This window comes from Sabethes cyaneus, chromosome 3 (genome assembly GCF_943734655.1).
Source record: "Sabethes cyaneus chromosome 3, idSabCyanKW18_F2, whole genome shotgun sequence".
In the NCBI taxonomy this organism is placed as follows: domain Eukaryota; kingdom Metazoa; phylum Arthropoda; class Insecta; order Diptera; family Culicidae; genus Sabethes; species Sabethes cyaneus.
The window spans coordinates 147,075,026-147,135,973 of NC_071355.1; the positions used below are offsets into that span (position 1 = coordinate 147,075,026).

The 60,948-nt window shown below is 40.3% G+C and overlaps 4 protein-coding genes across 4 annotated transcripts; 3 read left to right on the top strand and 1 right to left on the bottom strand.

Annotated features, from left to right (window-relative positions):
* Positions 1-8,933: 8,933 nt before the first annotated feature.
* LOC128740240 (uncharacterized) lies at positions 8,934-14,066 on the top strand. Its single transcript, XM_053835773.1, has 3 exons — positions 8,934-9,056; positions 11,982-12,659; positions 12,717-14,066. Exons 1-3 carry the CDS (start codon positions 8,934-8,936, stop codon positions 14,064-14,066), a joined length of 2,151 nt encoding a protein of 716 aa, XP_053691748.1.
* An 11,745-nt stretch (positions 14,067-25,811) lies between these two features.
* On the top strand, positions 25,812-26,865 carry LOC128740241 (WAS/WASL-interacting protein family member 1-like). Its single transcript, XM_053835774.1, has 2 exons — positions 25,812-25,826; positions 25,900-26,865. The coding sequence occupies exons 1-2, from the start codon at positions 25,812-25,814 to the stop codon at positions 26,863-26,865; spliced, it is 981 nt and encodes a 326-aa protein (XP_053691749.1).
* Positions 26,866-35,363: 8,498 nt separating this feature from the next.
* LOC128743250 (actin-related protein 2/3 complex subunit 5-C) lies at positions 35,364-36,327 on the top strand. Its single transcript, XM_053839794.1, has 4 exons — positions 35,364-35,445; positions 35,516-35,671; positions 35,815-35,887; positions 35,964-36,327. The coding sequence occupies exons 2-4, from the start codon at positions 35,526-35,528 to the stop codon at positions 36,204-36,206; spliced, it is 462 nt and encodes a 153-aa protein (XP_053695769.1). The 5' UTR covers positions 35,364-35,445; positions 35,516-35,525; the 3' UTR covers positions 36,207-36,327.
* Positions 36,328-36,460: 133 nt separating this feature from the next.
* Positions 36,461-57,983, bottom strand: LOC128741966 (dynamin-1-like protein). The gene is made up of 4 exons (XM_053838112.1): positions 57,669-57,983; positions 55,617-57,420; positions 38,032-38,243; positions 36,461-37,947 (listed from the first exon to the last, which is right to left on the bottom strand). Exons 1-4 carry the CDS (start codon positions 57,768-57,770, stop codon positions 37,891-37,893), a joined length of 2,175 nt encoding a protein of 724 aa, XP_053694087.1. The 5' UTR covers positions 57,771-57,983; the 3' UTR covers positions 36,461-37,890.
* Between the last annotated feature and the right edge of the window lie 2,965 nt (positions 57,984-60,948).

Here is a 60,948-nt window from a genome sequence, read left to right on the forward strand (position 1 = left end):
GTTTTTACGCGATTTTCGTAATTTACGCGGTTTTTTACGCGATTTTCGTAATTTACGCGGTTTTTTACGCGGTTTCGATTTACGCGGGATATATCTTTCGCGTAAAAAGTGATTCGAGTGTACTCTATCTATCTATCTATATATATTAAAGGGAGCGTGAGTATGTTTGTTTGTATGTTCCACCATAACTCCAGAACGCATTGACCGATCTTCACCAAACTTGGCACACATGTTTCTTGATATAAGAGAATCAGCACAGACAAGGGGGGGGGGGGTTCGTAACAATAGGGGGAGGCCATAACACCAAAATGCCTGGGCGTTCAATTGTTCCTTGGCATAAGAGAATCAGCACTGGAAGGTTAACAAAAACGAAGGAGGGAGGTTCCCTGTTAGGGGAGGAGGGTCCTTAATAGCGAGGGGCATAACTCCGAAACGCCTTGATCGTTCTTTTTCAAACTTGGCACACATGTTCCTTAACGTCAGGGAATTATCACGGGGGTTGACAAAGGGGGGAGGGGAACTAATAGGGAGGGGGGACCATACCTCCGAAATAAAAGGGGGGGGGGGTTGTAACAGGGGGAAGGCCATTACTCCGAAATGCCTGGACAATCAATCGAGCAATAATCGATCTTTATTAGTACGGCTGTTATTCGTAATTTTTACTAGCGAAGAGGCAAGAAGAGGGCTTGACGCTCGTTAAAATAAACTTTACTTTACTTTCAGGACATCAACTTGGTTGAGGTTGAGTAAAACAGGGCCTTGGACTTGGGGAGGGTTGAACCTAGGGTGTGTGTGTGTGTATGGCATGCTTTTCAATCTCACTCACTTTTATCGGGGATGGCTGAACCGATTTTGATTGATGATCTTAGTCTCAAATGAAAGGTCTGGTTGCCTCATAGGTAGCTCATGAATTTCATATTGATTGGAATTTTAGTTCCAATCAATATGAAAAGTATAAAAATATGAAAAACAAGAGACTTTATTTTCTTAGCGATCCCTCAACCAATTTGAACAAAATTGCAAATGAAAGGAGACCTTTTAAAAGCTATAACATCCAATAGGGGTGCGTTATGAGCCAGGTAACACAGTAGCTTACAATAAACTTGTACTAACGCACCTAACGTAATTCTCTTTTCGGTAAACTGGAGTACCGATAACCGCTAACCAGGCACGGCTTGTTGCTACGGACCAGCCGGAAAGCCTCAGCAGCTCTGCGATCGACGAAGCCATTCGTGTATGGTCCTGAGTCACGATGAAATCCAGGTCATAATTCTCGCTGTTTTGTGGTCGCGAGCAGCATATTTCCTGCCAATTCTAGAACTTTAGCAGTCAGATTTTGCATCATAGCAGCGAGACGAGTGCTCCAGCTCCAACACACTCAGCATACTTTCCTTTCATCAGCAGCCGATGAACACGACCAACTGACGACGATGTGCACCGTAAGGCAAACAATGTTTTAATATTATGCCACGGATGTGACTCGAAAGCTGCCTGTCCGACCCGATGTGTCGCAAGCTAGCTGGTTGCCGATGTGTCGCCAACGAAAGCCGCTGACCGAATAACGACGCGCACCGCAAGGCAAAGGCAAATAATATTTCAAATACAACCTTTAAAATTATGCCACGGATGTGACATGTGACTCGAAAATAGCCTGTCCGATGTGTCGCAAGCTGGCTGCTTGCCGATGTGTCGCCAACGAAAGCCGCTGACCGAATGACGATGCGCAGTAAAAGGCATAGCATAGCAGCCAAAACCATATCGTTCATTGGCGGATGAGTCGATAGATTCTTCGGTTTGTTGGCGTCTCGCTTGGTGAATTCGGATGTCTTCGTTGCCTTATCCGGGGAAGCAGCAACAGCTGAAGCTCAACAATTTTCGATCGGATTCTATAGGGCGTAAATTGAATACAATCATAAGGAAGCTTAACCATAGCTCATGTCGTATATATTTCTGTCATCCGTGCTAGGGAAGCACTGATGAGGGAAGGCAAAAATATGAAAATAATTCAATTTTTCAATGACTCGCATTGAAAATCAATAGTTTTCTATATTATAAATATCTTGGAAATCTATTGAAAATTGACTGAATTATAACCCGAAGCGTGAAAACGCATTTCCACTTTGATAACGTCATTTCCAACAACCAATCACGAAGCGAGAATTCTGGTAAAACATAGGTTCATTATTTTCAATTTTTCAATAGTTCAACATAAAGAATCCATACTTTTCTTCATTTGGGCCAATTCTTAGTAGATTTTCCAATCGATTGGTGTAAGAATATTGAAAATCGATCGGGAAACCACTAAGCTATTAGCGTACAAAACCTGACCACTTTTCGAGAAAGATTTTTCGGAATTACCCCTTATACCAGCTACCTTCCTGAAAGACGTAGTCCTACGTTAAAAATTTACCTGCATTTTATTGTTATTGCCTTTAAATCGAAATTTTCGACAAATAAGCGTCCCTTAAATGGATAACAATGCAAAAAAATGTCGTCACTAGTGGACGCTCTCAGTGCAAAATACTCTAGAATTCTTACAATTGAACCGGTCGTTATCCTATTGTAAACAACAAGGACCTCGGAATATTGCTTGATATTGTTGTTTAGAGATCGCTACTCATACATCAATTTTCATTTTTCGATTTTTCAAAGAATTCAATGAACTACTGCAGAAATTGTTTTTCATAGTGGTAAAAAATGCAATTTTGTATAGCAGCCTGTACATGCTAGAAAATTACTCTGATAAAGATAAAATTACTCTGTTTAAGCAGGCATAATTTGCAAAACATGTTCGCTTTAAACCTAGTTGAACATTTTATCCTTATCCTTTATTAGAAAACCTGCATCTATTTATGTTTTTAGTCCTCAAAAAAATATTATAGACAGCTTGTTATAACAGACTGGACGATGCAATAAACATAATATGTTATTACGTAACAAGAGTGTTAAGTAATCAACCGGCAATAGTCGCACCATCTACTACAGTAATATATCACAAACGATCCAAATATATAATAAAAAAAATACTTGTGCACGACCTACTTCCATTGCTCCATGTCTGAAAAGCGTACCAAACGGCAACGCCGTCATTTGGAAAATATGGGGAAATGAGCTAAGGCTGTCAGTTTCGCACAACTTTTTGTTCCTTCTTCCAATGTTTCAATAAGCCCACGGCCGAAACCAAATTTAAAACAATAGCCGTGGATTAACGACAGCGGTTTTTCACCGCGTTAACCGCCCGTTCACAATGAAAGCGTCCGTTTGCTATTTTGTACCGTGTGGAAACTCATCCGTATCATCGGTGCCCGAGACCATCGGCCATCGAAATGGGACGCAGCGCCGCTGGTTATGTGTTTACTTTGTGTGATAATACCAATCAACGTCGCCTGGTGGCGGCACCTAACTAGGCCTCTCAGACGCGGACACACGCGGAAATTGTTTACGAAAATTACCGGCTAATTGAAAACAACACTAGCGGGCAGCAGCAGCAGCAGCAGCAGCAGTAAGATCACGAAAGTCACGCATTTTCCGAAAGAACTCGCCTTATTCAAGGTGTTCTTCAACCTTCATGTATGAATTATTCTTTTCAAAGTATTTGCAGTTTCACTGCAATACAATCCTTCATTAGGTAGCATAACGAGATGAGAATAAAAAATGCAATTGTAATTGCAAAAATACATTTTCGCGTTTACTTGCACTTAAAAGTACTTAAATGCGGAAACTTACGTGGTAAAATTAATAGTTACGTTTTTAATTTATTCGGCAACTTATTTTTTATTCTCCTTAAAAAAGCAAATTGCCTTTTAAAAGTTGCAAAAAATAGTATCAATCCATGAGTCTTTTTCTTGATTTGCGGATATCTTTTAACCTTTGCCACTTTTAACGGGCCTGTTTTGCATTCTAATATTACTCAACCATTGGGTTATTATTTTCCATGTAGCTGCTTCTAATCGTCTGTTTTCTTTTATAATTGCCGATCAGCATAAACTACAACATTATATTATTTAGGTATATAGGCAGTCAAACTATACATGTTAATGAGGCGCGCTGTTTACTCCATTACGCAGAAAGCAACATTAACAATCAATCTATGGGCAGCTTGCCCCACTGTAGAATGAAAATTGTTACATATTTTCTTTAGTTTATTCTACTGACTATCAGACGTAATGATCGACAACCGCATGAATAAATTACTCTGACTGAATATCAATAATTATTGAACAAACCTATAAACATTGCCCATTTCAGGTGTGCGTGTTTGTCAATTATGAAATACTAGTAATCACAAATGGATGGACACAAACGAAATAAAAAATTATGTTGTTCGACTGCAAAATGGAATTGGAAACATACATTAGCCTTTGTCTGTCCATGGCTTTTCCCATTGGGTTTGCAATGTATTGGTGTAACAACGACAGGATTTTCCAAACATGTTTAAGCAAATAGTGTTTAGGAGGAGTTAAAAACAACACAATTAACTACGTTTATGGTGGTACTTTTGGAAGCATTTATTCCTAGCATAAAATGATGATGTAACGTGAATGAAAAACAATTTCCTGATTGATTGAATGAAGATCAGTCAGTTGCCATCAACATAATAAATCCAATTATGGTGATCTGTTATCAACACAACTAACCGATACCGGCTGGATTGGATCTGTGATTGCAATTTCTCTCTTGCGGCTTGTTCGAAGGCACCTACCGTTCTGATTCAAACTTCGAACACTTAAGCCATGCTGAAACTTTCTTCAAAGTAAAATGCTCGAAAACATCTTTATTCTACCCCCATGAATGGTTCAATAGCATGACAATTTATTTATTTTCAAGGGAAAATTTCAAAAATGAGGATAAAATGATATTTTATAATGAAAAACACTAAAAAACTGCTGTTCGGTTTTGATTCAAACTTCGAACACTTTCATGGTCGACATTCAAAGCTCGAATATTTTAGTCTCAGACATCGAATACTTGTATTACTTTGAAAAGTATTAATGTTTTTAGTGTCATTCAACTTAAATAAGTGAAATTATATCCTTTTCTAAACACTGTCCTTTTAAATCCACCTAACAGTGTGATTTAAATTTTTCACACAATAATTAGTTTCAATCCTTATTTCTGAAGTCAATTGCTAATATTTACGAACTCCATGAACCACATCTAAAGGAAGTTTACTTTCTACAGCTTTATCAATGCAGACAATTAATTTTCCCGAAGGAAAACCCGAAAAAACCGGATATTATTCGTGGGTGTTCGAAGTTTGAATCACACCTCAAAACGTGATTCAAACTTCGAACACTTTTTATTTATCTAATATCTTTGAAATAATGCATGAAATATTGTATTTTAACTATGCTTTAGTACATATATATCTTGCACTTACCTAATAATCGCGCAGTGGGAAGGTAAATGTTCTAAAATTGGTAAAATAATGCAAACGAAAAAAACAGCTACTTTTGCACGAAACGCTAAGAGTATGCGAACGAAGTTAACATCTGAGTTCTCACTTTTTTCCAACGCCTCCTGATTTCTTACAAAGAGTCCTACAGTTCAATGTCATACCTCACCGGATAGAGGACATTCTAACGAACACGGTGGTGTACAATAAACATAATATTTTATAATATTAGCGATACTAACGAGCATTTTATTCTGAAGTGTTCGAAGTTTGAGACTGTTCTAAGTTTGAATCAGAACGGTATATTTAATATAGATCTATCAATTTAAAATAAATAGGCGTCGGAATGCTATTGAGCCAACCAATAAGGGTCACTGCAGCGATGTAAGGAGGTTTGAGCAGTTCGGAAAAACAAAATTTTAATAATATTACAATAATAATGAAAACATGAACAGAATTTTTGGGACTATTTAATTTTCATCAATAAAAATTTTGATTGAAATTAACTTTGCATGGTATTACGATTGATTTGTGAAAATTCTATTTGCATAACACTAACCATGTTTCTATCAAGCTATAATACGAGTCAGGACTATGATATCAAAATAATTCTTTCAGGTACATAATGTTATGAATATGTATACATAATAAGGTTGCAAGTACATTACTATATATCAAAAGCCTCGAATTTGTGCATACTAGAAAAAAATAAATTTAATAATTTACAGTAACAAATAAGTTGCCAATTTCGTTAGAATTTTTTTTACACAGAATTATTCCCAGATAATCGCAGCTTTATTAAAATAAATAACTTTACCGCTGCCTGTCGGGTACCGATACCGGTAGACTTCTTAGGAGCATCAAAGCCCGATAGTAATAACGCATAGCGCACTGCGGCATAGTGAAGGGTTCGGCCGGTCGCCCACTCACTCGGCCAATAGTGAAAAGTGTATAAAAGAGCTACACCCGTGTGAAATTGCCAACAGTAGTCAGCGCAATTTCCTAACAGACATTTCTTTTCGAAGCTAAGCAAAGAAAGGCAACGGTAACAGCAGCAACAGCAGTAGATTAGTTCGAAACAATCTGATAGTGAATTGTGAATTAAGTTGTGGATTCAAATTTCTTCTCGGATTTCGCGAGAACGGTTGCGAACCGGAACAAATGGACTGAACAGTGAGTCGACTGACTGAGAAGCAAGTGACCGAGGCTGAGAGCCCTGAAAATGCGACGAGTGAAAATATGGAAACTAGTAAGTTGTGCTAGTCTGAAATATTTAAGCTAGTGTTAATAGAAGTCAGAAAAAATTCTGATCACGTGAATAATTGTGCAAAGAATGATAACTGGACGATACAACTCGCAGTACAGTGCATGAATCAAAGTTAAGTTTTGGAATGAACTTGTGTCTTAGCTGGAACATTTTTATTACAAAAGCAATATTAAACTACTGTAGAATCGCATCATTGATGAGTTATCAAAAGTTTAACGTATTTAAGTTGTTCGTTGAAAACAAGGAGGAAGATGAACTTTGCTCATGAAAACATAAACATAGTGTCGAGTGAATGAAAAATAGTATAAATAGTTATTAGCTATTAATCCATCTTCGCGTGGTGAATGACCAACTGGTTAAACCACATTACAAAAATTAAAATAAAAAAATAATCCATCTTCATCGTGTTTAATTAATTTCAACAGCATTTTAATCATTCCGGTTTTACAGTTGGTGGCCACATTTCCTCTGTGGTAGTCTCTGGAGTAATTGTAAAATTTGCATTAATTTTGTTACTCGCTGATATTTGGCTATCCAAACATCCAAATTAACTTTAATCTCTCTCTTCCCTCTATGTCTATCTTTGTCTTTATCTCTATCTCTATCACTATATTTTTGTATCTCTTCCCAATCACTTCCTTTTTCTCTTTTTCTATCTATATCACTCTTTCTCTTTTTCTATGTATTCCTCTTTCTCTATCTATTACTCTCCAATTATATCCGGATTCGAAGCTACTTTTCCTTCCAGGCTGCCACAGAGACAACACCTTATACGTTAAGTAGGATTGACAAGGCGCAAACTGGCGCCTACCCACTAAAAGCTCTCTTTCTATCCTTCCGGAACCTCCGTTAGTTATTACTTTGCGAGGGAGGATATATTTAAGTACTACTTCTCTACTGGCCCTAACTACTGCAGCACCCTCCACCTAAGCCCTAACAGCCTATACGACGCAACCGCTGATCCTAGCGCTATGTCATCACTGTTGTTGCATCAGTTCTACTTTTAGTGAGAATTGTGCGAGGTAGAAATTTACCTTCCTAGTGTTTCTAGTGGCTTCCTACCCAAGCAACAATGTGAGTTTTATTGTACTCTTATGGCGGTTTTCATGACCAATTTTGGTCATAAATGCCATCATAAGAATATAATAAAACCCAAATTGTTACTTGGGTAGTGTTGGGCAAAATGCAGGATCGCGTAATGGACGGGAAAGCGATCAATGAAAGGATGTGAGTGTTGAGGATAAAAGGCTGACTACATCATCATAAACGTGCATTGTTCACACGAAAGTAGACCCGACGACGAGAAGGAAGCATTCTATGCGCAGCTGGAGGCAACGTACGACAGCTGCCCACGACGGAACATCAAGATCGTCATAGGGGATATGAACGCCCAGGTCGGCAGGGCACCAGTGATCGGTACCCATAGCCTGCACACCGACACGAACGATCATGGTCAGCGATGCATCAACTTTGCAGCTTCCCGAGGCTTGGTGGTCAGAAGCACCTTCTTTCCTCACAAAAATATCCACAAAGCCACCTGGAGATCACCTGACCAACGAACTTTAAACCAAATCGACCATATTCTTTTCGAGGGCCGGTTTTTCTCGAACATCAATAACGTACGCTCCCTACGGGGTGCGTATATCGACTCGGACCATTACCTAGTAGCAGTACATGTGCGCTCAAAACTATCGACCGTTTATACCTCGCGACAAAGCCGCCCTCCTCGGTTAAACATTCGGCAGCTAAACAACCCGCCAGTTGCCGAAAACTACGCGCGAGTACTGGATGAAGCTCTGCCTTCCTCTGTGGAGCTAGATGCTTCAACCCTCGAAAACGGATGGCCGTCAACGAGGCCGCAACCGCGGTGTTAGGAGTGGAAACCTCGAGTGCACGAAATGATTGGTTTGATGGGGAATGCCAACCAGCGGCAGAGAGGAAAAAAGACCTTGGAAAAATTATTTAAGCATATCCACGAGAGAGAATTTGGCCAAGTATCGACGAGCGCGGAATGATATGACCACGATCCTGAGGAGGAAGAATCGCCAGAAGGAGGACAGAGATCGTGAGGAGCTGGAATAACTATTCCAGGCTAATGACAAGCGCAAATTTTACGAGAAAGTGCACCAAACTCGTAAGGGCTACGCACCTAAACCTGACATGTGTAAGAACGAGGGAGGTGATTTAATCACAAACGAGCGCGAGGCGGTCGACAGGTGGAAGCAGTATTTCGATGAGCACGTCAACGGCGATATAGCAGCAGGAGACGCAATGGAAGTTACCCTGGGAATGCCTACAAACGACAACAGCGTGCCGGCTACCGATCTCCAAGAGATCCGGCGAGAAATTCGTCAGCTGAAGAATAGCAGAGCCGCCGAAATGGGCCGACTCCCGGCAGGGCTCTACAAAAATGGCCAAGAATCGCTAGCAGCGGCACTTCATTGGATGATTTGTAGGATTTGGGAGGAAGAGAAACTACCGGAAGAGTGGATGGAAGGTGTGGTCTGTCCCATCTACAAAAAGGGCGACCGACTAGATAACCGCGGCATCACTTGGGTCAACGCCGCTTACAAGATGCTCTCCCAGATTTAGTTGCGTCGTCTATCCCCAATAGCAAGAGAATTCGTAGGGCAGCGTCAGGCGGGCTTTATGGTGGCCCGTGCTACTACGGATCAAATTTTTACTCTTCCACAAATCCTCCAGAAATGTTGAGAGTACAACGTGCTCACGCATTATATTTTCGCGGATTTCCGGGCAGTTACGATGCAGTTGAACGCGAACAGCTATGGCAGATAATGCACGAGTACGGGTTTCCAGACAAACTAACGCGGCTGACCAAAGCTACTCTGGAGCGAGTGATGTGCTAGGTGCGCGTTTCGGGGATACTCTCGGGACCTTTCGAATCGCACAGAGGGTTGCGGCAAGGAGATGGAGTGCCCTGTATGTTATTCAATATCGCTATTGAATTTGTAATCCAGCGAGCGGGTATCGAGGAACGATCTTCAGCAAGAGCAGACAACTCCTAGCCTTCGCAGACGACATCGACATCATTACTAGAAACCTTGGGACGGCGGAGGTAATCTACGCCAGAATAAAAACAGAAGCTGGAAGAATAGGGTTATTATTCAATGCGTTTAAAACCAAATATATGGTAGGAAGAGGGTCCAAAGAAAGCAACATTTGCCTCCCACGGACAATGACTATTGATGGTGATGAACTGGAAGTGATTGATGAGTTCGTATATCCGGGATCCCTGGTCACCGCCGACAATAATACGAGCAAGGAGATTCAACGACGCATTCAAACTGGAAATCGAGCCTACTTTTCCCTCCGCAAGATGCTTCGATCTGGGCATGCGCCACCGCACAAAGCTAACGATATGAAAAACGCTAATCAGGCCGGTAGTCCTCTACGGACTTGATACAGTAACTTTGCTTACGGAGGACATACGCGCACTAGCCGTATTTGAACGAAAGGTGCTGCGGATTATTTTTAGCGGAGTACAAACAGAAAGCGGAGAGTGGCGGTGACGTATGAACCACAAGCTACAGGCACTGCTTGGAGAGATTCCCATCGTACTCCTGGCGAAAGTTGGCAGACTACGGTGGGCCGGCCACGTCGCAAAGATGCCGGATGACTGTGCAGTAAAATTCGTTCTCCTCAAGAACCCCACCGGCACCTGGAATAAAGGGGTCCAACGTGCTAGATGGCTCGACCAGGTTAAAGTCCTAACACCGCGGTTGCGGCATCGTTGACGGCCGAGCGTATCATACTCCTCCGTTTTCGAGGGTCCACAGAGAAAGGCAGAACTTCATCCAATACGTGCGCGTAGTTTTAGGCAACTGGCTGTTTGTTTAATTGCCTACTGTTTAACCGAGGAGGGTGTTTTGTCGCGAGGTATAAACCGTCAATAGTTTTGAGTGCACAAGTACTGCTACTAGGTAATGGTCCGCGTCGATATCCTTACTCCGTAAGGAGTGTACGTTGGTGATTTTCGAGAAAAACCGGCCCTCGATAATATTATGGTCGATTTAGTCCGAGGTTCGTTGGTCAGGTGATCTACAGGTGGCTGTGTGGATATCTTTGTGTGGATATCGGTCGTGTTGGTGACCAGGTTATGGGGCTCGATCACCAGTTGCTTCCCTGCCCGTCTGGGAGTTCATATCTTCGATGACGATCTTGATGTTGCCTTCAGCGGCTCATAGAACGTTTGTTTCTCGCCATCGGGTCTACCTTCGTCTGAACAATGCGAGTTAATGATCGTGCAGTTGAAGAAACGGCCCTTTGTCCTCAACACATCCTCTCGTTGATCGCTTTCTAGTCCATTACGCGATTTTGCATTTTGCCCAACACTACGAAGCCCATTCCCAGCTCGTTAGTCGCTCCACCGCTCTGAAAAAATTGGGCCTTACCATCATGGATTCTCCATACCTTCTCGCCTTTGCGACAGGTCTCCTGCCGTGCCACGATACCGAACTTTCGAGGGTCTAACTGATCGAGCAGCACTTTGTCGCCACCAACGATCTGCGATCTGCAGTTACATGTACCAAGTCTGAATTCCATGTCCTTATTTCATCGCCTTTGTCCATGCCGAATGTTCCGAGTAGAATTTCTCGAAAGAGACACAGCAATTAAGGACCTAGATGTATAACTAGACACATAGCTCTTCTCTAAACATCACTATTTTCAAATCGTAGCAAGTGCCAATAGAAACTTTGGCTTTATTATAAGGATTGCCAAAGAGTTCCCTTCCATTTTGGAGGCATCGGCTATAATATGAAGTTCCCATTTCCCGAAATTTGAAGCATCCGGATTGTAGAAGTACTGGCCAGATTCCTATGTTTCACTCTTAGGTTCCTACCGTGGTAAAGCTCCAACCATTTGTCACCTTATGCTGACCGTTGTCAACCGCTGGGAATGGACACACTGGCGCAGATTTGAAATATTTTCCAAACAGTTTTTGTGGGAAAGCTTTAAACTGGACAAATAGATGCTCCAAACATATTATCCGAAATCGAATGAAACGTGGCCTCCAGAGACCTAAGATCGCGTGATTTCCTGTACCTTGCAGTCCACCGTACAGATAATGGCCAAAACGAACCCCTTAGGGTGATGCGTGACGTCTTTAATAACGTGATGAATTATTTAATTCTGATTTATCAAGATATTTTTAAGAATATACTTAGGCAATTAATGTAATATGCTAAATTAGGAATGTGGTAATGTTCAGCTAATTTGTGCTATATTATATTACTGACTAGATACCCAACACAACTTACATACAAACTACATAATCAAAACATTCCTTTTTGTTTACAGACCCACCTGCTGACATTTTTTTCGACGTGTTGCCTATGTAATCCCGCACTTGGTTCACTAATCGATAATGCAATCGAACAACAGCACCGGGTCATCAATGAGATGAACCAGAACTTCACCGACTTGGAAAAGGCCAGTGAAAAACTGATTGATCTCGGTACCTATATTGCACCGCACAAAGTACCTCCGAAAACTGTCAAGATCACCAATACTGTAGCGGTTAAAGTTCCTGTGCCATATCCTGTTGAGGTTCCACTGCCAGTACCTGTTCCGATACCCGTCAACAAACCTATTCCAGTGCCGGTTCCAAAGATTATTAAAGTTCCGGAGCCAACACCAGTGCAACCAACGGTAAGCACTGCATCAAGTTACGTCACATCGCCTCAAAGTCCAACAGCAGTTGGAACAACTGTGTCTTCCTTTAGCAGTAGATCCTCTGGACCTACATCGGCTCATTTGCTGTCGGGTGAACAAGAAACTGCGTACTCCAATCGTAATGAACAATTCAAGGAATTTGTGCATTCCTATCCAATCCATTCCGTTTTTGACGTTGGAGTGGACTATAACCCCTACATGGGAAATAGGTTAGCACGCACAAAAGAAGCAACATCTGCATCAGAGCGGCACTATACCAAACATTCTGATCTGGAACCATTACGGGAATACAGTAGTCATAATGTGAAACATTCAGACAATCTTGGTTATCAAAGTATGCAGTCGTATTCAACAGAACAGAGAATTCGGGATACGCACGATGACCATTACAATTATTATCAATCAACCGCTCGACCAGAACGAGGTTCTTCTGCCAATCAAGATTATCATAGTGCTTATTCAACTCCTGAAATGGAAGTAATTCCACATGCGTACAAATCATCTAAATCGAATTATTTTGTAAAAAATTCGGAGAAATATCCTACACCAAAATTTCCAAGACCCACACATTCCGCTTTTCCAACCACTCCCACTTTTTATACTAAACAGCCTTCCCATGAAGTTGAGTCTCATTACGAAAATCAAGATTATAAGGAATATCGACTGAAATCTCCTTCTACAGAACATCGTTTGCAATCCGTAAAAGATTCATATCCTCACTATATACATCCTGACTTCAAAAAGTACCCCTATAAGAAACCTGAAGACTACAGAGAATCTTACTCTGAGCACAAACATGAAAAATACGTAGAGCATTATCAAAAGCCTGCAGAGGTAACTTACCCTGCACGCTATCACCAGGCAGAAAACCAAGAAGTCGAAGAAAGTCGTGAACCATCGACTCATTACAAACAATATGAATATCAGAAAGAACCCTACACATCACATGCAGAGTCATATCCAGAACGAACGCCTTCTTCCGATCAGTATGAACATTCTGAGCATTATAATAAACCTAATCAAAATTCTGAACATTATTCACATGCTGAAACAAGGGAACCTGAGCATTACGCTCCTCAAGAATACAAAACATACTACGCCAAACCTTCTCCTGTTTCCGAAGCACTCGTTTATTTAGACGAAAAAGAGCGATCTCATGACAATGACCACAAAGACTACTACACTAACAAATTACAACATCACCGACCCAGAACTGAACACGAACACAAACCGCAATATGAAGCAAAACCAAGTGCCATTACCTATGACTTTCCCAGTGACTCCCATCTGCACCCATCTTATCCGGAAAACTCAGCATCAAAACACAAAGCTCAGCACTATTATTCCCCCAGTCCCGAACATCCATCCTTTGACGAACCGTCAGAATCTGAACACAAACCCTGTCACCATCACCCTGCCGAACACAGTCCTTCTCCAAGTCCTTCCTCACCAAACCACGTAAACTCGTACGATCATGGGGAAAGCCCCAGTAAAGAGCGCTATCGTTATTACTATCCCGAGACAGTACATTATCAACAGCATCACCCACACAGACACACGGAAATTGCCAGCGATATGCTTGAATCGTCCTCTAAATACCATGAAGCGTACGAACGTGCGGTCGAACATGATCATCGGATGGCCAATCCGAACGATCACGCCGAGTATAGCCACGAGCATTTGCACCACCATCATCATCCTCCGTCATAAGCGACGAACGGAAGGGATTACTAGCCGGTCGCAGCAGCTTCCTGTCCTAAGCGAACGAACGAACGAACGAACCAGCTAATATCGAATCTGTGTTTACGCATTGATAGCATGTAAATTACACTATTTATTATGATTATGTAACGTTTAAACGTTTCCAGCTCTTTCATCCCCGTGCTTTTTATCGAGATGAATGAAAAGTTAAACCTGCCACAGAATTCGATCGATCTCGAGTTTTTGCTCTTTCGTCTCCGTATTTTTGTTTGGAAAAGCTTGTATATATGTAGTATACCGGGCTGCGCAGGAGCAACGTAGAAATGCATACAAACTTTGTTAACTAGTGGATAAGTCGTATTCCGAATGTTATTGGAAACAAGTGTATAAGGCTTCATTTGAGGTGTAGCTTAATAAAGAAATTAATTTATCGAAAATGTTCTGTTTTGTCAATAAGTTTAGCAGCTTATGTTACTCTCCGAAATGCCAGTGTGTGGCAACACTGTTAATAAAGATGATTGTTGTTATAGGTAGAATTGTGCTGGTGAAATTAGTCGTCATCGATTTTGCCAATTTCAAAAGCAGTTTTTTTGTTTGAAACAAAAATTCTGTTCATGAAAATATATTCGCTGTGTTCAGATTGGCAAGAAGAAGGCAGTATTTACATTTTTACAATGTCGTCTATATAGCATGAAAATATTGTTTTTCAACGATTTACCAGCTATTTTCTTCACACACAAAATTACATCGGTTAGCGCATCTACGTAATTTTTCTTTGTTTTGCTCATAAATGTGACAGCTGTGCTCCTAAAAATCGGCAGTTTAATTCAAAAGTGTTTAGTCTCAGTCTATAGAAACATTTACCATCATTGATTTGCTTCAAATAATTATTGTTTATGAAATATGACAAGTGAATCGTTTGTTTGAGAAACCCCACAAACGCCATTTTTATGAAAATTGACTTTTTAACAGTTTTCGAATCCTTGAGGATATCTACACCTTCCCTCAAAATTCTAGACAAAGTTAGTTCCACGAACCCCTTTTAATTGGGGTTGCAAATATCCGTTTGTTTGAGAAACCCCAAATATCCATGTTTCCGATAATCACCTAGAGCGGCGCTGCGATAGATATAAAATTATCATTCAATATTTACGTGCAATGTTGTAAGTAGTATTCGCAACACAATTCAATAGTATAAAAATGTCTTCGGAATCGAAAAATTACGAGTTGGACATAGTCAAAAAGAAGAAAGATAGTGTTCGGCGGACTACAGAATACAAGGCGATAACTTTCGCCTTTCGTATAAGAACGGCGTATAAAATCGAAAAGAAAAGGATGTTTTAACTGAAAAAGTTAGAGCTGATTGCAAATGCAGATAAGCAAGGATTAGTTGGTCGACAAGATAAACGCAAATAAACCGTTCTTGTAATCTAGATACAGTAAAAACTGTAGCAATCGCGTTCCAGAAATCGACAGACTAAACTATCCATGCGTTTCTCACAAAAGCAGTAACCCTCCATTTACTATACAATGTTAATAATAGTTAATCTTTTTTGTTAACTCGTTGCTTTTCCTAATGTGAGTAATCCGTCGAGCACTCCTAAGTAACTGTAAAATCAATAGTTTATCCGTACGAAGTATTTAAGGTGCTGTTCACGTATCTCCATTTCCTTTTGGTATAACGTAATTTGAGAACAGACCCTTGTTCTCAGATTTTGTTCCATAAGCATAGTACGGTTGTTCTCCAAGATTATTTTATTTTCTGGTTATATCTTTAATTACTACTAGCAAAGTATCTAGGTATTCTATTCGATGTGAATTCGTGTTACTCTGGTCCATTTATGCAATTCAAAAACAGTTGTTATCCCATTTACCTTTTATTTTTTAATAGGTAAATGAAAACCATGATAAAAATTTCTATTAAAAAAGTACAAAACTTTTTCTAAAACTTGTATTATTCTACTTCAAATTTTTTTATAAATAATATTTAGCGCCCCTCCCCTCTTCTTCTTCTTAGCGGTACGTACTTTTTTAACATCCTCAGTGATATATGGTAACAAATTACATACTATGATCATGAAAAGATCACAAGTCTGACTAGAATCGGCCTAAAACTACTTAAGTGCACCATCAATTTCTCGTTTGTTTGAGAAACCCCAAATATCCATTAACTTTAAAGCCTTCTAATTTTAGTTAGAATCATTATTTTGATCAAAAGATAAGTCTACATAATGTATTTTAGATATTAGCATAGAACCTCATACCAAAAAATATAGGGATTGGTTCAAAATTTTGAGAACATCAGTTTTTTGTTGTTTTCCCACAAAAGTGTCGAGTGGACTTGTGGGGTTTCTCAAACAAACGATTCAAGTGTCCGTCTTTCCCGCAGTGTCCGTCTTTACAGCCCTTCCCCTATTGAATTAAATGTCTTTGCATAATCTAAAACAAAAGGAAACTCTCGTTTTGAATACAAACTCAGAGAACAGATAAACAGACATAAGTCTTTGAAGAAAATGCTATAAAATATATCGTCACGTATATTTTTCCTTCTTTTGCTAAAAAGTGCCACTTTGACCACAGAGACATTCCCAACCTTAACTAAATTTGACTGTATGACGACAGTTTGGCTGAACAAGGTCATTGTTCAGCTGACACCAATTGACGAAAACGTTTAGCAACATTTGCAAATGAAGGCAGTCCCCGATACAGTGCACCACTACGAAGATGTTCGAATCATCGTTGAAGAAAATGACGAATAAAAGTGGTCCTAAATTGCTCAATTGCGGAACGCCAGATATATTAATAACGGTATAAACGGTGAAGAGATGCATAGTTCTTCCAGTTTGATAGGACGAAGTACCACCACCCTGAGCAGGAGAAAATTGCTGAAGAATGATTATAAAGGTTATCCAGATACTGCTTGTTGAATAACTGCATATGAGCAGTTCCACGTGGATGGTAAATGGTTGAAAAATGCGTACCAGAACTACCACGAAGTTCCACAGCCTCTTATTTAGCAACTCTTATTTCTATCTCCTCGTGATACCGTCCGGGATACGTTCCTTAGTGGAAATCGGACAGCCGGCGGAAACTAGGGTTGTATGTGGACAGAGAAGGGGGCACTCATGCGAAGGCTGAGTGTAAACTCTCCGTCTGCAAATGACGGATGCTTCTAGCATGTTGGCTAAACCTGAAAATACTGAGAACCTGAGCAGAGGGTCCAACGCCCCCAAAAGAGGATGGTTATAACAGCTGTTATCCATGGCTAAAAGTAAAAAAACGTGAATGGATAAACCCCTAATCCAAGGTGTCATGCGACCCATGCCGAGGGATGAAAGGTAGGAGGGGGGGGGGGGGTTCTATAAATACTCAGCCTCAAACGGAGCCTGTGGAGTACCAGAGCGCCCTCCACAGTAATCAGCCCTTACCGCATCATGAGGGGCTCTGGTGCGGCAGACTCTTCTTTCCCCTCAACTCGTGGAATTCTATATGAACAATCAAAATAAAAAAAAAACTTAACTTCAGTGAGCGCGGACGGATTAGATTATCCGTTCGCAAGAGGTGGTATCCAGCGATCTCCACCGATGGATACAAGTAGAAGCGCCAGCGTAAGCAGAAAGGGAAGCGGCGCTCCTGTCGCTCCAACTGCATCTACGCCGGACGCAGCGATGAATGGCCCGTCGCTAATAAAAGCAGCGGACGGAAAGAGAGACATGCAACCAAGAGTGGTAGCGGCGTCTCATCAGCTCGATGCCATTATCGAGTTCGCGGCAGGCCGCAGCATCCTAGCGAAGGACCTGAAAAAAAGTCTGCTCATGCTTCGGGGCACCATACGTGCTGCGATGAAGGAACACAGTGAACTCGAAGCGCGAGTAAAAGTGACAGAGAAGGCGTTCGTATCGGGGTCTGTACAACGGATGCCTGCCTGTCAACGACTGACCACTCCGTGGCCCTTGCGCCTACGGAGCAGTTCAGTGACAATAAGGTATCCATGAAGCCTGCAAGGCAGTCCCCAGGGGAAGAAACCCCCACAGTCCCGAAGAAGCGCTTGATCGCTGAGGGTCGTAAGAAAACTGAGGAACCCACCGAGGGTAACAAGACGCAGTTAGCGCCCGACAATCAGTGGGAAACAGTGAAAAAGAAGAAAGCCAGGAAGAAAGAGGAGGATCGAACTCCACCGAAAGTGGTCAGAAAAAAGAGGAGCAAAGGCGATCCCCTTATCCTCAAATTCTGGAGCGGATCATCGAGGACCTCTTTCTACGCCACGAGTCGGCCTCAGGCCGCTGAGTCGTCCCACGGCCGACGTTCCAGTATCTCAAACCATTGCGCAGGATGGTCGGCCTCCGTGTCGAACATTCAAAGTAACGTGGGCGACGGCGGTTCTGAGGTCGGGGAGAAAGTAACGGTTACGAACGAGGAATTCATTGAGATCGCTAAATCCCTAAAGGTGAGCAAGGCACCGGGCCAGACGGAATCCCGAATATGGCCATTAAAGCGGCTATCCTGGAGGCTCCCGAATTATTCGGGCAGTAATGAGTAGATGCCTGGAAGCTGGCCACTTCCCGGACAGATGGAAGCGACAGAACCTGGTCCTATTGCCGAAGCCGGAAAAATCTCCGGGTGTCCCCTCGTCATATAGGCCGATCTGCCTGCTCGATACTGCCGGCAAGGTGCTGGAAAGAGTTATCCTTAACATACTCGTACAGTACACTGAGAGTACAAACGGTCTGTCAAGGAGCCAATTCGGCTTCCGAAAAGGCAAATCTACGGTGGATCTTGTCTGCCACTAAGACAGCCGAGGTGGCGATCCAGCGCAAGAGGACAGGTATTCGCTATTGCGCAGTTGTCACGCTCAACGTGAGAAATGCGTTTAATACCGCTAGCTGGGACTCCATAGCCAACTCGCTTCGGAACGTCCAAGAGCCGGTGTCGCTGTACAGGAACCTGGAAAATGATTTCCAGAATCTTGTGCTGTGCTACAACACGGAGGAGGGTCAGAAGTGCGTTCCATTCACCGCAGGGGTTCCGCAAGGTTCCATACTGGGCCCAGTGTTGTGGAACGTCATGTATGATGAGGTGTTGAAGCTAAAGTTCCCGGTAGGGGTGGTGATTATTGGCTTTGTGGATGACATCACCTTGGAAGTCTACGGTGAATCTATCAGAGAGGACGAGTTGACGGCTGCCCACTCTATAGGCATTGTTGAAAATTGGATACGATCCAGGAAACTGGACCTAGCGCATCATAAAACAGAGGTTATCGTGGTGAACAACCGCAAGTCGGTGCAGCAAGCAAATATCAGCGTCGGCGACTGCATTATTTCGTCAACGCGGGCCTTAAAACTCCTGGGAGTCATGGTTGACGAAAAGCTCAAGTTCGGGAGCCACGTCGACTATGCCTGCAAGAAGGCTTCCACAGCTATTTCGGCATTGTCGCGTATGATGTCTAATAGCTCTGCGGTATATGGCAGCAAGCGAAGGCTATTAGCCAACGTGGTCCAGTTCATACTCAGGTATGGCGGGCCGGTGTGGTCATCGGCGTTAGGTACCAAAAGCTATCTAGCCAAGCTAGAAAGCACCTATCGTCTCATGTGCTTAAGAGTGGCGAGTGCGTACCGCACAGTTTCACATGACGCAATCTGCGTCTTAGCGGGTATGATGCCTATTGGTATCATCATCAGCGAGGACGTAGAATGCTTCAACCAATGTGGAACTAAAGGCATACGGAGTACCATAAGATCGGCGTCGATGACCACAAGGCAGCGGGTATGGTCTAATTCCACAAAAGGCCGGTGGACACATCGACTTATCTCGGAACTATCCGGGTGAGTCAACAGGCGCCACGGCGAAGTCAACTTCCACCTGACACAAATTCGGTGAGGGTATGGTTGTTTTAGACAGTATCTGCACAAGCTTGGGCATGCGGAGTCCCCCGCATGTCCCGAATGCGTGGACGTTGAGGAAACTACAAAACATGCTTTCTTCATATGCCCTCGTTTTGCGGGCGTGAGAAGCAACATGATGGCAGTGAGCGGACAGGACACTACTCTGGATAACTCCAAGGATGTGTTCCAGCTCGGACGTCTGGAGAGCGGTGAATGCGGCTGGTACCCAGATCGTACTTGAGCGTCAAAACCGCTGGAAAGCCGATCAACGGCGAATAAACAGCCTAACTACCATAGTCCAGTAGTTATCTAAGAGTTCACGTTAAGCACAAAAGCCACTCCCTGAAGTAATACCGATAGGGTGGTGCCAGGGGAGATTGAGGCTGGAGACTCGAGTAGGGTTTTAGTGGGTCTGGATCCTCACGCCCCCCTACTGGGGCGGGTCGGGATACCAAACCCCACTGTCTGATAGCAGATTTCCCTACTCGTTAAAAAACCCCCGATTTAACCCACCTAGTGGTGAAAGAAACCTTTGTTATACCATCTTATATTTCATTTGATATGGGCATTTCCAGCTCCAGTATTATTTTTGATTTGTATTTGAATTTGTAATTTTTATAAAACTGATAGACAAATTCCATACGCATCACTTTGAACTAAATTCTTAAATAAACTGTTTCTTAGGTCCAGCCGTTCTCATGTTATTCAGAGGTGAAATCAAAAAATTATCTATTAGAGTCAACTCATGCAAAGTATCCGATAACCCTTTAATCGACCATCATGAATTTGAACCAAATTTTGTCAGATTGTTCATTATAGGTCAGAAAGCAAAAATCTTAAATTTGGTGCCGATTGATACCCCCCACGATTAATGGTAGTTCCTCCTTTTTAAAAGAAAAGACCCGTTTTGTCAAACCTTTTTATTTTTACTTACAACAGATAAACATAAAAAATTTCGACCAACATATCAAAAGCTCCAATGTGCAAATGAGAGATTCTCTTTGCGTCTCCTCTCTTAGGCTTATTACGGCGGAATAAATGCATTTCAACCCAATTTTTCTAAAGGATTAGCTTTTCAATAACACCGGCAACCGTTTCATGTAATATAGACGCATTCAAGTGCATTTATGCCACCGTAATAAGCGTAAGAGGGGAAACGCAAAGAGAATCTCTCATTTTTACAGTGGACCTTTTGAAATGTTGCTCGTCAGGTTTAGAAAGAAACCATATTCACATTCGAATTCCAATCGAAAGCAGTCGTGTAAAAAATGACTTTTTTACCGTTTTGCACTGGAAATGATCATAAAAATCGACACGTCTTCAGAACTTAATTTCACTGTTTGTTAACACTGTGCTAGTTATCATCCATATGCATTCTAGCGATAAAAAATCTTCAGAGTGTATTTTAACCTACGAAATAACTTTATAGAACATAGGAAAGCAATGATAAAATCGTGTGCAAAATTTTTGAGCAGAACTGATTTTAAAGTTGTTTGTGTCACCCTATTAGGCGAGTTCACGGTCACCCTAAAAGTGTGAGCAAATGTGCTATATTTTATTAATTAACTGCTCCAAAGAAACACCCGTTGAAAAATTACACATTTTTACTCTATTATTCTGTTTTTAAGGTTTGTTCCCATTACAGGTTTGGCCATTAAAGTTTTCTTGAATAAATTTCAATAATCATTTTTAAATATCTTTTGACGAGTTGAACCAATCCTTATGAAATTTGGCAGATACATTTGCAGTATTAAGACTTCTCGTTTAATACTAAAATAATTGAAACTAGATAAATTATCTTGGTTAAAAACGCAATAAATTATTGTAAATTTTAACGTGTAACTGCTCATAACTTTTAAACTAAAGGTCCAATCAAAAGACAATTCAATAGTTCGAAAACAGACACTGAGGAAGCCTGCAAGTCGTAGGCGAAATACGTATCTGTCGTGAATAAAATACACATACCGCCATCCGGGGTGAGATTGTGCCAAAAACCAAAAATGTTTATTTGTGAAAATATATTATATCTGTAGAAACTGGTGACCTAAATTCAAAATGATGATGAACATAACATATTTATTCATAACTTAGAATGGAACACAGATAATATTAGCAAACTATTTAGCCTAAACAGTGTTTCAAAGTTCGCGATCAAAAATACTCGGAAATAACGCTTGTAAAAAATGTCTCGCATAAACCAACCCAAACAAGAAATCGCATCAACTTGCTATTTTGAAGGTATATAAACTAATCATTTACAATGTATTGAAAAGTTATTAGGCTTTGGATAAGTTTTGATTACGAAAATAATATTTTTCGAAACTTTGTACTTTTCGAGCTTCACCGGGGTGAGATTGTGCCAAGCCATAATGATCGATCCAATTTGTGGATTTCACTTACACAACAAAAATACGTCAGTATACACCAGTACACTCACATTCTTTACTATTGAGCACAATATTTTGACAGATTAGATTGCAGCATCCATTTTGGAGCAAACAGCATCATAAGTCTGCTAAATAATTTAAACTAATTATTACTTTTTCTCTGGAAATTTCAGATGCTTTGAATAAACACTCTAATATAAGACGAATATATTATACCGTGTATAAACTGCCGGTTTTAAGGAGAGGGGAGGGGGGTGGGATGGGCCACATGTTCTGCGGCCGAGGGTTCTTGAACGAAGTAATGGCAACTTTTGTTAAATGATCAAATAGGTATGCCCCCTTATAACACACCCATTCATATATCTCCCCCTTGTTAACTCTAGAAACGCTATATAAAGGCTGTCCATTGACTACGAACTCATTTTTAGTTATTTCAAACCTCTCCGGGTTATTTTCGTTCATACTTTTTGTATGATGCGTTGTTTTTAGCCGACCCCCTGCCCCTAATAGTCCACCTAGTTCATGGACGGCCCCATATGAACTACTTTATATTGATATTTATGTGTATTGTTTATGAACATGCTAATGTTCACTGTTTAGGTTTTTAGCTTCACTTTATGTTTTTGGCACAATGTCACCCCCTAGAAGGGGTGAGATTGTGCCAAACTTCATGCACTTCCAGTAAAACTAGGTTTCATTGTAACTAAACCATCTCTACGGTAGTTGTTAATTGAACAATTTAGTATATATTGACAGGTTTGAAATCAACTTAGTTCCTAAATTGTGTGTATACTGAGCTAAAGAACAAAAACATATGTTTTTTTGGCACAATCTCGCCCCGGATGACGGTAGTAGAATTAAATTGGATAAGTTTTCTTATTTTTAGTTTTAGGTTTCGTATTCTACTAAGACGCTCCAAAAACTTCAGTCAATTCAATAGTGATCTGACCGGCTATATTACCTTTCACATGAGACTAATAACGCATAAATCGGTTTGACCATCTCTGAGAAACAGGCGATAATTATTACCTTGTCAAAACACGTTTTTAAGCATAACTTTTAAACTACTTGTTTGTTTTCAATAAAACTTCCTGAAATTTTTTTCTTGATATCAATAGCTTTCATTTGATACTAAGATCATTGAAATCGGTTGTGTGGTTCCGGAGAAAATCGTGTCACGTAGTTTTCACATTTTTGCTTATAACTTTTAAACCAAACATTGGACCACGAAACAATTCAATAGTGACATACTAGGTAATAATACCTTTCAAATGAGACTAATAGCGCATAAATCGGTTTAGCCATATACAAGAACAGGCGACAGTAAATGAGCTGCACACACACACACACACACACACACACACACACACACACACACACACACACACACACACACACACACACACACACACACACACACACACACACACACACACATTGCTCAGTTCGTCGAACCCTATCGATTGGTATATGTGATTCTCGCCACTGCGAATACAACAGATTGGTTTTTGCTATTCCAAAATTATTTATAACAAACATAGTTCTTCAATTTCTGGAACAACGTTCAATTGATACAGCAGTTAACGAAAACTATGTAGGTATTTGATTCATTTTAGCCTATACCAAAGTAAAGTAGACAATGTATGTTGTTAATATCTTAAACTGAGTAACTGTTCGTGCACATTTGAATAAAATTTATATGCATCATATAATAAATAATTATTACACGCCCCAGTCCAAACGTAACGCAATCACGTTTGCGATATGATCCGAGTGCATTCAATAGTGTTGACTTGATGGTGATATACCTGCTTCAGATAACCGTTATTAAATAAACGGAATTTGCATATGAACATTTGACTTAATTGGTAAATTGCAGCTCATGCTTAGCATCAGAATAAAATTTCATACTCCATAAATTGAAAGCAAAGTCGTTTCATTTTCACTTTCAATCACGCGATCGCAGTAAAATTTGCATGGAAAAAACAACCCTCACCATAAAACGCATTCCACGCGAATTATGCTCAATTAACATCCTTACATAATCCCGCCACATACCATCCCGCCACTTGTGACGTTTACCATGTCTGCCATCCGTCTGCGTACACCTGTTTGTCTATACCTATTATCCGGTACGTGAAGGTTTTCTTATCAACGCACCAGAAGCATACCTACTCGCAAGTTATCGCATCTCAAATACGTCACAATTTGTATCCTCAGGGCAACGGCACGATCAGCGTTTATACTTATCGATGACTTAGAGTCAGTCATGAACAATCTTTGGCTCCATATTAGCATGATACACTTTATAAATCGATCAGTAAACCGTGACTAAAGCAATATTAAGATTCCCATCAATATGCTTTCTACTCGTGCATGAAGGGTAACTTGCCAATATTTGCTCAATAGCGATTCGATTAGTTACAAACATGAAAACGTGATTAATATTTTTTAATAAATTTGATGATTTATAAAAAACCGGGTTTGGTGCTTAGGGTTAGAAGTGCGACTAATAAAAGTTTACCCTATAAAAGATTGTGAGTGATCTACATTTAAGTACGAGCATAATTATTAACCACTAGACTGCTCTGCTTACGATAAAAAGCGCAAGTGAAAAAACGATTATGTATTAATAAACCTTATATTGTATTGCCACAATATCCGGTTCGGTTCGGTATGTAGAAATTTTCAATATAATCTGTTTTCCCCGAATGAACATCGACATGTTAGAATTGCTATATAAAATTTAGAGAGAGACCAAAACGTACAGAACAAAACGTATCGAAACTAGCTCTCTTGACGGTATTTTCGAGTAAGACAGCTAGGTGATAATTTGATCATATCGAAAAAGAGGGATGACCACTCACAAATATCTTAATTAACTTACAACGAGATCACAAGCATTTTCGATTAAATTAATACACTACGTTACATTTGTACTAAGCCAAAACGTCAGAGTCCCTAATCTGCTAATCACGCACGTTTTGAGCATCCCGATAGCATCATGGTGAGATTAAAGTCTGCCTAAGCGGCTGATTATGATCGGCTTTTATTTTGTTTAAACTTTTCTTCCGTCTCGTTTTAATCGCGACTGAGCAACAACCCCGCCTGCTAGCTGTCTGTCTACCATTTGAATAATTGATATAATTACATGCAAATTCGACCCTTTGCGGGAGGGAGTCCAGCCGACCGACCGACCGACCGACCGACAAACCGACCGACCGACCGGCCGGCATGCTAAGCAGGTGAGCTTTGAATCATGATGCATATATGACCTAATAGTGGAAGTTGTCACTCGTCGGAGCGTGTAATCTATGCTGCGTTTGAGTCGATCTTGGCGTCGGAGCTATGCGTAGGGCTCTTCAGGGGAAAATGTATAAAGGTGAGGACAATTTTCTTGGCGGCAGACAGTGCCAATTCCATCATCCTATCGTGTGCCACCCTTTATCAATAAGTTGAAACCGCGAACTTAGAGTTTAAGAACAATGACTAGTGTGACGGTGAGTCTGTTCTAGAGTACGATTGAAAGGAAAGTGATCCATCTAAGTGACTAATGTGTGTTTTGTGTTCCAGATCAAATCTTTGGTACTAATACTTGCTATCAGTACAGTTTTGGGTAGTCTCAATGAAGCAAGTGAATATAAGACTGAAGGGAAGAAGCACAACACTAAACGGCATCTTTCACTGGGACTTGGCTACGGTGACGGAAGCATAGGATTCGGTAGTGGATATGGTGCCCATTCAATAGGACTTGTTGGAAAGAGCGCAGGATTTAGTTACGGTGGAGGGGGTTATGGCTTCGATAGTGGCTTCCACGGATTGGGTTACGGCGGAGGGTTCGGATACGGCAATGGATGTGGCTATGGCATAGGCTATACCGGGGGCTATGGCGGTGGTTACGGCGGTGGCTGCGGTTATAGCGGCGGTTACGGTTATGGCAGTGGATTTTCTTCGATTGGTCACTTCCATGGTGGATATAGACTTTCAAAACCAATTGTAACAGCTACGATTAAAGAACATATACCGGTTCCCTTTCCTAAGCCATATCCTGTTTTCATTAAAAAGCCCATACCATTTCCGGTGACTATTCCAAAACCAGTTCCATATCCAATATTTGTTAAAAAGCATATTCCCATACCCATCGACCGTCCAGTGCCATATCCTGTTCCGGTTCATATCACGAAGCACGTGAAGGTTCCAGTGCCACACCCTTATCCGGTACCGGTGAAGGTACCCACGCCAGTGGTGGTTCCCAAACCAGTGGTCGTAACTAAGCCAGTAGTGATCACTAAACCAGTCGTTCACTACGCCCCGATCGTTCCAACACCCATCGCAGCTGCCCATCCGCCGATCCTTGCAACCGCGGCTCATATTGCGGTGTCCGATCACGGAGTACATCAAACCCATGGGCAGCATCTGCACTCCCACGGATTCACGTCAGCAGGTCATTTTGGTTCCGCTGCGAATTACGGTGCGACAGTTCACTATTCCGGTGCAGCAGTGGACGGTGTTCTGTGTGATCCAGCCGTGGGGCATTAGTTTTTTGTTCAATGTACAAAGTTACACTGTTTGAGAGTTTAAGTGCTTCGGAATATATTTGATCTAACGTTCACGCAACAGAATAATATTAGAAAACTCTAGAACAACTGAAAAGAGGAGCGGTGTATATAGATCGAAAATTTTATCAAATCAATAACAATTTTTTCCGAAGCCAAAAAATTGTCATAAAATTTGCTATAATACAATATAAATCACCCACCCACAATCATCTAATAGGAATGAAAAATAGCCTAAGCCAAACAACGATAAATCTTACTAATATTGAATAAAAACTTAAGCAGTGATAAAGTGTGGATTTGAATCTAAACTTTAAAAGATCAAACGAAACTGCGAACAAAAAAAGTAAAAAGTAATAACTGAAAACTATAAATTTAGACTGCAAGGGGTCGTACATAAATAATATAGTCTTAGTTTATAATAAAATCTTTGCCATGCCACATTTCAAAACAAACAATTACAGCGCCTTAGGCAAGGCGATAGAGTTTTTTAAAAATTAAAATTGAACATTTTATCATGCACAAACAGACGTAACACTCGCTCTTCCATATTTTTAGGTCGATGTAACCGTCATTTCAATATTGGTATTTGTTGATAATGTCTCCGCATTCGTTAAAGTGGCGCTTTTAACGAAACGAGGGGAAGGCCATTTGCAAAACAATCATCATTTGAAATGGTTTCAAGGTCAAAATATCGCAGGTTTTATATGTCATATGCTCAGTCTTAAACAAACAAATTACAAAGTTGTTTACATATTTCTTATCGAAGTTCGTGATAGACTTTACATATAGAGTAGGGCGGATAAGTGCGATGTTTGAAGTTGTCATCAATTTTCGTGAGATATAAAGAAGGACAACAACAAAATATATTTTATAGTGATGCAGTAACTCAATGTCTTCACATTCAACTATAAATCATCTGCGGTAATAGTGTTTTGCAAAATAAATTCTTCTTTCTTCTGATCAAGTGCTGATTCGCACTTTTACCCCACTAGCGGGGCAAAAGCGCGAATACCACGGGGCAAAAGTTCGAAGCTAGAATCCATGAAATTAGCCCAGCAGTAGCTAACAAAACCATATTATCTTCAATCTGCGGTATGTTTTGGTGAGGAATATTCTCAATTTGCACCTTTCATATTTTGCGCTGGTGAATTGCCGCCTCCGTCAGATCGAAACTTTTCCAAACGTTTATTTTTTGTTTCATCAGCGGAAAAACATTGATTTCCTTTGGTCAACATCTGTAGAGTACACAGTTTTCTGCAGATCTTTCTTTTCTAATATCTGTTATACAGTGCCTAAAGCTGTATATAATTAGATATACATTTTTGCCTCGTCCATCAACCGCACTTTTGCCCCGTTCGTGAATCGCACTTTTACCCTTCTAGGCGCTTGACTGGGTGTGAATAAATTATGGAAAAGCGAAATATATTTTGTAAATTCTTTTCACCATATTTTCAAAACAGATATGTGAGTGATGTAAAACGCTGCAACAAATTTTCAACAAGTTAAATCCTCCTGTTGATATCGTATTTGCTGTATAACGAAAAATTACATCAAAACCGCCCTAAAATAATATTTTGCACATAACTCAGCAACTATGCTTCGTAAGAAACTAAAGTTTACGTTAGATTCAAGCTGTCAAAGCAGTCACCCTTCCATGCCAATGTAGTCAATATTCTCGGAATCTGCACCGATAAATCATTGAATCGCACTTTTATTCCCATCGCACTTTTACCCCTCCTTACTATATCTATATATACCATTTTACACTTCAGGTAATGTTTCGTCACAAAATGTAGGCATTTTCCTGCGTTTTGAAGACAAAGTTTTTTTCCCATTTGTTCAACCTTTTTTTGGGGTTTTGAAAATGGGGTATGAAATTTCATACGCTAGGACGCTAGGATAATGGGTTACCCGAGGAGTACTCCTGTTGAAAGTTAATACATATTTGGAAATTTCGATCAGTGGTGTTGTTTAGTGTGCCAAAATGTGCTTACCGCTATTTTTTGTAGAATTTTGTTTAGTAACTTACTTCTGTTTGTCTGTGATTTTGTGTTGTCTTCTCTAGTTTGACTTGATCAGGTAATCCACGGTATTGGATAATTTTTGGACTCATCTTAAAATCACGGAAAATCCCCTAAGTAATAAGAAAAGCGATATTCCCAAAAACAATATTTCTTTCTTTGGTTTACTAGCACAGCGTCAAAAAATGGAGACACAAATAAATCAGCCATTACTAATAAATAAACCAATAGATGTATGTTCAGTATAATAGTATAAAAGACTAATAGATGTATGTTTAGTTTCTCCATCATTTACATTTACATTTATCAATTGAAGAAACAGTCGCCCAGAAAATAATTACGAGATCATTAATCATATATTGATCGTTCGCTTATTTTCAACGTAGTACAAAATGCAAAATAAAAAATATATTTTTTAAGGAAATCTCAGCACGATTATTCGATAAATGACAGATTTTTATTGGATATGTATAAAATTCTTACATAGAAATATATTGACAAAATGAGAGTTTAAGAAATTGGTAAACGAATTTAAAAGAGAAAATGTTTTCTTAGATTAAATTATCTGAACTATCACTGCAAAGTATGTGCATTTTTTAGAAAAAAAGCATCATTCTTATCGAAAGCTTTTGGTTTTATTCTTTTCTTTCTATATCTGCGATTTTCGTCCAATTTTGTTAAGCTTGTATTTCAATGCCTTTAGTGTTTAGTTGTATTTTTAAGCATTTGCGTTTTGCTGAAAAAGTTCGGTTACGGGTTTGTTACGAACACGTTTATTTGTCGTTTTCAGCTGGCGTTTTCAATGTTTACCAATAGGTGGCCAGATGTAGACATCATACGGGTCAAATCTGGTTTCTTCATCAAAACTGCGGTTCACAAGGATTTTCTGTTCATTATAAAAAGTTAAATATAACGTTTTAACGATTACTACAATTTCATTATATTTGCAGTGTATCACAATTAACCTGGGGTTTCTTACAGTCATTCAAAAACTATTATGGATACTTTATTATAGATATTTTTAGAATGGAATGTCGTCAGCCAGACTGTTCCACAAGGTATGGACGCACCCAGTTTTTAGTAAAAACAAGACAAAAATGTTGGAAATTCAATTTATATTAGATATTCTATTTAAATAAGATTAGTATAACAGTTAAGTGGTCTCGTTCTATCGATTGTATGCAAGCTGGCGTACCTTCTTCGAATATTCTTCGGGAGGTTCATTACAGACTTACTTACTTCTTTCTTCTATCAGCATAGAGCCAGGGTGGCACGTGCCCTATCAAGAATTCCTCTCCACTGTACTCGGTCCTGAACTACTCATCGCCAATTCATTGAGCGTCTCGACACACGCAGGTGGGCTTCAACCCCTCTATTTCTGGTACCGGTGCGGTTCTTCGAGAGTACGAATTTCACTGCACAGTCATCCTTGCGACGTGGCCGGTCCACCGTAGTATTTCTCCAGGTGTACTCGTGGTTCGAGCAGTCAAACTCATCGACTCATCAATCACTTCCAGTTCATTGCCGTCAATGGTCACTATCCACGAGAGGTAAACGTTATTTTCTCTGGAGTCTCTTCCTACCATATATTTGGTTTTCGACTCATTGATTTGTAGCCCAATCCTCCTAGCCTCCGTTTTTAGTTTTATGTAGCTTGCCTCCACCGTGTCGCCCAGTTCGCTTCGAAGAACAATACTGGTCTAACAAGCTAGTTGTCTAAAGTGGCCAGATTTTTTTTTATGAATGCGGGACACATTGATTGGGTTATTTGCTAAATCGGTTCGGTAGTAAGGATGGGATCATTTAGAAATTGGGTACTTCATTTTGGCGATGGTGGCGCTCTCAGTGGCCGTGGATGCTAGCTTTTGGTAGAGCTGTGTTATTTGTAAACAGTTTTGCTCGGTATATTTTTTTCGCAGTTTAAAGGTAACGTGGTTTTGAGATATTCATCATGCAGGAAAAGAAATGAAAGTAATTGTATGCGATCACCTGCAGAATCCATCACCGTCGGCTTGGGAGCTGGCGGGACTGACGGATTATCCTAAAAGAGCTGTGGTGTGAATAATTCAGGGGTGCAAGGAAACTCTCGGGGCTGTCCGCAAGGCGCACCCAAGTGACCAGTAAGCACTAAACACTAATCCTTTGACAACATTGTATAAGCATGCAGAACTATGATTAAAAGCTTACTTTTCTTTATATACTTCTTTATATACTTCTGTGTGCAGACATTTTACTACCTACACACTCGCAAACGCACAGTCTCGTAGCGTCTTTTTGCATAATCACTCACGAGGCAAACAACTCGTGAGTAGACAGCTGCCCGTGAGGGCTAGCGACACACTGGGATACAGATGTCGCATTACTTTTTGTTTTATTCTTCATCTTACGCCCTCGAATTTACACGCGGGCGGGAGTGCAATCCTCGCGAGTGATCGGTGTCAATGGCTCAGGCTGTAATGACGCGAGAGAACGACGACCGTGGCTGTTAGATAAATAAACACTTGCAAAAGTCGTTACAGTGCATGAATAAACAAGAGCGGGAGTCCGAAAGGAACGCTTATATCGGCCTACTCATTAGAACGAGTACGCATGTGTTAGAAAATTAGCACGCAGCAACGCTGGTCACATTCAACCGCCATTCCTTCTGAATAATTGTCGGTTTCTTAAAACCCATTATTAGAATGATAAACCTTCAAAAACGAAAAAGTTCGGTTCATATTCCCTGTTACTTCAGAAACTTCGTCCTCATACCTTGCTACATACCTGCTGATTGCGGGTTCTGAAGAGATTCGAAAATCTCTCCCGAAAAATTTCTAAATCATTTACCTAATATCATCAATGCCACTTTCCCACCACGTTTATCTGAGTGTTTTGATTGTTGTGTTTTGTTGCGAATAGATTTTCACCAGGAAGAGGTGGAGCGCAAACGGAAAGCGAAGAATGGCGTAGGCGTATGAACCATGCACTGTCCTTGGTCACGGTGACTTCCACTGCTTGGAGTGATTCTCAAAGTACACTCGTCGAAAGTAGCGAGAGTACGATGGGTCGGTCACGTCAATACCGACTGACCTCACTGCACGGTCTGTTCTCTTCTAGATCTTCATCGACCTCAAGGGCCGCATACACGTACGCATATGTTGGGTTGGAAACGAAAAAAATGTTGGCGGGTCATTCAGGTCGAGCGACAGGTCCAACATTTTCTTTTGCCTGCTTGGTTCATGGCGCTCACACACAGGCGAGAATGTTGAACGAACATGAATTCACCAACATTTTCGGCCAACATGTTCGTACGTGTATGAGGGCCTTTAGGAATAGAGAGACCCAACTTACTAGATGCATGGCTCGACCAGGTTGAAGCCGATTTGCTTGTGTCGAGATGGTCAACGAATTGACGGTAAATAGCCCAGGATCCAATACAACGGAGAGTAACTCTAGATACACAACTTGCCATCCCGGTATTGTGCTGCTAAAGTAGAAGGAAGAAAGTTTTACATTAACCACTTATTTATTTAATGCTACAGTTTTTTAAATGTAAGCGAAACGGCGCCCCTCGAAGTGGCGCTCCAAGCAACTGCTTGTTTTACTTAAGGGAAGAGCCGGCCCTGATCCTAAGCAATCAAAGCCGTTCTGTCTCGAGCGCACCTGCGCCGCTTACATCCCGTTGTTTTATGGGACTTCGGATTTTACACTGTTTCACGATTACACACCACATTGCACTACAGACTATACTCATCTTTTCACACTGAACATTTATATAGGGTATTGTCGTTATCGTCGGGCCACTGTTATGGTCGGGCCATCATGATTTTACAGTTTTAGTAACTCATGATATCTATGCTACAACCATTGTAAAACTTCTTACTGTGATAGCTAACTTTTCACAATATTGCGAGTTTCAATCGTGTATTCAAAACACCCGTACTGAATTCACTGACTAAATCTTACAAAAAAAGCTTTCCAGGCGCAACGAACTTTTCTTCAAGAAATGGTTCATGAAATGCATTATCGAGATAAATTTTGAAAATGTATGAAGTGTGTTATGCTGCACACTAAGACTATAGAAAAATCCCCTCCAGTAAGGTGTTTGGGAAGGCTAAGGTGAAATACTAGAAAAGCGCTATTTGTAAAGGTCGGGCTGCTTGAGTAGCCATGGTTGGGCCACCATAATTTTAAGCGCAGAAGCGCAATAATCGCTAGAGAATGTCAGTCACGTAAAATTTGATGAAATAAAACAAAATTAATGCGATAAAAACCTAGATTTTTGTTGCTTTTTTTCATTGTAGTTGTACACTTCGGAAAAGGCGATTGTAGCAATATTGATTTTACAAGATCGCCAAAATTTCGCAAAAATGCAATTAAAAATACGGTATTTGTACCTATTTGAGCAGTTGTTCACGTAATTCATACTTTTCATGTTTCTATATAGAATTTCAATACGTATGTCTTAGATTTTTTGTCTTCACGTAAATGCCTATAACTTTTTTATTTTTCAAGCAATCAATTCAAAACTTTTCAAAAATATACTTTATTCTTAGACCTGTGCAACGATGTTTTTAGATTTACAAAATTTCTTTTGAAACGAATGTTATGGGCGAATTCCAAAACGTGGCCCAACCACGACGACACTCCCCTACATTCACAGACAGCACGACGGCTGCTGGCGAATTAACTACGCGGACTCAATAAACCTATCATTTAGCGGACTTATATAAATTTAGCAGACAATATCCCATTGTCGTTTTCATAAAAGCATATTCAAATTCAGGGCATCATATTCTAAATCAATACCATCAGCTAAAGCCCTTGAAGATTAGCGCGCTAAGCCGGCGCTGGTTAACCGTTGGTCACTCACGCACGTACTACAGTGATGCCTTCCTTCGTTCGGTTGGGCTATCTCCCGAACACATTCAATAAGCATTATTAGTGTTTGTTTGGGGCTTAATTGAAACGTCATTTTGTATACATTATCGACGTATTGAAAAAGTATCGACGGCATATCGTTTGCTAGTTATGGGAAATAAAAACCGATTCGGCCGGGGTTTAAAAAACTAAAAAAGTATTTTCTCACGTTCATTTTTTAAGCAGGCGATTTTTTTTTGCGGCATCTCAAGGGGAGCAGGATAAACAGAACCATTTTTTGAAATGCTGAATAATGTTACCTCCTAGACAGCCCAACAAACATTATTGTTGTAAAACAGCTTATTAAGCGTCTGTTATCCGGTAATTAGCTATACAACGGATGAATAAGGCACTAGTCAACAAAAATGTTTGTTGGGAGGGCTCGAACCGGGAGTTAGTCATGCAACCTCATTCGTTTCCCTGCACCTCGCTTGCACCTTTGCTATCTAAACCATAGCGGACGTGATTGAATGAGTTGAAATTAGTCGTATTTAAATCTAGGTGATATTCCCTCTCATATCATAGCTACTTGTCCTACATTACCAATAGGATAGAAAAATAAGAAGTCAAGTACAAGTTGTTTATCAACACTTACGGCTCGTTTTAACGCAATTGACTAAATGCATTATATTGTTACGTTATATGCGCATATATTGCTTTCTTTAATGCTGATTTGCGTTAATGCTTCTATGCATTAACAATGTTAATATACGTTTTATAAGCATTAAGATTGCTGTTATACAAAAGTTTGGCACTAAGGATGCAGAATTATTTCCAATATAAGGTTTAGATTAATTACGGTTTAATACTTATGGTTACTTGGGTGAACAATGCGAAGGACGAGATTCACTCACTTCAAATGAAACTGGTCCCTGAGATTTCATGATATTTGTTCTACGCGTCGTGTCTGTATAGTTTGTGGTCCAACTTTCTGTTTTTTTTACGTCTACACTTTGATTTATAAGCTATTGATTTACTTGACAAAGTGAACGATTCCTAGCCCCACGACGATTCTGGCGACGGTTTCGTCCGCGACGGTGATAATTCATCGCGTACGAAAGGGTGGGAAATTGATAATATATTTTATGGGTTGCCTTATAATAAATAAGAATTTTTTTTTGATATTTATTATAAGCAAATAAATATAATGTTTAAGTAACATGAAAAGTACGTGTTCAGGTCCTATAATTGAGCTTGCTGACGTTTGCCGCACGCACACATCGACGTGCGATTTGTTGTTGCTGTTGTTAGATTTTACATTGATTTTACACGTTTGTTTTTGTTTTCCCCCAGTTATACCCCAGTAAAAAAACATTCGTTTGAGTGATAAACGATAAGTTTTTGTAGCCTTTTGCACTGGACTTAGCAAACTCTATTGTTAGGTTTAAAATTTTATAAGTAAACAAACCCCTAACCTCTGCTGCGTTACGTAATATCGAAATGGGACCTTTCACTGTTTTTTCTTTCTTTCGTGTCTCTGTGTCTATAGCAAATTCCTACCCCCCTTGCATAAAAAAAGACTGTTTCTAAATTTGCGTGTACGAAACGAAAACGAAAAACTTCAGTTTGACGTTTCTCTTGTTATCTTTATCTCTCCGGAAGATTTCGAATATTTTTAGTATCGTGTTTTCCGTAACTGGGTGTGTTAAATTGTTTAAATACTATCAATACGAATGTGAATCACTTATTTAGTTTTAATCCATCTCCTAGTAAACTGAAAATGGCAAAAAATACCTCCAGTTCCGCGTTTCGCAAAATCGATGTCGATCAGTACAATGAAGATAACTTCCGAGAGGATGACGCAGACCAGGTTTCCAGCGGAATGATTGTCCCGGATGAAAATGAGATCACCTCACTTCTCAATCAATATCCTTTTAAAAAGTTATTTCAATTTTTTTCGTATCAGGTTTTAGTCTTTCAGCTTATGTCGATATCGATCGGCTTTATCTTTATGATTCATCCATTGTCTGTCAAATATCGAAAATTTCCTTAACACCTCTAATCAACACAGGAAGAAACATTGACGCCTTGAAAACGGTTTTGCAAAACGCTCCTTTGATGTGCAAAAATCAGCAAGTCAAGGTAAAATCAGCCGACCTACTTTTTATGGAAAAACAAACTTTTTGACCTAGTTTTTGCTTTGTACTATCCTTTCTAGGACAATGCCCTAAATCTTACCCTCAAGGTGCTACTGTCCATTAAATCGTCCCAGATTGATGCAGCCATTGAGTCGCTGGACGATCCGGAACTATGGGACGTTCTGATGAAATATATCTATCGGGGATTCGAAATTCCGTCCGAGGGTTCGAGCGGCCATTTGCTCACCTGGCACGAGAAGGTGTTTGCCAAGGGCGGAGTCGGTAGTATCGTGCGTGTTTTGTCCGACAGTGCGCGAGCGTAGACGACAGGGTGCCGCGCCAAGTTGAAATATTGTCAGATTGAAGAGTTTCGCTACGCTGAGAACGTCTTAAGTATTTTGTTTATTTTAAAAATTGTATATTGTTTAAGGAAATTAAAAGAGATAAACTAAATGTGTCTATTTCTAGAAAGAAGCGCATGTAGGTTAAAAAATTGCCTGGAAGCATCATTTCTCACCATTATTGTTGAGTTCGGATATGAATTTCAGGAAAAATATTGTATTGATAGTAATGACACATCATTTGTTGCGATTTATTCCAGTTTTCTGTTGTTTATTGAGTATATTTTTATAAGAAATTGCTCTATTGTGTAGTTTGTTTTCCTTTGCTGTCTTTCGTTTATTCATTTTAAATCGACAGTTGTTAATATTAATATGTTTTTGCTAACAACCCACAAAAGCGAATAGATTGTTCTATAGCCCAAGATAACAGCCGTCTAGAGTTAAACCTGCGAAAAACGTTATTTTTCATTTCATTTCATATGTTACAGAGTGACAGAGAACGTAATATTGCTTAGAAAAGCCAGCTTCGGTTAATTTGTTCGAATTCAAACTCACTTTGCGGTACTGAACTGCATGATAAGCAAACTATGATTGCTCAATTATTCGAGAAAATAATGGCACTGTGTCTATTAGTACTGCATAGTTTGCTGTGCTTTTCACTTAAAGTATGTTTTCCCAAGTTTCCTGTACGTCTGTTACCTTCGGTATAACATTTTTAGGGATAGGTACTATTACGAAGTTTATATTTTATGTTTTATAAAGAAAGCAATGAGTCCCAGTTCGCTGGCACCCTAATGCTGTTAAATTTCTCTCTCGGTTTTAAAGTTGCGAAATGAAATACTCTGTTGTTTAGGTGCGCAGATGAACAATTCCCTTCGATGATTTAACTAGTTAACGAAACATGTCTGATGTTTTGAATAGTATACGATACCGGTTCATGGTTATATGATTAGCAACATTTTCGAATCGAAAATCATGAAATCAAACAATTCTGTACATATTTGCAAAAGAAATTATATTATGCAGTGCTTTTCAAGTAAACAAATGTTATTATTGACCAAAATAACCTAATGTATTATGATTGATTAACAGTACTTGTACAGTTTAATGGAAACAAGCCAATAGTAATCGTTTATAAACTACAGCCTTTTCTTTGGCATATAACTGAATGTCTGTTATAAGAAACGATAGGTGAAATTTGAGCAACTCTAAAAAATCGATGTAATTAATGTCGTTAGATAGCAGACTAGAAAGAATTCGTTTTTTTTTCTTCAGAAAAATCAAATATCATCTGAATTGCCATGCAAACAAGGTGAAACTGCAATGCTGTTCTTTCGTCTTCCTATCATAACCAAGATGAATATTCAATTCGTAACAATAGTTTACCTAGTTCTTGATTTACCATAAAAACAGCTAGTGAATGCATTCCGTAAATGTAAATGGTTGCGGGTAGAGAGTGTTCACACTAGGAAAAACAGCCGGACAACAAACGCCGGGAACCAATCTGAAAATCTAATAGTCTAATGCCTAGAGTTGTTTGTTTTTCTTTTTAATCAAAGCTTACGCTGGACCACCCGAACGCGTTCATCAGCCGAGCGTGTGTTTTCTATTTCCTTTGATGTACAGTCGATCTTTCTACGCATTGTTACTGGCCCGCGTCTGGGCTTTACCACATGTGCGTTTCACGAATCTCACTTATAATATGGTTGGCACGGGTTAGTGCCTGAGAGTAGTCAATATAAAAAAATGTAGAAATAGCAGAAAGTTAGCCCAAGTTCAGAGATAGGATTAAATACGTGACACTCACCTTAAGCATGTCGCTGGCTTCTTTGCGCCGGATCGAAATATGATCCGATTCATTCAGCAACTCGTTGGCCGAATCGGATTTGTACAGATGTGTCACCAGTTCGGACTGCAGGTTATCCTTCACAAAGTTGACCAGGAAGTGCATGATCGCTTTCGGCACTGAATCCTGAATCGATTTGCGCACAATGTAAAAGTAGGATTTGATGAGGCGCTCTGAAAAGTTGAAGAAATAGATAACTTTAGATTTTAGTTGAGCTGATTCGTGAATTTTTAAACATTTAGAAATAGTTTAAACTAAAAGCAGTGGCGTACAAGTTTAAGTCAAAGCGGTATGGCAAATCGGGCCGCTCAGTTAACTTCGAGGTACAACGCTGATCTAACAGGCCAGTCGTCGTATGTTCGAATCTCGACTAGGTGGTGCTTGCTAGATAGCATCAGTAGGATCGTTGCACTGGCCCCGTTCCTGTACAGCCGGCTGCGAAGTCTGTCGATAAAGAAAGTTAATATCTAAAGACGGTATAAACCCAAGGCTATACTTTTTTGTATGGCAAATTTCTACGAACTTTAGATAGCATTTTGAAAGCAGGTAAACAATCGTCTTTACTATGTTTTCACAAATTGCTCATACCCTCTAAACCTGTATGGCCAAATTACCTCGCTTATAGCGCTAAAATCAAGTTGCTCATCTATGAGAAACAGGCGACTAACTGACGTTAACCGACAGGGAAAGATATCTCCAGGCCAGGGGCGGCTCATGGCAGTGACTCCACTGCACAGTGGATCGTTGTTTCCTTACCAGGTACGCGGCTGTATCCCAGGTTAGGGGCGGCGTACAACAGCGACTGACCCGGAACAGGATTTATAAGGCGGCATGCTTGAAAATCTTATACTACGAACAATTTAGGAAATGAATAACCGGTATGGATTCAGTCGAATGAAAAGGGACAACTCGGCTATCCTGGCAAGAGAGCTGGAAAAAATAATGGCCGTAAACGGGAGAACGCGAATTCCGCACCTTAGAAGCTATTGTGGGCACGATATTCAACTATCACATCTATTACAATGGCGGCAATAAAGCTGAATTTCGTATTACATGGAAAACAAATTGTGTCATAAGGGGGAGGGCCATCAATGACCGTCTATGCGTGTTGAGGATTAGGGATTCTTTAACAACAGCCTGATAAATGAGTACGCACCGACGAACGACAAATCCCATGACGAGAAGAAGGATATGACATAAAGATATTTTATCGGGGATACAAATGCACAGGTCGGACGCAAAGAGTTTTTTCGCCCCGTAACTGGTAGAAGAAGCCTCCATCCTACCGCAAACAACAAAAATCTGAGGCTAATCAGCTTCGCTGCAGCCAGGGGAATGGCTATCTGTAGTACCTGTTTTTACCAAGGACTACATCAGGAAACTCTCGGCGTAGGAACTAGACATGATACGTGAACGAGTGTAGTATCCGATGTTTCCTGTAGTCAATCCCAATAAACCCGGCAATACAAGGCTTGTTTGGGACGCGGCAGCGACTTCATACGACTTTCTCAAAGGCCCTGATCAGTTGGCCTTTCTCCTGTCGGTTCTAGTACGGTTGCGGGAGTTTCATGTGGCTGTCTCCGGGAAATGTTCTTTCAAGTGAGGATGGAGGATCAACGTTTCCTGTGGAAGGAGAATGAAGCAGACACAGCTCCCAGCACGTACGTAATGCAGTTCGGCGCGAACTGCTCTCCAAGCACTGCTCAGTACGTTAAAAACCCACACGCAATGCAATTTGAGCAGGAGTATCCGGAAGCCGTTCATGCCATTGTTATCAACATTACTTAGACGACATGCTGATCAGTGCTGAGACAGCAGAGAAGGCAATCCAGTTGGCAAGACGTGAAGAGAATCCACGAATCTGATGGTTTTTTCGCCAAGTGGCAGTCACACCGGACGCACGCGTTTTCGAATCGCTGCTGCGCGCGCTCTTCATAATTTTAAATTATATTTATTTTACCGCTTAAACCGTCGCGTAAGCGTTTTTACCAATAACATAGTGAATAATTTTGTGTTTTAATCGCGCGTTTTTATCATCAATCATGCCGTGCGGAGTTAAATCGTGTGGTATCAGTGACGACCGCTTCCTATGGAAGTGCGAATATTGTAACAAACAATATCATGCAGCATGCATCGGAGTGCAGCGGCAGCGTGAGCATTTTATCACGGCTTTCATGGTGCCTATGTGCGCCGATTGCCAGGAAATACTACGGAAGGAGGCCGACGTGAGGAAGCTGCTTCATCAACAGGAGCAGCTCATAGAGGCCATTACCTCACAGACCGACGCTAACCATCGTGTTGCTGCTGACTTAAAGAAATTCTGCCTGGTATCGGAACTTTTCGATAGCATCGAACAACTGCTCAGCGACGTTAAAGTAACATTGGCAGCAATAAACACAAATAACAACAAAATGTGCAACGCGGTCAGTCAGCACATTCAGTCGTGTGACTCACAAGCGCACACGACCATAACTGGCATCAACGAAGCAAACTCAATGATGTCACAAAAAATAAAAGAATATTTGGACGAACGGCTATCAAGCCTGACAACCGACATGGCTCTATCGATGGAAAGAGCCGACACATCATTACCTCAATATAATTGCGAGTCAACCCTTCGCGAAATTCTGGACGAGGTAAAATTGGTCTCAACAGCTGTGTCTGCTGTTGAAACGAATGCAACAGCTGTTTCGCCGCCACAGAAAACATTACAGGAAGAATTAGCAGAAGCTTCATCAGCAAATAATGAAAATCTACAACCTAAGACTGACCATTCATCTCCAGGATGGCGATTTTTGGGCAATAAATGGCGCTGGATGCAGAACTGGTCGATGTATGACGCCAAACAACGGACTCGTAGGCTTCAGGAAAGAGCTGCGGAAAAAGCCAGACGTAGCAGAAAACGCAGTAAACAACAGCGCATCAAAACTAAGAACAATATAAATAGCAATCATAGAATCGGTAACCAAACCCGTACGAATGCTTCGGACAAACAGCTACTGGCCACAGCGAAAGTACAATTTGCTGGTCCACCATCAAATACGGACCACCCAATTGCAGGACTTTCAGTGCCAAAGTTTATTGACTTCCAAAAGGGTGAAATTCTAAACCCCTACCACACGGGCCACCAGACAAAACACAATAGAATTGAATCACCACCAGCGGGAAATAGCACTGCGTCAACACCGTCAACGTCATCATCGCACTCAACATCTACCTGGACACCCGACCCGATGCGTCCACCTATCGTCAGCTTAACGCAGCAATCAGCTGGCGGAGACGGACGTTTCCTGAAAGCGCGACTGCGAGATCCGAAAATTATGTATCTCATTCGTCTTTACCTGGCATACATGCACGACAAGGAACCGACGTTCTGCTACGAAGGTATGACGAACACCAGCATAAAAGTGAATTTGGCTTCAGAAGGACTACCGGTCTCTGCGCAGGACCTGCAGAAAATCTTTTTCGAGGTACATGAGGAATTTGGTGTACCGAAACAGGCAGCATCTGACGACTTGGAAGGTTATCGACGGCATCTCAACAATCAGAGAATCCAGTACCTGCAACGTGCGAGGGAAAGCGCCGGTAAATTTAGCCATCCGGTCCGAAGCACCAACCAGAATTTTCGGAAGTAACGACTCCTTTCGATGAGAAAGAGGTAACTAATTTAAGTATTTCTTCAACCGACCCTCTTCCGTCAATTTCTTCACTAAAACAGAATGTGACTGAAATATTGATTTATTGTCAAAATTTCAATCGCATGAAAAGTCCAGCCAAAATGAAGGAAATTTATAAAAATTTACATAGCTCATCCTTTTCTGTTATTCTGGCAACTGAGACAAGCTGGAATGAAAGCGTAAAAAGTGAAGAAATTTTTGGAAGTGCCTTTAACGTATTCAGAGACGACAGAAATTTTCTTGAGTCTCAAAAGAAGTCGGGTGGCGGAGTCCTCATAGCTTTGTCGTCTAATTTCAATTCCGAAATTATAACGACAACAAAATTTAAAGAATTCGAGCATGTCTGGGTAAAATCACATTTAGCAGGAGAAACACATGTATTCGCCTCGGTGTATTTTCCTCCAGACCAAGCTCATAAAACAACTTACGAAGCATTTTTCCAAATTGCCGAACACATTCTATCACAACTGCCTCCCGAGGTTAAAGTTCACATTTATGGAGACTTCAATCAACGCCATGCTGACTTCATTCCAGACTCTGAAAATGAATGCATCTTACTCCCAATCGTTGGGGAGAATGAAACACTGCAGTTTATTTTCGACAAAACTGCCAATTTGGGGCTGAACCAAATTAACCATATTAAAAACCAACAAAATTGCTATCTAGATTTTTTGCTTACGAACATTTATGAAGACTTCTGTGTGACTGAATCATTAAATCCACTATGGAAAAATGAGGCGTTTCACACAGCAATTGAATATTCTTTATTTATACACAAATACCTTAGACCCAACGATTGCGAGTTCGAAGAAGTTTTTGAATACGAAAAGGCAAACTATGAAAACATTAGACGTAGATTAAACTGTGTTAATTGGCAACTTATTCTCAAGAATGAAGAAAATGTCGAAGTTGCTGTAGACACATTCTATAAAATTTTATTAGAAGTAATGATACAGAACATACCGTTAAAGAAAAGAAGACGTCACAAAAATACAAAAAGTCCAGTCTGGTATAACAGTAAGATTAAGAATAGAGATGGTCGGGTAGCGGAAAATTTGCCCGAAACCCGCACCCGTACCCGTACCCGCCGGGTTCGGGTCGGGTTCGGGTATTGAAAAAAAATAATTTGCGGGTTCGGGTCGGGTACGGGTTCTAATTTTTGTTTTTGAAACCGGGTATGGGTCGGGTCGGGTATCTCTATTGACCTTTTTAACACTAAAGATGGTCGGGTACCCGGGCCCGTCCCGTACCCGTCGGGTTGCGGTCGGGTTCGGGTATCAAAAATAATAAACTTGCGGGTTCGGGTCGGGTACGGGTTTTTAATTTTTTTCTTGATCGGGTACGGGTCGGGTTCGGGTATTCAAATTTTCATACCCGACCATCTCTAATTAAGAACTTGAAAAATCGCAAACAAAAGGCCCATAAAAATTATAAAAAACATGCCAGTACTGAAAATTTAGCAAGATATTTGGACGTATGCAACCAGCTAAATTTTGCAATCAGCAATGCGTTTGAAGAGTACAATTCAAAAATTGAACTTGAAATAAAGTCCAGTCCTAAAAACTTCTTTAATTACGTGAAAACTAAACTAAAATCTGACAATTTTCCATCCATAATGCATCTTGATGAAAATGTTGGGGATAGCTCGGAAAATATTTGTAAGCTTTTTGCAAAATTTTTTCAAGAAATCTATACAACATTTTCTGAAGAAGATCGCGATCGCGACTATTTTGCATTTTTTCCGGATTCTTCAATGGATATTGGCGTTAACCAACTTCAGGCTCAGGATATTTTGCAGGCTTTGAAAAATGTGGATGCCTCAAAAGGTCCTGGGCCTGACGGAATCCCTCCAGTATTCATAAAAAATCTTGCAATAGAGTTCACTGCTCCTCTGTTTTGGCTTTTTAACTTATCACTAAAATCCGGAATCTTTCCAAAAATATGGAAAAGCTCATTTCTGGTGCCTATCTTTAAATCGGGCCGGAAATCTGACGTACGTAATTATCGTGGTATTGCCATTATCTCTTGCATTCCAAAACTTTTTGAAGCTATTATCAATGAAAAACTATTCCTTCAAATTAAAAACAGAATTACAGAAATGCAACACGGTTTCTTCAAAGGACGTTCGACTACGACAAATTTACTGGAATTCATAGACCACTCACTGAATGCAATGGATAATGGAAACCATGTAGAAGCACTCTATACGGACTTTAGCAAGGCATTTGATCGCATTGACATACCAATGCTGCTTTTCAAATTGCAAAAAATTGGAATTGAGCCAGGGCTCCTGAAGTGGCTTGAATCGTATTTAACTAATCGCCAACAAATAATTAAATTTAACGGAAAGACCTCGAATCCAATTCAAGTCACTTCTGGTGTTCCTCAAGGCTCTCATTTGGGACCTCTTCTTTTTATCTTGTATGTAAACGACATTTCCTTCATTCTCAAGGAACTTAAAGTGCTAATATATGCCGACGATATGAAGCTCTTTTTGGAAATAAGAAATGAAGAAGACATCAATGTATTCCAGAACGAAATACACATATTCTACATATGGTGTAAAAAAAGCTTATTAGAACTTAATGTAAAAAAGTGCAACCTTATATCATTTAGCAGAAAAAGAATTACACCGGAAATATCAATCATATTAGGAAATCAAATAGTAGAAAAATGTGAAAAAGTTAGGGATTTAGGAATTATCTTAGACTCCAAACTAACTTTCATCGACCATTATAACACAATAATACACAGAGCAAACAACATGCTAGGTTTTATTAAACGCTTTAGCTATAATTTTTCAGATCCATACACCATCAAAACACTATATATTGCTTATGTGAGGTCAATACTGGAATACTGCAGTATTGTATGGTCTCCTTTTTCAATCACGCACGAAGAAAGAATAGAATCAGTACAAAAACAATTTCTCTTATATGCTCTTCGTAAATTAGGTTGGACAGCATTTCCTCTTCCATCATACGAAGCACGCTGCATGCTTATAAATATACAATCATTAAAAGAGCGTCGTATTTATGCAATGGTCTCATTTGTAAACGATATCGTTTCGCACCGTATTGACTCAGCAACACTTTTATCAAAACTGAACTTTTATACACCTACCCGGCAACTTCGTAATCGAAATTTATTTGCCATAAGCCATTATCGTACTAATTATGCAAAATTCGGTCCACTAAATCGTATGATGGCAGCGTACAATCAATACTGCGAAACCATTGACTTTACAATGTCTCGGCATAGACTTAAACATCACTTTAATTCAATACGTAATCATAACGCGTAGATAACGAAACAAAGGAATAAGAACACTTTTTAATCACCATCTAATTATAAGACTTCTATATAAGAAACTGTATATGCATTATACTAGTCTACATCGGTTGACGAAATAAATAAATAAAAAAAGCAAAATTAGGTATCCGTTTTATGTGTCAGACTGGGTAAGTAAGGTAACGATTGAGGAGGGTGAACTGTAAATTCACCAAAATTCCTCTACACTGTACTCGGTCTTGGGCAACTCGTCGCCAACTCGTTGAGCGTCTCGACACACGCAAGTCGGCTTCAACCTGGTCGATCGAGGTTGCTCACCTACTTTCATCAATTCTGCATACAAAATTCTCTCCATCTTGTTTCATGGACTGAGGCCGTTGCAGGCAAACTTTTTTGGCCAATACCAGTGTGGGCTTCGAGAGCAATACTCTACGACGGACCAAATGCTCACCTTGCGACAAATCGTCCATAAATTGCGAGAATAGTTTGAAAACTTTGAAAAGCTTATAGTTTGAAAACTCACCACTTGTTTATAGAATGCAAGGCGGCGTAGGATTCAGTTAAACTACAGAAAAACATTGCTCTTTGAAAAAAATTCCCCGAAAAATATCGTCACGCACATTTTACCTGAACACTAGCACCATATTAGGAGTGCCTTTGGACGAGCAAGCATATTTTAATCGGCCTTCCCCTTCCTTCGTGGAAGCACTACTTTGGCGACTACGTAGACATTCCCAACCAACACTAAATTTGGAATGACAGTTACAGCGTGCAAAAAATTGGACAGTGAGTGTTATGTCTGTTCGTTTGTGGTTTAGCGAAACGAACTGTGGCGGAATACGCCTTAATATGGTTGGGTTGATACGTGCTACCCTTGATGGTTCGAAATCAAGCGTCAGGATAACGGATGAGACATCGGCCTTGTTCATGACGTCAGATGGTTTGAAGCAATGTAACGGGTTATCGAATTTGCTGCGCAACATTCCGTTAAAAAGTGCTCTTCGAAGGGCATGCGTGCAGAGAAGCGCGTCACCCCTTCTACAGACTACGTATCCAGCTGAGGTCCTGTAACTTGCAACTCCGTACGAAACTCGTGCTGTATAAGACGTTAATTCTCCCGGTGGTCTTCTACGGCCGTGAAGCGTGGACGTGCTGTTTTTAAGTGTAAGTGATCCGGCGATCAATTGTTTGCAGCAGTTTAGAAAACGGAGTGTGGCACATGTGCATGAACCGCGAAATTTACCAAGTACAGTAGGATTTCGAATTTGGCAACAAATGCGTGTCGCCTATGTTGCCAAAATCCAAACCGTGCCAAAATCGAGACCCTTTTTCGATATGAAAAAATTTAATGTAAATGCTTTAGAAATTAACTAAGTATCATTAATCAACGATTGCAACCATTTTATGTTTAAAAAGTCCGCTAAGAGCTATCCGTCCGGTGCAAATAAGTTATTGATACCCTGCGCTAAGACCTAGTCCTACGGCAATAAAAATATTATTGTTCGAAACCACATAACTTTTTTTCACGAACATACTGAGGGCATCATTTCTTAGTCATTTATAGCATTTATGCAGGAACTGATTGATATTTAAGCATATTTTTGGAAGCAAAATATCTTGTGTTGCCAAAAACGAATACTTTTATTGCCAAAATCGAGGCATGCCAAAATCGAACCATGCCAAAAACGAACCATGCCAAAATCGAAATCCAACTGTATACAAAGAAGCGGATAATGTGAAGCTTTTAAAACACGGCAAACTACAATGAGCTGGTCACGCAGCAAAATAATATTCAGAAGAGATCCCGATGACTTTGAGGCAGACCCTCTACCCGTTCGATGAGTGCTGTTGATAAGGACAGTAGAGAAGCGAGTGTTAGGGGCGATTGGAGAGCAGTAGCCCAAAATCGAAAAAAGGGGAGACGGTTACTGAATTCGTTACTGATTCGATTAGCGATTTGTCGCCAAAAATGGTCTGCATCGAGGAGCGTAATTAACCCTCTTGTCCAAAGTCAAATTAACCTTTCGTTACTCGCGCCAATTTCGATTTATTGGTTTGCTAAAACGTAACAGAATTCACTAGAATACTAATGTCACTTGGGTAAAAACTTATGAAACTTTTTCCACCGTTTGAAAGATCTTGGTCTGGGGATCAACTATGCTTGAAACAGTTATTTTCATTATTGCTGGAATCCTGAGATATACCGAAATAAAGTTGACGGTTCACAAGCGTTGTACAAAATACAACAGCGCGAGTAACGGAGGGTTAAAACTAATTTTTGCACTTTCTGACTCTAGGGAGCAGATTGGTTAAAAAGTAATGTTAAAAATTAAGGAAAAAGAGTAAAAATATCATCATTCAAGGGCGGATAATAAGCAGTTCGCATGCTCAGAAGAGATACTACCAGAGAACTAAGTGCGGAAAACAGAAGAAGCAACTGAACGATACATTCCGAACGAGCTACATTTCGATCGAGCCTTGATCTACTCTTTTCATTCGACAGACTTTGCAGCTAACTGCTCAGGATACAAGACAACGGCATGGTTAGTACTTTGAGCTTATTTTCTGAAGGCACAAATCTTTCACATGATTATAAGGAACACGTTGTTCGCAGGCATGGGTAAACACCGAACCGAGCTTATATAATCCCTACCATTGCCTAGAACATTAGACTATTAAAGGAATTAGAAATGCCAGTATTTGATTTCCTCATGCATAAGTAAAAAGTATGCTATCAGCACTATCTACTGGCGGCAGGGTTTACTAAACTATCATAGTCTTTGTATCGTCTTCTCATTTTACAAAAGTGTTAGTGACAGATGACATAGCCAAACATGTGCCTATAAGACCACTTTACGGACACTATGATGGGTTAGTAAACCCTCTTACCGTCAGGAGTCACTTGTCTGACGATTGAATCTACAAAGAGTGGCGTATCTATGTACTTTAATATTCTATAAGCTAAAACGAAGGCTGCGTTAAATTTGTTATATTTTCGGCACCGGATTTCAATGTGCTCGGTTAACACACATCCAAACGTTAATTGACATCGGCATCCACCGTACATGAGTGCTTTCAAGTTTGTAACGGTGGCAACACTTCCTAAGCTTTAAACTGGTGTAAACAATCGTCCGATTAAAAAGCCGTAATTTAAAGTGCGTTACCGCTCAAAATTGTTTGCGAGTGATCTATACGGAAGAATAAGTTCACGGTACGCGAACAAATAAATAATTTGAGTGATTTAGGTCGTGTAGTGCTAATTAAAATTGCTCTGAAGTGCTAGCTTCCAACAAAGAGCAACGAAACAAAGCCCAAGTGCAGTGTCAGTGTATGGGTGTGTGTTCTCCTTCAGCAAACCGAGCTGCAAAACGCAACATTACCAAGGAGCTGAAGTGCGGAGGTAGATATCTGCGGTAAACCTGAATAAACATAAAGGTACGTAAGTGAAATCATGCAGTGCCAACTGTGAATTACATTCATGTTTATGCAAATAAATATGCCAACGCCGAACAGTTACCGTAATGCTCGTTTCCAATCAGCTGGTCTGTTGTGGAAAGCTCACACACAGAATCTGACAGTGCAGCCAAACATTAGGCAATACTTATTATAGGGCAATACCGATAGATCGATAATTGATATGAAAGTTATCAATAATCGATAAATTTCATATCGATTCATTAAAAATTTGAAATAAACAAATTTTAATCGATTTAATGCGCTTTCTATTACTTGTTTTTAGGAATTTAATTCAGTAATTTCAGCATGGCGGAAAAAATGGAAACTGAAACAATAGTCGACTAACTTCAAAGCAGTTCACTCGAAGACATTGCCTCGTGCACATCGTCGATATTGAACTCGCCTAAAGTTGAGTACGACGAACCGAAATCCCGTTCTGATGGCGTCATTCAGGGAGAAGAAATGACACAAGCCATAACAGTATTTCGGAAAATAAACCGTGAGGAGTCGACACCGACACAAGAGAGTGGAGGCAAAGCTTCTCACGGTAGACAATTTGCTAAAAGACTGAATGGTTCTCAGCGCAAACGGTTTAAGCGATTGCTAGAAGAAGGGCACGATGAAGCAGAGGCCCGACTACTTGTAGTCAAAACGCGAAGCGAATCAGAACCAAACAGTCAAAAGACCGAGGCAGTTTGATACTTCTAACTGTAGTGAAGGTAAACCTAATCCAAAACGGAAGAGAGAATGCCTTAAAACCGCTACACCTCAGAAGAAATCAGTGAATAGTAGGATGGCGGTGATTAGAAGCTCTGCAGGGTCCAAAAACGGCCCGACGAGTAAAACTAAAACGCCTCCAACCTACTCCAATGTCCTAAGCCAATTTAAGGTCGGACTGCTGCCCAAAAACTACCCTGAGTCTGAGCTATCGACGGCAAAGATGGAGCTAATTGAAGAGACCATCTTAGCCAAGGTGGTAGAGCAGAGGAAAGAGGTATTTAAACCCAAATTCACCAACTGTAGATATAAATCCGGGTTCATGGTAATAGACTGCCTAGACCAGGATACTGCGGAGTGATTGAAAAAAGTTGTGCCGGACCTCAGGCCATGGGAAACAGCTGAGCTAATGGTCGTAGACAGCAAATCCATCCCTAAACCAGAAATCATGGCTGCTTTCTTTCCAAAAAGTAGCACAAATGACAACTCAACCATTTTGGCTCTAGTAGAGAGCCAGAACGATATTGTCACGGACACTTGGAGGGTCTTAAAGAGAAAGCCCATCAGGAATCACGTTCATCTAATCCTTTCGGTGGACAAAGCTTCTGCTAGAAAAATCGTCGATTGGAAATACCGACTAAATTATAAATTTGGTCAAATATATCCACGGAAGATAAGGGCAGGAAATCCCTGGAATCGAGAGCTTAATACTGAGTGTACTGAGCGCGAGAAACGAGAGATGCCAAGAGACGAACGAGTACTGCAGCAAACTCGGAAAAATTCGGACTCGAACAAAACCCGTGGAAATGATCGAGATCAGGGGGAGCGAAAGAAGCCCCCTGCAAGTAAAACTAGCAACAATGAGCAAAATAATTAAATTCATTCAAGTGAACCTGCACCACGCCAAAGGGGCAAGTGGAATCCTTTGCCGCAGGTTCACCAATGAAAATATACACGTGGCCTTGCTGCAAGAGCCATGGGTAAATAAAACTAAAGTTCTAGGACTTTCAACAAAATCTGGTAAGCTACTTTATGATGACTTCGAGCCAACACCTAGATCTGCTATTTTGGTAAGAACTAACATCAACTTTACGCCAATTACAGAGTTCATCAGAAGAGATATAGTAGCTGTACAAATAGAACTGCCAACGACGCGAGGAAAAACCGAAATAATGGTGGCCTCAGCATACTTTCCAGGAGAATCAGAAGAAGCCCCTCCTAGAGAAGTGATGGAGTTTATAGAACACTGTAAACGCAACAACAAGCAGTTCATCATTGGGTGCGACGCGAACACCCATCATACTGTATGGGGTAGTACAGACATAAACAAAAGAGGAGAGTGCCTTTTTGAGTATATATTATCTAACAACGTTGAAATATGTAATCGAGGTAATAAACCAACTTTTATAAATGCAGTCAGGCAAGAAGTCTTAGATATTACCCTATCTAGCTCTAAACTGTCTGAAAATATTGAAAATTGGCATGTATCTGATGAAACCTCCTTATCAGATCATAAACAAATTATATTTTATTACAACGCAGGGAATTTAGTGACGGAAACCTATAGAGACCCTAAAAAGACAAACTGGGACCTTTTTTATTCTAGACTTTTACGCGACGAAGATGCATTCAAAAACAAAATTCAGACAGTCAACGAACTGGAAGATTCTTCGCAAATGTTTAATAATAGAATCATAGCCCTTTTTAACCAAAGTTGTCCAATAAGTACGCGAACTTCTAACAAAGACGCGCCTTGGTGGAACAAAAAACTGGAGAAGCTTCGGAAGTTAACAAGGAAGTTGTTTAACAAAGCCAAGTTAACTGCTGACTGGGACTCCTACAAGAAATCATTAACAGAGTATAACAGAGAAATAAGGAAATCGCGTAGAAGGGGATGGAGACTAATGTGTGAACGCATTGAAAACACTCCGACTGTCGCGAGAGTACAAAAAACCTTTTCTAAGGACCACACAAACGGACTAGGAAGAATAAAACAAGACAATGGTACTTTTACGAATGATTCTTTAGAAACTTTGAGTGTTATGATGGAGAAACATTTCCCAGGATCGCGGACAATTCTTGCAGAGGAATTTCAGGACTTAGGCGGTGAAAGCGCTGGTCAGAACAATGCTAGCGCAAACGCCTGCCATATAGCCTACAATATCTTTACAGAATCGAAAGTTGAATGGGCAATTAACTCCTTCGAACCCTACAAGTCGCCGGGACTGGATGGAATTCTACCAATAATGCTCCAACAATGCAAAATGGTAATAATTCCATTCATCACGGGGATATTCAGGGCCAGTTTAACACTAAACTACATACCTACAAGCTGGAGAAAAACCAGAGTAGTTTTTATTCCAAAGGCCGGGAAGCGGGATACAACACTTCCTAAAGCCTTTAGACCAATCAGTCTGACATCCATAATGCTGAAAACTATGGAAAAACTTATTGATCTTCACGTCAAAACGATGTACATTAAGACCGCCCCCTAAGTAAATACCAATTCGCGTATCGTAGCAACGTTTCCACTGTAGACGCATTACACATACTTACTACAAAAATCGAAAAATCTTTAGAAGCGAAAGAAATTGCACTTACTGCATTTCTAGACATACAGGGAGCTTTTGATAATGTATCCCGCCAGTCAATGCTGAAAGCAATGAAAAAACACGGGTTCGATAAATACACATCAAATTGGATCCAAACAATGCTGAGTAGCCGTGAAATAACTGCAGTACTTGGAAATACAACCCTTACCAGGAAAACAACAAAAGGATGCCCGCAAGGTGGAGTCTTATCGCCTCTGCTGTGGTCATTGGTCGTAGACGAGCTGCTCAAAAACCTAACCGAACAGGGATTTGAAGTAGTCGGATTTGCCGATGATGTTGTGATTCTCGTGAGGGGAAAATTCGATAGTACAGTAGGCGAAAGAATGCAGTTTGCTCTAAACTACACAATAAAATGGTGTACACAAGAAGGATTGAACATCAACCCTTCTAAAACTACCATAATTCCCTTCACCCGCAGAAAAAGGTATTCTATTACCAGCCTAAAACTGGGTGAAACAGTTTTACAATTTTCAACTGAGACAAAACACTTAGGTGTAGTTTTGGACCACAAATTAAACTGGAACGCACACATTGAGTATGTAATTGGTAAAGCCAAAAGTGCTTTTTGGGTGTGTAGCAAAACTATCGGTAGAAAATGGGGTCTGAGGTCAAGTATGATTCATTGGTTATACCTAGCCATTATCAGACCAAGACTAACATACGCCTCACTCGTATGGTGGCCAAAGGTAAAAAAAGGACCACTCAATTAAAATTAGGCAAACTACAAAGGCTAGCGTGTAATTTAATTACCGGTGCAGTCAAAAGCTCACCATCAAAAGCCTCAAGCACCATCAAAAGCACCTTTTACCCCTCCATCAGGTAATACAGTTGGAGGCGGAGAAACATGCACTAAAAATAACACGTCACAAACTAGTTAGTGATGGAGATATAAGTGGCCAGCTGTCAATCCTCAAAAACTTTCAGCTGAGCAAGCTTATTATCAACAACGAAGATTGGATGGAAACAAAGACAAACTTCGTAAAGCCTTTCAAAATAATAGAAACCGGACGGGATACTTGGGTACAAGGAGGCCCGAGTATCCGCCAGGGCTCTGTCGTTTCTATACAGATGGGTCAAAAATGAATAGCTCTACTGGAGCTGGCATCACAGGCCCAGGTATAAATAGTTCTATACCAATGGGACACTGGCCCACAGTATTCCAGGCTGAAATATATGCAATCTACGAATGTACACGTGTCTGCCTGGTTAGAAACTATAGATATGCTAATAACATATCTCGGGTACTTTTTCATTAAGACGTATCTGCAAATGAGAGATTCTCTTCGTGTCTCCTCTCTTCCGCTTTTTACGGCGAAACTAATGCATTGAAAACAAAATTTTCAAAACATTTAGCTAGCTAGTGACTCCGGTAACCGATTCATGCAAAGCTGATGTATGAAAATGCATTAGTATCGCCGTAAACGGCGGAAGAGAGGAGACACGAAGAGAGTCTCTCATTTGCAGATACGTCGAAATGAAAAAGTACCCGAGATATGTATTTTTTCTGACAGCAGAGCTGCGCTTAAAGCACTTAAAGCTTGTACTTGTAATTCAAAGCTAGTATGGGAGTGTATCCTCTCACTGACGCAACTGACGGAAAAGAATCAAGTAAACCTTTACTGGGTTCCCGGCCATTGCGGAGTGGAAGGAAATGAAAAAGCCGATACTTTAGCGAGGCAGGGTTCATCTACGGACTTTATCGGCCCAGAACCGTTCTGTGGTGTGCCATCAAGCGCGCTTAAATCCGAACCACAGAGAACAGATTAACAGGCTCGAAGGAAGTAATCGATTTTTTGTGTGTAAAATCTGTCGGTAGCGCCCTCCAGAAATAGTTTGCCAAACGCATAAAAAAGTATCCATGTACCTTTATCAATATTTCTTTGTGCTGGAGTTACATAGCATCGACGGCAGCGACATCAAGATTTAGTTTGCCACTTACTGCTCGAGGGGTGGGCTATTAAAGGAATACTCGTAGATTACATAAAAACCTTTTACACACTTTTTGTCAATTACCTGGTAGTCTGTTTTCTGTGTCCGAACTTCGGGCATGGGAACACAAAACAATAGAGGAAAATTGGAAATCCTCTACAGGACTAAGACAGTCTAAGCGCTTTATACAGCCAGACCGTAAAAAAAGCCTATCATTGCTTAATTTGAAGAAAACCGAACTAAGCATAATAATAGGACTATTTACAGGTCACTGTCCGAGCAAACGCCATCTCAAAACGATTGGTAGGCTGGACAATGATACTTGCCAACTCTGCGAATTCGAAAGCGAAACCGCAGAACATCTGCTCTGCCAGTGCAGTGCACTAACTTTTCGCAGACTAATGTCGAATTTGTTTATTCAATCCGGGTTGAAACTGGATGAATTTTATCTGTCAGATAGAAGTAAATGAACACAAAAAGTTCATCCAGTTCCAATCCGGATTGAATAAACAAATTCGACATAAGAATCTTCGGTAAAGGAACAATGGAGCCTTTCGAAGTCTGGTCTGCAAATCCCAATCAGGTAATAAACTTCATAAGAAGTTCAATGCCGGACTGGGAGAAGAGGTATGAATTGACAATGACAAACACTTCCATCAATAGTATTATGTCGGCAACTAATACCTAGACAAAAGAAGAAGTATACCACAATAGATCAAAATAATGGTCGCAGTGGTCAAATCTTCCGACAAAAAAAAAGTTTGTAAGAAATACGCGTTGAGACGGCTTATATTTATTCCAATTGGCCGTGTGAAATGAAATAGAAAAGGAAATATGAAAAACTATCGCTAACAATAATGTCGAATTTGTTTATTCAATCCGGATTGAGACTGGATGAACTTTTTGTGTTCATTTGCTCCTACCTGACAGATAAAATTCATCCAGTTTCAACCCGGATTGAATAAACAAATTCGACATAAGATAAGTGTTCACGCTGATTGTCCAGCACATTTCCGAGGTGCTTTTACGAAGCTAACGTACGTGATATCGAGTGTTACCGAAGTGTTAAAAATCGATACCTAATGTCGAATTTGTTTATTCAATCCGGGTTGAAACTGGATGAATTTTATCTGTCAGATAGGAGCAAATGAACACAAAAAGTTCATCCAGTTCCAATCCGGATTGAATAAACAAATTCGACATAAAATACAACACCAAAACCGGTCGCGGTTGCTTTGTTTGATGCGTGCAGTCCATTTCATAAGACACGGCAGCCAGGCTTGCCATACACTTTTCGCTTCGGTTTTGCTCTTTTGATTACTGCTCTTCAGCCAAACAAAATTTAAAAAGGTGACGTATGGGGCGTTTGTAGAATTTGTTATTATCTACAATATTGCTGAAGTAAGCATTACTGTGCATTTTGTATTTATGGCGCTATAAGGCTGCTACCCTCTTGGTAGCAAAAAGAGCGCTCTTTTTGCTACCAATGGCATTGCTGCCCTACAGCGCCGTAAATACTAAAGATAAAACTTCTTCAACAATATTATAGATAATTACTAGCTCTACAAATGCCCCATACACCACTTTTTCAAATTCTGCTTGGCTCAGGAGCAGTAAGCAAAAGAGCAAAATCAAAGCGAAAAGTGTATGCCAAGCCTGATAAACTTCGTAGGGTTTTTCAAATAAGGCACGCAGTTTTTAAACATGCCTGGCTGCTCAAGCCACAAACACTGATATTGACTCTAACAGCATGTCCCGTTCGGCATTCGAACATAAAACGACTAGATTGTTAGACCAGTGCCGTACTTCGAAACCAACTGGGACTCATCCATACAAATCAAAAAGAAATCTTAATTCAACTTACCAATCACATCGCAATCCTTTTGCTCCTTATCAGTCAGCTTCCGGGATGAATGGTTAATCGGAACATCTGGCAAAAGATTGACCGCTTTCGATGGACTCAGCACTCCGTGGGTGGGAGTGTTGGTAGCCGAATTTTCTGCGCTATCTGGAGGCATCTGCGTGCCCGGCGGTGTCTGTCCAGTAATCGGCGGCGGTAAAATATTAGACAACCAGCTGGATGTGTGTTCATTAACGTGATTGGAGTCAACGGCTGGCTCGAAATTGTTCTGCTGAATTGGAACCACAGGTTGTTGTGGTGTGGGACGGGCTCGACGACTCGGTGGATTGCCAGTTTGATGTAAATGTGCCCACTGGTCCTGCATATCCGCTTTCAACAGACTTGGCACCAGGGCAGCGTCCTTGTGAAAATCAGGATGCTTCGTGTTGATGTAAGCTAGCTCGATCTGCACCAAATGCTCGACCATCGAGTTAGTTGTAGGTAAACGGCGACGCAGCAACTGAGTAACTACATCTACAATCTTTTCATGCAACTTAGGAAAACGCAACATTTCTTGTTGCACTTCGGTGCCACAGTGTTGAATAATGCGCTGCATTTCTTCATGAATTAATTCAACGCAACGAAGCGAGGGTTCCTCCAACCTTCGAATTTGACGTTTTACTAAAAGTTCAAAACTGACTTCCGGTACAAAAAGAGCCGGTCGGGGACCGGTTGCATTGCGAATTGCTGTTAAGATATCCATTTTGGTCAGTCCTGTCAATGGATGAATTGAGTCAAGAGTTTTGCCGAAAGTTTCGTGAAAAATGTAACAAATTCGAGCCCCTCCGCAGAGTTCCGTGGTTTCAATGTTTCGCGAAGTGCCTTCAATTGTAGAGCAATACGCGGAAGCAAACTTCGTTATGATCTGCAGTAAGCATTGGCTTTTGTCAGTGACATCTTCTCCATACGAATTCAATAGGGACTGGAATTGCGATGCCATCACATTGACTCGCGTCTTCAGGTCGGGAAGGCAATCACGAATGTGGTGCATTAACAACCGATTTAATGTCTTCGCCAAATAAGGGGTTCCATTTCTGGTAGCCAAAGTCGGATATTTTCTCTGCAAATACGCCGCTTCATCACGAAGTTGCTCTTCTATAGCTTTCTTATCATTTATCGCTTGCTGCGACCGGTTAACCACACCAATTATGCCCAACTTTACCGGAATCACTCGACCGCAAAGAATATCAATAGCATCCGTACCCGCATCCATCAGATCTAACTTCGTCAACACTGCCAACGTTCGACGACCGTCAGGGTCAACCTCCTTGGCCATTTTCAGCGACTCACTGGTTGCCATATCTGTATTAGCTGCAGTAACAGCCAAAATAATTGAATTGGGATTTTCAATGTACTGAATTAGCAAATCTTTGATTTGTGTTTCAATATCCTCAGGCTGATCTCCAACTGGAACCTTCGTTATACCCGGCAAATCAACGAGAGTCAAATTGACCACTTTGGTTGAGTAAATCTTAAGGTTGATTGGTTCCGGACAAATTCCTTTGTTGTTCCCAGCCATGCGATCCGTTTCATTCTCAATTTCAGATCGAATTTCATCGAAGTCAGTAAAAATCTTGTTCTTAATGTGTAGAAATCGACCCCACTCTTCAACGCTGACTGTTCCTTGTTCTGCAGAACGGTGCTCTCGGTCGTCCATTGGCGTATAAACTAGTTGAAGAATCAACGGTCTACGCGTTACGATTCCGGTTCCTCGCGGCAGAAATGTTCGTCCAACTAAACTCTCGATCACTGAACTCTTGCCAGAGCTCTTCAATGAAAATTAAACAAAACATAAGTTATCTCAAGGTGCAATAAATAATAAATTTAGGTCTATTTTAACAATTTAAAAAACAGTTAATTATAAGCATGACATAAAACAAATTTGATTCAGATGACAAAAAAACAAGCTCCCCTCCTCCCGCCGACCGATTTCGATTAGTTACATAATTATTCATGCTTTTAACGCAAGGCGTATGTGGAAAAATCGGTCGAATCATAAAATTCCTGCTATTTTACCTGGCTGCCGAGGACAACGATCTGCGGAAGTTGAATTGCGTCAGAACCAACTGTATTGAATACATCTTGCAGCTTGTTCACCACCGGTATGAGAGCTTCCATCTTTTAGGTTTTCACTACACTTTAGCAGAGTGATTAATGGCAAATGTTTTCTAATCGTAATTCAATGTTTTCTCGCCAAGAATTCACTATTTTAACTGGACGCCTGCAACTTTAAAGCGACGGTTTGCGATTTTACTAGTAAATTATGAACTCAGCAAAATGCAAATTCAGGGAAAATGCATAAAACGATTTTTCAACTTGTTTTCTTTCGATTTCTTTCTTCTTGCGTCGATGGACAGCAATTTTCACTTTTGCCACTTTTTCGCACACAGTGACACTGTTTGCATCAGAAAATCAGAAAATGAAAAGGTTGAAAAGATGCGAGTACTACCCCTCGCAAATGATACACTGAATCAATTTGGCAAGAGATTGTTGGATCAAAGCTTGGATCAGAGTACCGTACCCCATTGGCAGGCAACCATATTTTCGCTGCCAACATCTCGTGTGTGCGAAAACGAGATAGCATGTCAGCACTGCGTTTCACTCAACTGCCAGCAGTCTGATTTGGGCCCGCTGGACATGCTGTCGCTGACGTTTACTGCAGTTCGATATAGAGATGTCAATGGGGTGGAGTACCGTGATCAGAGCTGCCATAAATACAGATATTTGTGCATGCATAAATTTGGGACCCTGCCGTTTTCTCCGGAGTATTTAATTTTCTCGATCTAATCTTTTAAATAACATAAATAGTTTATGGACTACTTTAAAATTCAGGAACATTAGTAGAGCCAGAAATCACAGCAACTGAAATAATTGATGGGTCCCAAATTTATACATGCACAAATATCTGTATTTGTGGCAGCTCTGACCGTGATCCCCAGATACCCCGCTGGTATATGATGTTCTAATCTCGCATAGGTAACGTAGGACTACGTAAGCCTCTTTGTATGTATGTAATACATAATACGATTCATGTATACATGCTCCATGCATTGTAGGTGCATTGTATGGTTCTCCATTTGATTTTGCTGTATTGCTAATTGCAAGAAAAATTGTCCTATCAATAGTGCGAAATCGCTCTTAAAAGTGCTATTTTAGCTTAAATCGTTTCGGTCTCTTCGGCGCACTTGGTGCTTGGAATGTAACGAAAAAGTGCGCCGAAGATACCAAAACGATTTAAAGTAAAATAGCACTTTTATGAGCGATATCGCACTTTGGATGGTACAATTTTCCTTGCAATCAGCAATAAGTGTCCAAATTATATAAAGCTGCTGATGGGGTCCAAAACATGTTGGTTACCTAACAAACATTTCTGTTGCATAATAGCTAATCAAGCGCTTGTTACCCAGTAATTAGCTATACAACGTTTGAATAAGCTACTATTCAAGAAAAATGTTTGTTGGGTACCCTGAGTAACATTTATCAAAGTAGTAACATTGTATCCAGCTTTTTACGAGTCATAATGACGGAAGGTAAAATCCGCATTCGTATTATTGTAACAGCCTTTTTGACATTTCTGTAACATCGCGCATTTCCCCTTAGTTTTGCCGTGAGAACGTGCGGAAAAGAAATTTGCGATGTATACAGAAATGTCAAAAATACTGTTCAAATACTGTACGAACATGGATTATGCTGTGCGCCATTATGGATCGTAAAAAGCTAAATACTTTCAATCCTCAACAGATTTCGGAGTTATTTCTATTGATTCTGTTTTATTAAAACTAATCGAAGTCAAACTAAACCAAACAATAAACAAGTATTCGTGATCTGTTTCTACGTTGAACAGTATTTTTCCTCCGGTAGTCGGAACGATACGAGGTTTCAACGAACTGCAAAATTTTGCGCAAAACTTTTCGGCGTCTTAGAAAAGGCAAATATTGGTAACTAGCTGACCCGACAAACTTTGTATTGCCACAAATTAAACTGTGTTGTACATAAATCGTGAATCTCGGATGACCTTTGTCACAATCTTGAGTTTTGCGAGTTTCTGGGGAGTTCATGGGTGTTTTAATATACAAATTTTCCTCACAGTACAGTAGAAAACAATTCTCCCCATTGCTTAGCCTGATAAAATAAAGCAGGTAGCATTTAAATATTCGCCATCTTTACAAACCATTTCACCGAATACTATTTTGCCGAACAGCAATTGGGTATTGTAATTTTCCCAAAAAAGTTGCTTTTTTTGCCTCATTTGATAGCCCGTCATTTTCTGAATCTAACAGTTCTTTTTTTATTTCAATTAAGTGAATATTTGATGAAAAAATTAATAAAAATCAAAAATAGAATGATTTGCTGTTTGACAGATATCAACCAAACCGATTGATTGAAATGATGTCAGAAGTTCTCTTCCTCTCTTCTATCTTTCTGATAGAGCTTTTCATTTTGACCGAGCTTTTGACAGCTCCCATATGAAACCTGTATCGGCTGATGATCATAGTTTATCTATCCACTGTGTTGTCTAAGGCGAGCTGAGAAGAAAAATGGTTTACTTATAAGCTATCGTCTTATCTTAAAAAAAATTTTTAAATGAAAAAAATGCTTTTTTTATTACTTTCACTCGTCAAATTTGAAAAAGTCTTCTAATGACTTTACAGTGACATCATATATTATCAGAATATGTGAGAATTTAAATACCGCTAAAATACCCAATTCTCTGTTGACCATAACGCGGAATATAGAGTTTTGCAGAATACCATTTCGCGAAAAACCTTACGCGGGATGTACCCTTTCACGGAAAATCTTTTCGTAGAAAGTATCATTTCGCAGGGGTGACCCAATTGAAGAAAGGTAATAGAGGACAGTAGATCTAGGAAAATAAATAAACCTAGATAGAGGTGATCTCTACGGGGGGCTGCCCCCGCAGTGTCCCGCAACACTCGCGGCCTGTGCCCGTCTCGCCCTGAATCATCTAATGTTACTATTGATAGTTTCTGGTGGTCTTGTTATTGACTAATGTTTTATGAATGAGTCTAAAATTTCTCGAACCAGAGCTGCCATAAATACAGATATTTGTGCATGCATAAATTTGGGACCCTACCGTTTTCTCCGGAGTATTTAATTTTCTCGATCTAATCTTTTAAATAACATAAATAGTTTATGGACTACTTTAAAATTCAGGAACATTGGTAGAGCCAGAAATCACAGCAACTGAAATAATTGATGGGTCCCTAATTTATGTCTGCACAAATATCTGTATTTGTGGCAGCTCTGGTTCGATTAGTTTTTGAGTTACGCAAAA

What these genes read in the sequence shown, in the direction of transcription:
- LOC128740240 (XM_053835773.1), top strand. Translation starts at nt 8,934, where the DNA reads ATGGAAGTTACCCTGGGAATGCCTACAAACGACAACAGCGTGCCGGCT. An exon ending in CCGAAATGGGCCGACTCCCG is followed by an intron (nt 9,057 to 11,981) that starts GCAGGGCTCTAC and finishes TTTTGTTTACAG; the next exon opens with ACCCACCTGCTGACATTTTT. An exon ending in GGGAATACAGTAGTCATAAT is followed by an intron (nt 12,660 to 12,716) that starts GTGAAACATTCA and finishes TCAACAGAACAG; the next exon opens with AGAATTCGGGATACGCACGA.
- LOC128743250 (XM_053839794.1), top strand. Translation starts at nt 35,526, where the DNA reads ATGGCAAAAAATACCTCCAGTTCCGCGTTTCGCAAAATCGATGTCGAT. An exon ending in ATCACCTCACTTCTCAATCA is followed by an intron (nt 35,672 to 35,814) that starts ATATCCTTTTAA and finishes TCTAATCAACAC; the next exon opens with AGGAAGAAACATTGACGCCT. An exon ending in GCAAAAATCAGCAAGTCAAG is followed by an intron (nt 35,888 to 35,963) that starts GTAAAATCAGCC and finishes TATCCTTTCTAG; the next exon opens with GACAATGCCCTAAATCTTAC.
- LOC128741966 (XM_053838112.1), bottom strand. Translation starts at nt 57,770, where the DNA reads ATGGAAGCTCTCATACCGGTGGTGAACAAGCTGCAAGATGTATTCAAT. An exon ending in TCGTTGTCCTCGGCAGCCAG is followed by an intron (nt 57,421 to 57,668) that starts GTAAAATAGCAG and finishes TTTTCATTGAAG; the next exon opens with AGCTCTGGCAAGAGTTCAGT. An exon ending in AAGCCAGCGACATGCTTAAG is followed by an intron (nt 37,948 to 38,031) that starts GTGAGTGTCACG and finishes GACTACTCTCAG; the next exon opens with GCACTAACCCGTGCCAACCA.